Genomic DNA, 72,089 nt, shown 5'->3' with positions numbered 1-72,089 from the left:
CCAGCACCAGTTGTTGTGAGCCCGTGGAGAGATTGCACTCCTCTGTCTCCACGCGGTGCTCTTCATGCATGAGGTGGGCGTGTCGCACGGGTGACTCGTATTGGCACATTTATTCTTTCAGCTAAAAAAACAAAACAAACAAACATCCTAAATATATAGTTCACAGACAAGAAGACGTGTTCATGTATAAATACAATACTGATAGCAGGAATGAGACATCATTAGGAGGTGAGAGGTTCAGTGATTTTCTGCAGACTGTGCAGCTCAATCTTCCTGCTCTGTGCAGACAAACTGCTCTCAAAACAATAAATCCCTTTTCATTTCCTCATAAACAGGAACTTTACTTTTCAAAATACGACCCACAGATGCAACTGAAACTCAACAACATAATATCATTTCATGCGGTTACTTTTAGGGTCATCTACGCACAATCTGGGGCCTCATTAATCAGCATGTGCGTACGGAATGATTTTGTAGGTAAACTATGCAAACAGTCAGGTTTTATTAGATTCTTGAGTTTAATTTGAATCGAACAACATGTCTTTTATAGACAAGCCCAAATAATCAGTTTATCGGAGCTTTATTGCCAGAGCAGCTGGAGTGAACCAAAATAGTAATTTTTATCTAAATCAATCTTTCTCATGCGTATGGGTAATCTATTAATCACAGATTTACACTAGTTTTATGAACGTTTTGATAAATGCGGCCCGTGATGTTTTCAGCAGCCCTGATTTTCCACTCAGAAAGTGATCTCTGCGGTGAATGAGAAGCCACTGCATTCAACTTTATTGATGTAAATTGCGATAAACTGTAATCTGATGTTGTGCATTATCAGCAGTAAAGTAATAGAATGCCTTTCCTCATTATTATCCCCACGGTGATCTTAAAGTAACATACTCAGAAACTTCTACTAGCACTTTGCAAGGTCTATAGGTACCACGTTTCCTCGACAGAAATGACTACATTTAGCTGTTGTGGAATCAGCGCTGGGATCAAATCCCAGGTCAACCCACAGGTTGTTTACTTGTGTAACTGAGTCTGTAGACCCTGCTACAATGCAGGTGAGGCAGGATATTTCTGGGAAATGTGAGTGTTGTTTCAGTTCGAGGCAGTGAAAACATAGGGATGGAAAGATTCAAGGCTGACTCTATTTAGACAGTGTAGCTGTAAAATCACACAGTGTTTTGAAGCAGTTGGATTTCATCACCACACAGCACCATTGGAAATAAAAACACTGTTAGAGGAACCCACGGTGCAGCAGGAAGCCGAGCACAGTGGGTGTTTAATCACAAACAGAATCCACATACGTCTTCATATGAGTGTAATGCTATGTTGTCTACAGTGCACTGTATAAGTGTGTGTGTGTGACGGGGGTATAATAGATATTTCACGGAATTCAGTGCACTACTTTTCTTTTAATAATTCAGTCGACATCACTTCAGTTCAAACCATAAAAACTGTACTGGTTTTGATCTTTCACAGTTTGTTTAATTTGCGTTCCTCCGTGGGACACGAGCAGGGTGGTAATGAGCAGACTTTGTCAATGTTGGTATGATCCGTTTGAATTTAGCAAACCATTTTTAAATTCATAGATAGCCCTTCACTCTTGTGTAATTATTCAGTCCCGCCAATTAAGACAAATCAGATTCGTAAAAGTCACTTTGGTAGATCACTGATCATCAGTTAGGTTTTCACCAATCACAGAAGCATGCTTCAATTTATATATTCCTCTCCTAACTTTAATCCTGTGATTGAGAAATCAGTGCAGTTTTCCTGGTTGCGGAGAATTATACAAAACAAGGAGACTCGGATGGGTGTAGCTCCGGCAGCAGCGATTACCAGATACCACTGGAGCGACCACCGGGAGGCGCCAGGATCCGGGCCGAGGACCTCTTCGGGATGTGGTCATCGACCTGAGACCCTGAGAGACAAACAGAACATATCAATCGGCAAACAGTGAGAATTTTTTATATATATATGTTATAAGCTTCATTCCAACCTACCTGAGAGGCTAAAGGAGGACTCGTGGAGGTCTCGGACTCCCTGGTTCACGCGAGGACAACCTTTGTTGGACGCATCTCCGTCTATCGGGCCCAAACCAAGCTCCTTCTTCATAGTGTTCGCCACCTTGGCCACATCACCGGAGTAGGCATCCCTGTCCACCCCTTTGTAAGCCTGAGTCTGAAGCAGAGAGGGAGGATGGGAAGGTCAAAAGTAAATAGAGTACACATGAAATCCAGGCATGAGATGAGTATTTTTGACCAATTTGAATGCTCATCGCATCGAAAGTTGAACTAAAATTGGATCTGAAGTTGAAATGTCCTCTTGAAGGAATGTGAACGGCAACTTTATCATCTGGTGTTCTTGGCTAGAGAGGGTATTAAGTAATTAAGTAATAGATACATTAATGACAATGATAGTACTATTGATAACACTCTTAGCATAAGTTGCTAATTGAGATGACAACATGCTTATTTGAACTGACATTTATGCTTCTAATCAAACGGAGAGCACAGCTCAGAATATTCTATGCAAAAACAAGGGAACTACAGCGTGTACTTAAAACAATTAAATCATAACCAGCGATACATTTCGTATAAATGACAAGCCATAAGAACATGAAATGAGACAAATCTATAATTCTGGGATATATAACTAACTTTACATATGGTATATATAATATGCAGAACGCATAAAAAAGTAAGGCCCATAAAGTTAGCAGTGTAAACCATCATTGTGGTTAAAACAGAGCAGAAACTCTGCAGAGGCTTTTTGCCGACAGCAGCAGCAGAAAAACAGTGTCAGCATATAGACAGAGCAGGAGCATTATACCCTTTATATAGACTGTCAAACCAGTGCAGATAGAAACAGTGTGATGGGTGTGTTTGCAGTCGCTCGGCTGCCAGCTATCTAAAGCTAACACAGCAAAGCACAGCATGAGTCCTGGTGTCGCACTGCTTGACCTTTGGCGAAAAACATATTTTTGATTCAGCCTTTAAATAAGCTCGCAGGATGAATGAATGAAAGTGGACACACCTTTTCTCTCTGCACCATCTTCTTGTAGAGGTAGTCAGGGAAGGTGCGCTGGGGGTAGAACTTTCCGGATCCCTCAGCACACATGAACACGCCGTTCTCACACACCAAACGTCCGCGGCTGATGGTGACCAGGGGAACCCCGTGGCAGCGCATCCCCTCGTACAGGTTGAAGTCTCCGCCCTGCACCTGAGTGGCTGCAGAGATCGTCCTGCGCAGACAGAACGGGGTTTGTTCGGAGCCAAAGGAATCAAGACGCAATAATGCCGGGCTGCGAGCCCCATCTTCTTGTCGTGAATACGACTGCATACCTGGTTGCATCCGGGTCCCAGACCACCAAATCAGCGTCAGCCCCGGGGATGATACGACCCTTGCGTGGGTACAGGTTGTAGATCTTAGCAGCGTTAGAGCTCGTCACTGCCACAAAACGATTCTCATCCATTTTTCCTGTAACCTGCAGGCATTAACGTGTTGAAAACAGGCAAGGCAAAACACAACTAAGGCATTTTGTTAGGAATCTGTGAATTTTAGTGAACATCAAAGGATTCTTTGGAATATCATTTTGGTTGGCTTGGTTTGGCTGCTTGTTAGAGGCAATGCGGATGTGTGTACATTATTTCTTCAAATTATTACTAAATTGATGCATTAAACATAAGCCAGCGCAAACACAAATAGACGCCAAAGGGACACTTTAAAAATCAAAGCACCAAATTCAAAGCTGAAGATGGACATGGATCCTTCCTGTTTCTGTGCCTGAGATGCATGCTACATAATACACACAAGCTTGATTGCAGGTTATGTGAGTACGTGTGCCAGTGTGTGTGTGTGTGTCTGTGTGTGTGTGTGTGTGTGTGTGTGTATGTGTGTGTTTGTGTTTGTATACGTACCACTCCCCTCTCCCAAATGACACTCATCCTGTCCTGGACTCCAGCCACTCCATGAGGGATCTTTGTGAAGTCGTCCTTGCCCAAAGCTCTCTGCTTGATGCTAAATGGACGGTGCTCTGATGCCACGACACTCAGAGAGTCACTGGAAACAAGACAAATGATATCTATCTAAATTATCACTAATCACTGACCCCTATGATAAAGTTCCAGTCTGTACTGAGCACATACTTGGCCAGCAAGCCCATGAGGTAGTTGGGCGTGTTGGGGTCGAGGCGGAGAGGAGGCACGATGACGTGGGCGGCAGCGTGAACCCAGTCCTGATGGTAATACTGCATCCCGTTCAGCACAGCGTGAGCTACTGTGGTCTCTGCGTGGACCACCTTACCTGCAGAGACGAACAAAGAAAGAGAACAAAAGTGGTTGAGTCCAAGAAGATCATTTACTTTATATCATCGCCACTGTCCACGTCTTCATGCTAGCATCTTTTAATTCCACCCACCTTGCATCTTAGCAGTAGCAATCATGTCTCCAGCAGACATGCTGGACACATTCACAAGGTAGATCGGGCAGTGAGCCTGCAATCACAAGCAAATTCAGTGATTTAATCGGTGACATGCAGACACATGCACACAGATAGGATATTCAAATCTGGTTTTGCATCTGTTACCCTGTTGGCGATGGTGACAGCTCTGTGAGTAGCCTCAGACTCCAGCTGTAGACAATAAGACAGAGGACTTTAATAACCACTCAATAGAAATGTATATTTCAGGTCTTTGTCATGAACTTCCATCCCAAAAAAAGGACAATATATGTGGTCATGGAGCAGCTCATTTCTCCTTATGGGGGATGATACATTTCACTGTAGACCAATTATTAAGGAAAGTTGTGTCAGAGCATCTCCATCCAGCCGGTTACTGTTTTTACTCCCTCCAAGTTTTGCCAATATCAGGCTTCAAATCTCTCTTTCTGATTGCCAGTAACGTAGCGTTAACACCCTTAAATGTTTTTAATTATCATTATTTTAAGGATACAGAAAGGGAAAAAAAAAGCATACAGTTTTATATTCAAGTACATTTAGCAGGGCAATAGCTAAATGAAAATGAAGTGATTAGTGATAAGGAATAACCTCCGATGTAAATTTACCTCCTCTGGTCGACTTATCTCAATACCCTCCGGTCCACTGATGCCTAACTCCAGAGCCTCTTTGGCACCCTATCAACACACACACACACACACACACACACACACACACACACACACACACACACACACACACACACACACACACACACAGTTAAACACAAGTTAAATTCATTATTGTAATTGTGCCTTCAATTTTTTATCTGAAAACTCCACACACATGCAGGTGTTCATGCAGTTCATGACTGTCAAAGTATTTTCACTGTGCTGGACATCTCTCATTAAAAGGACAACACAGGTTAATATATCAGGGCTGTGGGATGTGCACCTCTGCCACCAGCTCTCCGTTCTCGGCGTGGACGCGAGCGATGGCCCCGATGTCTTTACAGGTCTGCAGCGTCTGGTAGAGCTCCGAGTCCCTCAGCATCATCATATCTTTGTAGGCCATGAACATCTGGAAAGAGTTCACCCCATGCTCCCTCACCAGGGTCTCCATCTCGCTGCGCACCTGATCACAGGGATAAAGGAAAGGGATCAACGTTTATATTACTGACAAAGGCAGACATTGAAGAGCTCAGCCAGTAAATGTGGGCATGAAGGAATAAGAAAGTGTCTTAGTGTGTTTGGGGGCGTGACATGAGCTCGGGTTGCAGCCAGAATGAGATCCCATTGCATTCACATTGGCGAATGCAGACACTCAAAATGCAGTAAACAGAATCTAAAGGTATTATACAGTTAATATAATAATTCTAACTACACTGCAGTAAAATCGGTCATTAAAATTCAAATAAAGGGTAATGTCCCTTGGAAGTTGGAACCAACTTGATGATGCAGATGATCACAAGGTACAACATCAATGCTTCTATCTGACTAAGCTTCATGTGGAAATTCCAGGTATTTGTTTATTGTAATTACTCGTAACACTTGTCAGGATATACAACTTTTTTTTATATAAAAAATAATGATGCACGTTCCATATACTTCCATAGGAAGTATTAATACTAAAGTAATATAGCTGCGTTGACTAAAGAATTAAAAGTCCATTTCTAAGTGTGAGCAGTTCATTATAAAAGATCAGTAACACTCAATGAATCATTTTGGGCGAAGGGAATTTTAAGAACATTTTCAAACCTCCAATGCACAAAATAATTGATCAGGTGATTGAGAATAACTACCAGAATAATTAACAATGCCATTAGCCCTAGCCCTAGCCCAAGTTGCCATTGCATCATGGTATTACAAGGATATTACTACCAGCTCTATTATCTGGCATTGAACATGTTACTACATGTAATACGATGTGGCCCAGCACACATATGATACAGCACAGACATTAAAGCCAAAGGCTGAATGAGGCACGTTGACTCATAGAATCTGCCTAACGTGCCCAGTGAGCATGTGTGGTGACCTAGTTCATGCAAGGTTTAATCTAGGTCATTTGACTCATAAATGAAAAAATGGTTTGGCTGCTTTATTAATCATTCAGCGGCAATAAAAGCTTGAGGAGCATAACGAGAAAGAATGATATCTGTTTGTGAGAGATAGAAGTGGTTCCGGTACGTCTCTCATGTCACATCCCTCTCACCCCTCTCTGGGTCTTACCTTCGGCCCCCACCAAGTCACCCCGACGTGCAGAGCGTAGTCACAGCATGCCTTGGCGTCGGCCAGAGCTCTGCAGTTCTCGTAGGCGTCCAGCAGGGAGCAGTGCTGCTCAGGCAGGACCAGAGCCATGACCATGGTGGTACCACCCATCAGAGCCGCCTGCGTGAGATGAGAGGGTGAGGAGGGGCGGGGAAGGAAGGAAGGATGGAAAGGAAGGAAGGTGGGAGGCAGAAAATGGGAGGCAGAGGAAGAAACAGAGAGACTGCTTAGAGGCAAGAACAATGATTCCACTGTAAAACACAGAGTCACTGTTTGTCCTGGTGACAAAGAGCAACAGTTCTTCCTCATGAACTGTTTTCTCATCATCATCAATCTGCTTGTCACTAGTAGATGTAGATGATGCACACAGACTGATGTCTTGTTGTACTGATGTTGGATGTATAGTCTTGAAATACCATATACGCAGACATTTGATTTATTAATTAACTGCTTAGACTCTGATACAATGTTCTGTTGAATGTAAAAATCCTCTGTTTTCTTCCACACAATTGCAAATTCCCCTCAATCAACAAGTTTACGTTTATTTGCACAAACATCTGGACACCTAAAGTCTTAACTTTTTTACTTCCTCCTTTTGCTTTTGAGGAAATTATATGTGACTGGTGTACCTTCTATTCTTTTCTGCCTCTCATTTAAAATCAAAACAACTGATAATAACATTTGTTTGGTTTATTCTTATTGGTTTACAAATACCTTGCGAAATAAGAGGTTAGGAGAAGAAAATATTAAGAAAAAGCACTTAAGAAGAACTCTACTTCTTTGAAAACTAAAACAATCTTAAGTTTTCTGAATCTGGTGCCAGTTTGTCACAAGACAGCAGCGATGTGGAGAAGACAAACAGGAAAAAGGAAAAGAAGAAGACGTGGAAGGCCTGATGAAGAGATGAGAAATGGAAGGCTGATGAAGGGAGTGGTCTGCAGTGACTCGTCTCAGTTGGCTGAATGGTAAACGCACTTTTGTGTAGCCATGACAACAGATACTGCTCAGCCATGCCTGTCACCATGCAACACCCTCCAACAGTCTAACAGGGATGTTGCACTGAGGAATGATGGGAAAACAGGCGGTAATCACATATGAGATAGGAAATTAACAGAGAGGTAAAGACATTGTGTCTGTAACGTAGCCTGTCCCTGCAGACTCTCATCAATGTATTGCTCATAAAAAAAAGCCAAAACAGGCGTTGACAACCAAATAATTTAGGCATTCATTCTGTATCATTTCACAACACAGCACGAATGAAATGTTACTAAATCTGGACCATTGTTCACGTGTCAGCGTGGAGCCGTTACACCACACGCCAGACACGTCTTAGACAGGGGCGGGGTCATCGGCTTTTGAGTGACAGCTCCACCAGCTAGTGAGGTATTACCATAGTAACCAGTCCAAATTATCCACAGCATCAGTATCGAAGGTCTTTGCATATGTGTGTGCATTAAGATGATCATATATCACTGTCAGTATGTGTGTGTGTGTGTGTGTGTGTGTGTGTGTGTGTGTGTGTGTGTGTGTGTGAGAGTGAAAGTGAGAGTGACAGCAAGAGAGAGAGAGAGCGAGAGAGAGCGAGAGAGAGACAGAGAGAGACAGAGAGAGAGAGAGAGAGAGAGGGGACGTGGACACATCTGGGGATTGTGGGATTTATGTCGGCACAACCATGATTAAAATTTACTGCCAGTACACTTCTCAAAAAAAGGGATTTTGTGAGCAGAGTGAGAGAGAGAGAAAGAAAGAGAGCGTATGAGACAAGTGACAGGTAGAACAGTTGTCAGTGTGAGTGTTACAGAGGTCCAGTAGCAGACCTTTCTCAAGCAAGCTGGTATAAATAAACTGTCTGCGGGATGAAAAGTTTTTCATTCTGTCCTGTTTCCTCTTTAAAGGCTGTCATCATCAACATCCAAATTTAGACTGTTCTACTTTACAAACCTGCAAAAAAGATCAAGGAAGTCAGCATTGTTCTGATGAAACAGTTCGTAACTGGTGTTGCTGAGCAAAGTTAAGCGAAAAAGGCTTGTTTTCCATCCTCACAGGTTTGTGAGCAGATAACTTTTGTTCTAACCAACCGAACAAATTTGGCCAAATTCCTATGACCATACGCAGAATAATCTGATTTCACAAGACATTGTGGATTTAACTTTCCTTGCTTCTTAATACAAACAATATGTGTGAATAAAACATTAACTGTGTGTCGTGATGAACGTTAACAGCCATAATAACTCTCTTTAATGATTTTCCCCACGTTATTTCACAGCTGCAGCGATGGGTGAGTAAAGCTGACAGACACACAGATGTATTGTTGTATTTAGAAGGACCATCATGTAAATAAACACACACATTCCTATAAATATGGTGGAGACGATTCTGTTATATATCCTGTTATAACACACCACATCATCAAATATAATTGTTGAGCCACAGTAAACCCGACATGCTGTACTCCCCTCTTTATAGAACACGGAGAGAGTATAGCTAAAGTGGATGGTGACACACAAACCCTAAACAATGTTTTATCATGAATCCCCTAGTCTATTAGAGACCCCCGACCCCGACTGTGAGGATAATCCCCGGGAAAGAAAGTGAAACTGACAGACAGAGGGGGAGAGGGAGACATGGCGGATCTGCGAGGATGAGAAGATCTTTGTATGTTGGACTCTGCGAGAGGCTATCAGTGTCAGACAGATTACCACTGCAGCTCTCTGATCAGCCTGTATCAGCACCTCTCACACTTCATATTCCAGCTGAACACCTTTCATCCCACTCCTCCTCCTCTTCCTCCTCCTCGCCTCCCTCTCTTCGCCTCCCTCTGCCTCTCCTGCCTGCAGAGACATTGAAAAGATATCTGCAGTGCATGCTGGGAGAGATACAGAGCTGGTGTGCCATTTTAGTTGAATATGTGTCCTTTACGGACAAATCGGATGTGATCCAGTGCAGTGAATCGGAATGTCTAAGTTCCCTGTATGACTGAACAGCACTGCACTTAAAACAACTGGTTGTTGATAACAGTGAGAGCAGATCAAACCTAAGTACAGAGTACATAAAGAATACTGCATTCTGTCAGTAGTTAATAGTAGAAATGTTGCTGTAGTCTCATGGAGGTGTTTTAAGTTTCAGTTTGGAGTTTAAATGGTTTTAAATGACGTTGCAAAAGCTTCTTAAACCGGGTCCCAAATGGAAAAGCAATCACAACGAAATCCGAAAACCAGCAATTTGTTCTGGTTCACTGAGTTTATTACTTCTTATGTTACATTCTAGTAGGTAGTAGCGTACACCACCAACAATATATCCCACTTGAAACAGTAATAACATACACCACTTGAAATATATCACACTTGAAACAGTTTAGGATTACTGAAGGAACTCCTGTCAGGCAGGAGTTTGTGCACTACTGCGAGTTTTCCGTACCTGTAAACACATACTGGCTTAAAATGAGCCTAAAAATGACCTTTGTATTGAATAAAACATCCACTTGGGGAAAGTCTTTGTTTGTGAGTAGATCTGGGCTCTGTGGTGAATACAGTACACTCTCAATATCTGTACAAACCTCAGTATAAGATGCACAAATGTACTAATACACAGGTCTGTATCTACACCGCAGTACTGCTTCTACCAGCCAGCCTATAAATCGCCTTCCTGCTGCAGGTCAGTGTGAGTCTGTACCAATGGGAGTGAAGCAGAGGATGCTGGGAGAAATAGTTTTGGGGTTCATCACAATTGCACATGAGATGTTGCCTCAGTAACGCAGTCACCATGGAGACCACACAATACTGCCATGTTGATGCGTGCACACACACACACACACACACACACACACACACACACACACACACACACACACACACACACACTCACTCCCTCTGATTTCCACACTGAGAGCAGGGGCTAGTTGCCATGGCAGCAGGGTCAGTGGGTAGGTTTCTGGCATACGGGCGATTCCATCCCCCCAAATTCCTCTCACCCTTCAGTTGGCATTCCATCGGACTCTATAAGATGCTGCAGCGCAAACTCCCTGCAGGTATTATTGTTGACAAAAAAAAATAAAAATACAATCCCAATTTGAAAAAATATGCACGTTTTTTTTTATTACAAAAGCGGCGATTCTTATTTTATGCTGCATTGGTGTGATGCTGGAATAATTTGAAATTCAGCTCCCAACTGGGAGAATTCACTTGAATTCAGAAAGTCAACCAAAATTGTGGGGTTACTTATGTACAGCGAGCGCCACACCAGAACCACCCCCCAGAGATAAACAACAGCAAAAACAGCCACAACATCCTCCAACACATGACGCTGCAGGCAACAATTCCACTCCAAGTCTCCTAATTATTGAATCATCCTCTCTGCTCTGAGTCTCAGCCGTAGGAAATTAACTAATAAATCCTGTATGAATTAAAGATTGAACAGCTTTGGGTGTAAAACAAAAAGGGGAAGTCTTTGCATTCAATCTTGCATTCAAACTTGTGACAGCTGTTTGGGTTAGCTTCCTAAAGGAGCAGTGTGAGAGCACATGTCGTCATTAGTCTTGATGAGCGAATGAAGCCGAATGCAGGGTGAAGATCTGCATGTAGGCAAGACAGAGAGTGAGAGAGTGAGAGAGACAAAGTATGTCTGCGTGTGACAGCTGTCTCTAGTTTCTAAATGTGTTTAATCACAGGCATGCTGAAGAGCCTCGTCATAACACAGTCCTGTTGTGAGTGTGTGTGTGTGTGTGTGTGTGTGTGTGTGTGTGTGTGTGTGTGTGTGTGTGTGTGTGTGTGTGTGTGTACCTTGGTCCCACTGTAGAAGTCATCCTGAATGCTGGCGTTCATGAAAGTTTGCTGCAGATGCACGCTGGTGTCTATTCCGCCCGGCAACACCAGCTTCCCAGAGGCGTCAATCACCTTAGCCCCGCCCGGTATCATCAGTTCCTTTCCGACCTGCCGCAGAGAACACAAGCATACAAATCATACAACTTTATTAGAAAGCATTTTGTCCCTATGAGGTGCATCTGAACCACAGAACATCTAATGGCTATTCATGGCTATTAAGGACATTGGTGTCCAGGTTAATGGGGTTTTAATGTAGTCCATTAAATTGAGAACAGACACTGAGTGGTCATATCACAGAGGGCCAATCAATGGTTCTTTGGTTAAGACAGGTTCCACTCGGCACATCATACCACAGGCAAAACCAGTGCTTGATTCTGATTATTAGGTTTGGTCCAGACTGAAATATCTCAACAACTGTGAGATGGATTGCCATGACATGTCATACAGACATCCCTGGTGCCCAGAGGACAATTATATTGGGTTTTGGTGTTCCCCCTGACTCACCAAGCGACATTGTCTCACTTATTAAGTGCAATTGCTCAACATTTCCTGGATAGATTGGTCAAAAAGTTTGGTACAGACATTAATGACTCCCAGAGGATGGATCCTAATAATATAGGTGATCCCCTGACTTTTCCTCTAGCGCCATTACAAGGTTGATTTTTGTGGTTGTGAATGAAATCTGAAATCTGGTACGAACATTATTCTCCTCAGGATGAAGAGTTGTTTTGGAGCAAGGAGCAAATGTTAGCATGCTAACGTGCTAAACTAAGACAGTGAACATGCTCAACGTTATACTTGCAGCTTAACATCAGCATGTTAGCATAGTCACATGACTACAGACCCTTAGTCGTCCTTGTTCACCATCTTTCTGAATGTATTTTTTAACTCTATAACAGCTAGCTTTTAATAGGCTTTGGCTCCTCCTATGTGCTTGAATAGTAAATGTTCACTGCTAAGTTGACAGTGCCGGTACTCACAATGAGGCTGTAAAGGCGGATTTATTTCCATATTTCAGGCATCTAACCAAAAACCCAATACAAAAACCTGGATGTGCAGAAATGCTGACTCATTTCCACGTTTCAGGACTCATTCTTGCAGCACTCTAAGAGCCTCGGCAAAGCATATGAGGATGTGCTTCCATGGCAGTAGAGTGTTGTAGTAGAGATGAGCTCTTCAGGTTTCTGAGCCAAAAGCATCCTCTTCATATGAACCAATGCTTATTTCCATGACAACATTCTGTGAGCTAATTATAGCTTTCACTATCATCATGTGGGGCCGCAGAGTTCATTCTGTTCATACTGTATTGTTGTGAAATGAGTCACGCCGGTGACAGCTGGGGATAAACTGAAGAGAGAGTATCTGCATGTGTGTGTGCATGAAAGACTGTGAAGACAAATAAAGGATGTGCATGTTAGACGTGGTGTACCTGCTGAATGATGCCGTTCTCAATGTAGACATCTGCTTCCTGGGTGAAGTCATCGTTGACCACCTTGCCTCCCTTGATAAGGATACGCATCGACCCCATGTTGGCAGCCATAGTCCTAGAGGAACAAAAAACAAGATGCATTTAACATCAATGTTACAAAGGTGGAGATCATACTGCAGATACTGTGAACACAGAGATCTGTACAGGCGGAAAATGCAGCTGTGTGACTGGAAACTACGAAACTGTTCAGCTCTGATGCAGGGAACGCGTTTCATCACAAAGTAAATATTTTTGCCTCATGGGAACCATTGCATGCTCATTCCCTCTGATTTCGCGGGGAATTGGACCCCGATGACAGGCGTAAAAAAATAACTATTTAGAAAAAGTAAAGATTGTCGCTGATGGTCTCTTTTGCTTATGTTGGTCATAAAGAGTCATCAGTATTGAGTAGAGACTTTTTCATAAACAGGTAACAAGTTCCTTGTGGTAACTTCAAAAAAAGAAAAGCTAGTCTAAAGCTTCTAAAAAAGGCTAGAAAATCTACCTTCAGTGACATTTCTTTGTCTTCTCAATCTAAATGCTGTTTAAGCAAATCCCTTTCATACTTGAGGCATTTTTTTTCCTATTCTGTAATTAATTTCTTTAATATAACAACGTCAAAAGAAAACTGAAGGCCAGCCAAAGCGAAGCCCCTGACAACGGGAATGAATGCAAAAGGTTAAACAGTAACACCACCCTGAGGGGTCTGTTAATGTTAGAATGAACATACCAAGTCTCATGTGTGGCTTGTGGCAGTGAACGTGTATCAGATTTTGTAAGAAAATGTTTTCACTCAATAAAAAAATGGCAGCTGTTTCTAATTACCAGAGCCAATCTTGTAATTTCTGCTAAATTACAGTTTCTGACACACATTCTGTCATTGTGTCTCTGGAGACATGGAAACCTCCTCCAAGCTTTTAGTGCGTCAGCTCGGCCTATGAAATATTAAGAGTCGAGCAGAGAATCTATAATTTACAAATCTATTACAGCATCTGCAGGAAGGAAGGATTCTGAGAGTTCTGCGCTGAATGACGGAAAGTAGAGGCTTCTTCAAATATATCCAGTACCTGCATACTAACCAACCCACGTATCTCACCAGCTTCATGAACTGAATCACGCTGGAATAATATTTAAGCTATTTTGCAATTTGGTAAAGACTGATGACAAGGAATTAAATATAACCTCTGTTTTTAGTGGACAGGTTAGACTTGCTAATGGATAAGTATATTATGGTTAATCAGTCAATTGGCAGAAACAACATTTTGAGCATTGATTAATCCTTTAAGTAATTTTTCAAGCCAACATTTAATTTTGTGACCCATCGTTTCCAGTGTTTTCCCTGTCTTTTGTGATACTAAACTAAATATTTTGGAAAACTTTTGTGGACATTGTTTCTCTATTTTCTGAAATTTCATTGAAAAGTAATAAGCAGATTAATGAATAGTGAAAATAATTGCTGGTTGGTATATTAATATTACTAAGCAGGGTAATATAATATTAATATATTAGGCAGGGTGAATTCTAATTGTCCTACAGGCCTTTCGGTTCAAAGCATGGATCTAATTAACCTAATTTCAGGCATTTCTCCTACATGTTGCCAAATAGGCACTTTTTCAAAATGAACGCCCGGTGGTATTTGTGATCTTGTCCCCGCCTCCTCCTCTACAACATAATGATAACTTCTGGCAATGGTAATTTCAGGTTGTGTTACTGTACGTACAGCACTCAGTTTATGTGCTTCGGGACATTTTCATATAGAACCCTTTTTCAATGCAGGATATACCGATGTATTTTATTTCTAAAATGTTTATACATTTTATAGTTGAAGTAGTAAAGCAGAGTCTTGTGATTCGCAGCATTGTCTGCTTGATCAAAGCAGACATGATGTATTGAAATACATTTTACCTGCAAGGTCAACCATAGTTAATAGCTAAAGTTTTGTATGATCTTTATGAATTTATACATATTCCAGAGTATACTGGGCATGAAAAGTGTATTATTAAGTGTAACTATTGGTCCCTATCTGATACTTTCAGACAATTATTTAAAAAAAAGCTGCGTGAGGAAGTCTAATGGGATCAACAAACGAAGAGCTTCTTCTACAAACATCCCTCTGTGAGCAAGTGTGTATTCTGCATGGGTGACTGTATGCAATGTGTCTGATGGCAGGACACAATGGCCGCTCAGTCACACAGAATCAAACTCAAAGAGATGGAGGAGAATAGAGAGAGGAAGGGAAGGAAACTGCATAATGAGGAGAGGGATACCCCAACCAGATGAAATGGAATGGGTCCTAAGAGGGAATTGGGCAGAAATTCTCACTTAAAAGATGACATTCGGTTTGGGTTTTCCTGTTTAGCAACTTACTGTTTAAATAATAAAAACATACCAAAGTCTTCCATGTATGCTCCATCCTAACTCTTTTTGCCAGTACTGACAATATGTATTGTTCCAAACACACAGAGGTGTGGGGCAATTTGTGAGTGATTTTTTCGTTATTTATAAGAAAATATTCACACGATCTGATTTTGTTCTACAGCAGTTTATACGCCTATTTAATTCTGCACTAGACAGGGATCATTAGGCACCAGGTCAGACTCCAGTCGATCAGAGAAAATTGAGGGCAAAGAAGGGGTGAAAAAGAGAGAGTAAAAATAAAAAAAGGGGAGAATAGAGAAAGAGTAATAAAGGTGGTCACAAAAAAGAGAAGAGTCCACTGATAGTGGAAATGTAGAAGTGGATGATCGTGTCGAGCAGAAAGATAAAGTGATTGGGGGTAAACATGGTGATGGTGATGGGGGTGCGCAGTATGGAAACCAGTGCCCTAAAGGCCTGGCAGCAAGATAAAAGATTGGTTTCCCAGGAGATGGAAAATGGAGTGCTTTCAGTGGAAAAGCCTAGACGCAAACACGCACACACACACACACACACACACACACACACACACCCGCGACACACGACACACACACAATTGCATGTATGGTGAAGCATACTAAAACGCCACAACACCAGTTGAAGCAGTTGCCGTTAAAGAATCAACACAGATGGAGATGGATATTTCCTTCCCTACGTTGGATCATTTCAAATAAAAGCTCAACCTATATACAATTAAAGTCGATTTGTTTTCTTTTCTACAAGCAGTTTCATTGACAAATGACCCATGTATGAGTGTTTTGGGTGTGATACTCATGCAGCTAGAGCTCTATCACTTGTACAAATAAAATAACCACCAGTCAGGCTACCAACTCACAACAAATCCAAAAGGAAATGACACCAAACTGGAAACATACTGGAAACATACTGGAAACATACTGGTGACAGTTCCAGCAGGCCTGGTGCCAAATCACAGAACTGATTGAGTTCTGCTAGCATTGTCGCTTTGAATATTAATTTCTGCCTCTGGATGGTTTACAACCCGACTCTCTTTCTCACAATAAATATAGTATTTATAGTAATAAATATATAGTAAATATAGTAGGTTACATGTATTGGACACAGTGTGATGCAGTGTTTTGCTCTGTTCTTTTTGTTCGGTCGTCTTGAAAGTGATTGATTCTGGCCTCGATTACTAATATTTTTAGGCTGGAGCTGCTGTTGCCTCTACTTTCCGGTCAGCTCCGACCCGAACCAACGCAGCGGACTGGCTGCGTGCGTGGGACTGAGAGCACTGACTAAACACACCTCTACACCAGACACTGACAGCTTTGTGTGTCTCTAAGGACTGTAAGCCGGAGGAAATTAAAGTCAACTTTCTGGACGGTGACACCTTAAACACTCACTTGTCCAGACCGGTGGATCAGTGACCGCATAGCTCTGCTTCTTTTACACTAATTGCTTTATTTTTGTTTAGTTAAGTTCTGTTCGTCCCTCCACAACGTTTTTTGGGGACTAGAAACACAAACGTTTTACAGAAGATGTGGGGCAACATGAAGTGATGTGACGCTACATGAGGTGGCGATATAGAGGACATGAGGCAACATGAGGAGCTATGAGGAACGGGACGTGATGTGAAGGCACCAGCTTGGTTGGTCAGTGTCCTTCGATCACTGCTACACAACAACATGTCTCTGATACTAGAAGCTTTAAGGTGACCTTTTCAACATCAAAAGGAAAAGACGACCTTTCAACTTAGATTGCTTAACGTGGACGTTGTTTTTTTATGTGGCCCCATCCAAGAACTCAAACTCCAAAGATCACCATACTGAAGAGCACAGTTCTGTTTAGTGGAGGTCTACAGTTTGTGTGTGTGTGTGTGTGTGTGTGTTCACTTTTAACTGTGTCATAGCAGGTACGACAGCAAGACAACCAGAGAGATATACACACACCAGCAAACAGTGACACACCCTGTGACCAGCTGCTTTAACACACACACACACACACACACACACACACACACACACACACACACACACACACACACACACACACACACACACACACACACACACACACACACACACTTTATTGTGGTGTTAATTAATAATGATTGATTGAGCAGTAGGCAGATTTAGTCTAGACTCCCAAAGTCACAATGTCGCACATGTTTTCTTAACAACGTTGTCATACCAACTGCCTCTGCATCATGAACAATATTGGAAGAAAAATCTTCTATTGAGGAATAAAACTATTTCAGCAGTGTTACTATCATTAGTCCAAAGCAAAACCATGTTTAGTATGGAAAAAACAATATAAAAGATTATTCTTATAGAAAAAGGTGAACTAAAAGGCTAAAATTATCAATAATTTGGTGTTGCTTACCATTGATTGGGCAAGTTGCATAATTGAAGCTCAAAATGTTTGTCTTCTCATATCTCCACAGCTTCAATTAAATGTGTTCTAAAAAATAATAAAGCTTCTGCTCATATATCCTAGAAGTAGTCATTTCTATTACAGTTACAATAAGAGCGGCAAACAGCACTTTGACAACTATACACTCATCTAAAAACTAAACTAAAATGAATTAAAAGCATGTTCAAATTGTGTAAGCAGAGGCAGAGCTGAAGTAAGAAACTAAACGAAAAGCAGGATAAAGAGATTCAAATATCCGTCTTGGGATGATGAGAAGTCAAATCTATTTTCGGAAAAAACCTGAATGTTTAGAAACAGCATAAATGTGACATGCTAGCTGCTGACATCCTCAGATGTCTGTTTCTGAGCAAGTGCAGGCTCCATGTGTGGCATGTATGTGTGTGTGTGTGTGTGTGTGTGTGTGTGTGTGTGTGTGTGTGTGTGTGCGCGTGTGTGTGTGTGTGTGTGTGTGTGTGTGTGTGTGTGTGTGTGTGTTGATGCATGCTGTAAGTGAGAAGAAAGGATAAGACAGCTGCTGACTTTTGCTTGATCGCCACAGGGAGGGGCCGGTGGACACGATGTGTGTTTGAATCAATATGTGCATGCGTGTCATTACCTTGAAAATGCGTGTGTGCGTGTGTGTGTGTGTGTGTGTGTGTCTGTGTGTGTGTGTGCGAGAACAGTAGAGCTATTTTAAAATCCAGAACAAACGTATATCCAACAAGTCAACCAAATGTAGATAAGAATAGACATCAATCACACACACATACACACACACACACACACACACACACACACACACACACACACACACACACACACACACACACATGATGAGGTTTAAAGAGTTGTGGGTGCTACTGGAGGTTCGTGGATGAATAAGCCATTAGTGAATCACACACAGGTAAACAGACAATAACAACAGCGGTCACACAACTAACTAGGCCATCACTCTGAGGATTAGGGTCTCTCTCCTCTCTCTTTCTCTTTCTCTCTCTCTCTCTCTCTTTCTCTCATCACACTGTCATTTTGTACTAATGTGAAAGATAGGCAGGTCTATCATCTACTTATTAATCCATCTTGATCTCCTCCTACCCTTCACTCTCCTCTGTCTTCAGACAAATTGAAGATGTAATCAAAGTAGGACTTCTGTCTGACCTTTGACCTTTCCTCCTGTGCCACAAACAAGCCACATATCAACATCAGAGCAAACACATGATTATTATTATTAATATTATATATTATGCATATTCGTGCTCCCTGAGGATGACCCCTGTTGATTCGGAGTGACCCCAGATTGTTTTCTCTAACTGGTCAAACTGCATGGAGTATAAAGTTTGTTTGGAGGCTTCAGACTTTCTGTCTTTTCCCATCCAGCCGTTGTCTATCGTCACCAGCTTGTCAAGATTTTTTAAAACCACACAATCAATATGTCACTACAGTACTCCTTGTCACGTTTTTGCTGTTGATTGAAACCTGTTGCTGTCTTAACAGGTATGGTATCTGCATTTACTCAACTACTACCCTGTAAGCATCATTTGAACATACTTATTATTTTAATAATCTGTTAATATACTTCCACGCCACAACATTTCAGAAGGATATATCGTAGATTTTACTCCACTGCATTTAGTACAGTTAGTTAGTTTCTAGTTACTTAAGACTTATTACATGCTTACATGATATGATGCAGTACTATACTACTCTTACATGAATGCGTTATTAATAACACTGAATAATCTAATGTTGCATGATAGTATGACATTGATTCTGCTTAATGAGCATTTCTTTTGATACCTTAAGTACATGTTGTTTATAGTACTCCTATACATTTACCTAAGTAACATTTTGAATACAGGAATCTGACTTGTAATGGAGTATTTTCAGACTTCAGTATTTCTATTTATACTTAAAGCTACGACAAGGAACTTTCCTGTCATGTTGACTTTGGTGGACTTCCTTGTGGATGATAGCAGCAGTGTTTAAGAGCACCAGAGTCCTTTTAGAGAACTTCTTCTTTTACTGCAGCAGCGCCTGACACTCTGCTCCCACTCAGTTCTGGTTCTGGTTCTCCAGAGCCTCGCTTCCCTCCAGAGGGCCCAGAAATACGTCCTGAGCCTAGAGCAGTGTGGTGTCAGTGTTGGCTCCCAGCGAGGTTAAGCACCGCTCCTGGCCAAAGGCATTATGAATAGCTAGAAATCGCAGATTGTCTCCCTGGTGGTCTCGTTTACCTGAGTCATAAAGAGGTATCAGTATTACATTGAGACTGTTTCATAACCAGTTAAAAGTTCCTCACAGTAACTTCAAGTAAAGGATCCAAGTACGTTTCTGATTGATTGTTTAAGCCATTTATCAAACGTCCCGCCCTCTTACTTCTTGCAGCTAACGCTAGGCTGGAGGTCGAGCAGATCACCCATCTATCACGTCTTGACAACGTTCACATCCACTGGCAATTTATAGGCAATTTATAGTAGTTTGGAATGTGGAAAGAAATCGAGGCAGTCAGAGGAAACTCACATAGAAGAACATGCAGAACTCCACCCTCTCGTGCACTGGGTAATGGTGCTGCTCATGCACATCATTTAATGAAACAATCAATCGTTATTTTTAACATTTACAGAGTAAAAGATAAAGCCGATGCAAGACCAATGGACTTCACTGTGTGTGTGCAAACAGGTTACGTCATCTAATCAGGATGCTGTCTAATATATTCCATCCATTGTGCTGCATCAAGGACCCCTGGAGCCCCCTAAAGCACCCTTGAGTATCCTTAAACCCAACGATGGGAAAGCCTCAATACCTCCTTATCCACAAAACCAGAGAAGGTCTGCATGCAACAACAAAAATCCCTCCTTATATAAAGGAGAGGGAGGTAAAATAGGAGATGAAATCATGGTCACATTATGTTCACACACACACACACACACACACACACACACACACACACACACACACACACACACACACACACACAGACAGACACACACACACAAACACTCACACACAGGCTCGTTGGTATGCATGACGACTGCACACCCGATTATCATCCTCATCCTCATCATCATCAGCTTCATCATCACCACTGTGACTCAATATATTTGGTCGAACAGAGAATAACTAGAAACGAATATGAGACATTACGGCCAACACACACACGTTACAGCGACGTTAACGCAAAGCCTTATTGCACTGATGGCACGCGAAACACACACACGCGCACGCACGGACACACGCATACACACACACACACACACACAGACAGCCGCACACGCGCGAACCCATTTCACCCAGATTTCGTCGCCGAAAAGCACACGGTGCTAAATTTACAACATACAACCAATCTTCATTCATCAATCTTTGGATTTAGCGTCATGTGAGATTCACGCAATGCCATTTAAAAAAAACATTCAGTAAAGAAAAGGCTCGCGTTGATTCATCCCCGTTCAAAAGCAGAGGGAGAAACACATCATTGGATTGTCTAATGTTTTTAAATACAAAAACTCTTGATATTAAGATAGCGTTATGTAACGTTGGGGTGAAAATAACGGCTATTAACGTGAGACATAATCAATTATTTCAACGGTCTTAATACAAAATATTGAAGATTAATTCCTTAAATTCTTGTCAACCATTACTAGATATACACATAAATAATGATATCTTCATTTTTCTCATATTAGTTGGTCTTCTCACCCTTTTTCTATCAGATTCTCAGATCTTCCTCAGCTGAAGCTCCTCACCGTTGCTCAGCACCAGCCGAGTGCCGTGCGCGCGGACAGCTGGCACAGGCGCGAGCCGCAGATGCTTCAATATCGACAGTCCGGCAGCAGCCAATCAGGAGCCGCTCGAACCTGACGGACGGGAAAACAGACCAATACGAGACGAGACGTGTGGTCTCCTCTCTTCGGTACATAGGGGCGTGTCTCCTGCCTCCAGAGACTCATGCTGTCTTCAAGTGCTGTCGAAAATATTTCTGTTAGTACCTGATGACTTAATGCAACTGATTATAGGATTTGTGAATGTTCTTAATGATGATCTAATACGTAAGGTACTGATGTGAATGTAAACTATCGACCCAAGCCATTATGAAGGCATGTTGTACCTACAGAGAGAATATGATTTATTTAGAGGAAAAGTTCTGTTTTGATATTGGAAACTGTAGTTGACAAATCCAGTAAATGCTATTCATATATACTATATTAATAAGAATTCAGGACAGCTGCTAATGCATCTTGTGGTGCAAAAAGTCTCTCTACTAGCCGACTCATTATTTCTGCATATTTTACAATTTTTAAGGTGTAGTCATGTATTTAGCTTTTAAATTGAATGCCATGTCTGTAATATGTATATTATATTCATTTAATTTTAATCCCAAATTGTTTTTTTTCTTTCATCTTAGTTTGTCTCTTGTGATGATGAAACATTTTAATTACTACAGGGGTCAATACAATCTAAAACTGAAATGGACAGTTCTTTATAAAGAGAACACAAATACATACTGTCCAATTGGTCCTCAGAGGCCCACATTAGTAATATTACCTTTGCCGGAGCTCTCAAAGAAAACAATTTAAAATTCCCGGGATTTAACGCACATATCCGTTTGGCCAGTACAGTACATAGGATATGCAATGTACTCTGTAAGCTGCATGACATAAATATCAAACTCTGTCACTCAATTTCAAGCCAGGTGTCTAAAATCAGATGTATGTAGCCTCCATTAACTCAGAAAATGGCAGATAATATTGCCTCTGATATTTCATTTGCAAAGATGCTGTTGCGTTCCAAAATAAATGGTACTGATCTGAGATGGAACACAACAACAACAAAAATAGATTAATTTAGGCCACACCACCAGTTTGGTATTATTTCTGACTGAGAGTACTTGAATGCTGCGTGTCCACTCTCAAGCGTTTACAAGGAGCACTTGAAGGCAGCAATATGTGTCTGAAGGACCACAGTATGGAGACGGGCCCTCCTTCTTGGCAGCATGGCGCTGTGACAGCTGGGACCTTGCAGCAGCGAACTAACAGCCACTCTAATGTGACAGTGGCCGGCCCGGCTATGCCAACAAAGCAGAGAGGAGCTCAGATTGCATCACATACAGAGGGAGAGCATCTCCATGCTCTGCTCAGGCAGCCATCTTTATACTCCTCTATATCTTCACATAGCAAATAGATGTTTGCTGTATAAATAGTGTTCTGAATATAGTGTAAAGAAGCTTTGATAATAATAATTTATACAATGACTTATCCAACATCTATTGGGACGTAAAATAGATGTATACTTGTACTTGCAGGTACTTCCAGGTGTGCTTGTACTCACAGCCTTTTGCAACTCCAGACTTTCCTGCTGGCAATATATGACCAACAAAAACGATCAACATGATGATGGTCAATTGGAAGATTTCTAAGCCCTTTTGGTAAAAGAGGAATTTGAAGTTATTATTATTTATTTTTTCTTCCATTCTTTTAATCAAGACAGAAAACACTCAACATGTACCTCTTATTAAAAAAGATATACACACAGACAAGAACTGATAATAGGGGTGCAACAGTTTTGGCTTCTAAATCAAATTGTTATTCATTCAGTTATTCATCATAGACAGAGTTTGGCATAGTAAGCGCTCCTGCTGTCCTCAACAAACTCTCATAATGCCACAAAACGTTGTTTGTGAGAGAAAATGCTGAGTGTTATTGTGTAGATTTTATGCAAAGCAAAGTTTGTCTGATGGAACTGAAAGACAATAAGCTGTTAAAAAATGAAAACATGACATGACCGTTAACTGAGATGAAGGTAATTAACAATGAGCCTTTAGACTAAATCACAAGAAACAGTCTTTTTTTTTATTCACGGTTCATTTCTTACATTGTTCAAGTACAAAGTTAAAATGCCTTTTTAATTAGTTCATATTCATACAAGAGTAAAATAATAATAGTGCCTTTTCATTACTACGACAAACTTAAATACAGTCATTGTAAAGACAAACTTGATTTATACTCCTAACAATATATTTTTCTTATTTTCAGATAAAATTTTAGCACCTTTTGAAACACCACCAGGTCCTCCTTTTCTTAAAAGCTCCTCTTTCCTTTAGTCCATGAGATGAGTGTCCGCAGCGCCACAGCTCTGTATGTGTAGGTGTGATGCATGTGTCTCTGCGTCTGTGTGTTAACAACTGTGTGTGTGTAAGTGTGTGTGTGTGTGTGATTTATGTGTTTGTAAATGTATCAGTGGTGAAAACAGCGCATCATTCAGCTATTGATAGGCGAACAGAAACATCATCACCGCGTCACAAATCGTTTAAAAATATCGACTCCATTCCTCCGCTTGCACTCTCAAACTGATGCGGGATGAAATTACGTGAAAATGAGCAGACGTTCTGCTTTCCAACTTTCTTGGCTTGTGAGCCTTCACAATGAAGCAACAACAGATTCAATATGTGGATATTGGCACTAAAGAGAGGTCAGATTTCTTATACCAGATACACAACAGGAGTAGACAGGAGCTCATTTATTTAAAATTGCATCTTCTTTAACGTCCAAAAACACATATTTTTAAAGAGTTAAATATCTTTTTTTGGTCTTGATTTGTTTAAGCCATAACCCAGTATGCTTTACATCCTTAATGCTGTTGTATTTGTCTCCTTTAGGGGGATTTTTATAGGCCCAGGGGAGGTTAGGGTATTCAATATTAAGCAAAAAAAGCAACAAAAAAGACACTTTTCTGTGATAAATGTGTTTCTTTAATCCTCAAATCATCTGGGGACCCCTCAGAGTAATGTTAGCACCCCTTGGAAGGTTTTGAACCTTCCGTTTCTTTGTCTGACATTTGTTTTGGGATCCTTTCAGATATTATTTCTGGGTATTTATTGATTAATGCTATTGATAGCTTCACTTCCACCTGCCTCGTCCACCTCCGCTACACCGCACACTTTCTTCCACGTTATTTCAACTCGCTCTGGTTTGAGAGTGTCCATTAGCTCAACAATTTCTTCCGGCATCCTTGGGTACAATAGAACAAGTCACTATACTAACCGTAATATATGCTTTCTCTAGCCTTGCTCTCTTCCCTCTAGGCTGAGACTGAACTGAACTGAGCACCAACCTGGAACAGTACACACACACAATAACAGATTATTATTGTAATTATTATTACCATGATTATTATTATCATTACTCCCTAATCTAACATGGAATCGGAGATTACACTGACTGACTGACATGCAGCACCGGGGGGGGGGGGGGTCAGGGGGGGTTTTAGGGTTCGGGAGGAGGTTTTGGGAGCACCAAGCGCCGCAAGGTGATGATGTCACATCCGGCGGCGCCGTGGGGAGCCTGGTGGAAACAGGCGGCCGGCAAAAACACAGTGTGTATGCATTTGTGTGTCGGTATGTTGATGTTTAGTAGCTAAAGGAGTTCAGAGAAAGCGTGAACACCGGCACTGTGTTTCCAGCAAATGTGTGTATGTGTGTGTGTTTAACCTGCAAGAGCACTGTAAAAAAGAGTTTAAGAGTTTAAAAAGCACCTGAAGATCGGTTTTATAAACGAAGAGTAAACATGATGGAAAAAAACGTTGAACCTGCTGGTTTATTGTTGGTTTTTGTAACTGTGTGTGTGTGTGTGTGTGTGTGTGTGTCATGTGTCCAGTTGTTCGCTGGTATCTGAGGAAGGTCAGAGGATCGGAAGGCTTCCTGGAAAAAGATGGTCACCTGAAGACCAAAAGCACCAGACTGACAGAGATGTTTGCTCTAAAGACAGCCCTGTGTAAATGAGACACCAGTATGAAGGGACGTCCACCCACACACACACACACACACACACTCACACGCTGTCTGTGTGTATGTGTGTGAGAAAGTCTTGGAAACATTTCTATATCATGACAAGCCATTTTCTTCACTTGCTTATTCCTATTCAAGGTCACAGAGATTATCCCATCATGCGTTGGGTAAAAAGGCAGAAGAAGCCCTGAAACAGGCATATGGTATAAGGGAGCATCGGTTATTCACACAAGGCTGTCTGTTTCAGTCGTAGGAAGTAGAAAACCAGCATAGTGTCGACAGAGGAAAGGTCTGGCTCTGGTTTCAGTGGATGTCGCTGCAATAAGAGGAGGACATTTTGGATCCCTAAGAAGCCAAGTGGGAGCGTAACTGCAAGAGCTGGAGGACTGTGCCTAGTTTTCACTACAAAAAGTACTCAAGACAGAGGTGTTGGTATAAAGTACATCAGTGTGTTGTCTTTGAAAGAGTAATTCAAACGGTGCATGTGTGGATCATTTTGTGCCACTTTGAAAAATGATCGTGAGGTTTGGACACCTCCAAGTGGTGAGACAAATTCTGTAATAAGTGTGTAAGTAATTGCAAACATCCAGAAATTGGTGTGAGAAAATGGCACTTCAGTGTGTTTTTATAATGTTTTTAAAATGAAACATTTTGGTCTTTAACTGAGATTTTGACACAAAATCCAGACGGCAGACGTAATGCGGTGTAATATCAACGTCATAAAAATATATGTGTGTGTGTGTGTGTGTATTTAAAAATACCATGAACAATAAATATATTGTATATAAAATGAAGATACAATCTCCAATCCTTTAAATAGCTAGTAAAACTAAAAGTTAAAAGACGTTGGCAGGTGTTCATGATGTTAAAGGTCGCAATATTTGCTCAGTGCCTCGTCCAGATGGTGCAGAGACGATGCACAGCTACTCTCATGATGGGTAAAAACCAACCAGGCTACATAGAACGACTGCTTTATAGCCTCATTTCACAGCATAACTGCTTTTCTATAGATTACCTGAACACAAACTTCACTCCAGAACATCAGCATATCAACAATAGTGTTCTTTTCCCCGCAGAATAAGTAAAATTAAGTAATAAGTCGGCCAAGGTTTGTTACAGTCTTCTGACATATACGATCCAGATATGTTTACAGGGACTTTATGCAGATATTAAATGTAGCATCCAACCTCAAAGGCCAAAGTATCCTCAGTCTACAGCTTCTATCAGGCAAGTGACATGATTACTAAAGTGGCATACAGTATAAGTTCGCTCTATTACGATGAACACAATGAACAACATCGATTGAGCAACAGTTAACAGTAACCAATGCAATACACATGAGAGTGTGTTAAAATGCTACTAGTGTGCAGAATACCACACCATAATCACCAAAGCATTAGCTAACCGTAATGTACAATCACTGCCTGAAATATTGCAAAGAAAACCACCAAGACATAATTCACTTTTAACACATAACTTAATGGTGGCACTTAAAGGTATTAAGTATTATAGGTATTAAGTATAAAAGCTTTTATTTTCTGACAATGTTTCTAATCCAGTGACTGCTAACTGATTGTTTTACCCCCCATCATGAGTGTGTGTCCTTGTTATGCTCTTTATACTGCCGTCTCTGCCCACTGGAGGGCGCTCCAAACACTGAAGAGGTCGTGGTGATTCTCGACTTCAATCAGTACTCTTGACTCTTATTTTGTCTATTTTTGTGCCAAACAATTTTTTGTACATGTTTGTCACTTGTGTATTTATGCACACCAGGAACACGAGCAACTTCTTTAGTGGAAGCTAATAGGGATTCTGTAAACAATAGAGGTTAACAAACATGAGCAAAATAAAAATAAAATAACCTCAAAAGCACTCTTTTACATCCACGTCTTTTGCTTAGTGTTGCCCCCACCTGCTTTTAAGCTAAATTAGGGACAATAAACTGTGAGACCGAAACCACCAGAGACCGCCCAGTCTCCATGGGCACCAAAAACTTTAAAAGTGTTGTATTAAAGTGGCACCATTTGGAGTTTATCACTGCTTGACCAGCACCACGAGCGTAAACTGGTGATTGTGTTTGTATATTTGTGTTCATTGCACTGTAATACAACAGCAGCACTATCACTACACATGTATACAGTAAAGTGTTTTGGGTCAGAAGTGTGTTGATTCAAGGGTATTGGAAACAGAAGGTTAGGGCTTCTTTGTTAGCTTTGGGCCCCCTGGAGGGTTGAACTCCAGCTGTTATGACACAGTAAAGCCAGAAGACATCAGTTTCAAGGTCGGACAGGAAGTTTGTGTGTGAAGACAGTACAGAAACCCTGCACCAGTGTGTATGTATGTGTGTGTGTTTGTGTGTGTGTGTGTGTGTGTGTGTGTGTGTGTGTGTGTGTGTGTGTGTGTGTGTGTGTGTGTGTGTGTGTGTAAATCAGCAAGGTAGCACCTGGGGACTATAATCTGCCAGTGGTCTACATGTTATCTAGGGAAGCAGTCCTTTACAATGTGTGTGTGTGTGTGTGTGTGTGTGTGTGTGTGTGTGTGTGTGTGTGTGTGTGTGTGTGTGTGTGCGCGTGTGTGTGTGTGTGTGTGTGTGCCCAGTCATCCTGTGTCAGCCAACCTTCATGTCCAAGCTCTGTACTGTGTGTCTGTCATTACATACTGTATATGTGTGTGTGTGTGTGTGTGTGTGTGTGTGTGTGTGTGTGTGTGTGTGTGTGTGTGTGTGTTTGTGTGAGACAGAGAGTTGGTGCGTGACTAGTTGCAGGCGAAGTACTCCTTGAGCGGGGAGAAGAGGTGCCTGATGACGGGGACGCTCCAGGAACGACCCAGCAACCTTTGCCTGGCGAGACGACTCATGTTGGACACGTCAGTGTAGTGGACAGGGAAACCAAACACCCTGGAGAGACACACACAGACACAGACACACACAGACACAGACACACACAGACACCATTTTATGTTTTTACTTTGAATTGGATTCAAAAGAAACAATTATTCAACAAATGAATCGTCCATTGACAGAAAGTAGAAAGCAACAATTTTAATAATTGATTGATTGTTTATTTTTCAAGCAAACATTTCAAACGTTCCCTGGTTTCAGCTCCCCAACTGTGTTTGATAAATGGGAATATTTTTAAGTTTTGAGCTACTAGTCAGGTGAGAAAACGATCAATAATGTAAATAATTATTAGTTGTAACAACCAACTTTGACCAGACAAACCTAATCAAATATAATGTGGGTTATTATTTTGAGATAAAATAGAAAAAGAAAACAGTAATTAAAAAATGTCTATAATTAAAAAAAGTAAGTTGTATTGTGTGATTACATTTAGTTCATGATTTAAGAGACTCATAATCTGCATCTTATCTATGTTTTCTCTTCACTTTCCAATGGTGGAAGTATTTTGTAAAGCAAAGTTCACACGACACGACTTTCAAAGTTGTCAGATGGCTGTTCTGTTCACAAAGCTAGCTGTCTTGTAATCAGGAGTCTGGACGTCAATGTGGTTTTCACGCCTCATGACTGACTGACGACAGGGTGTCACACACTACCAGACCTTTCATTCAGAGGAATCCCCCATGACTGTATGTCGAAGCTCAAAACTACGATTTGCCCCGTGAACACGCGCGAGAAGTAACGGGCGCAAACACGCCCTTTTAGAGCAGGCAACGTGTTGTGTTTATTCACGCAAACATCCAACACCAACAGCGCAACAACAACTTTGGTCGATAGCACACAGTTAGAGAGCTCCAAAAACTGTCAGGCCTAAAGTCGTGTCATATACACTAGACATCATCTGTGCTTGCTGCATTAGGACCCCGTTAACTGTAAACTGTGATGAATGAGTGGGAATCTAAATATGGTCAGTTAGAATTATAGGGATTAATTTGGTCTAAATCTTCTGTTCTTTGCCTCTAATATACGCATGTTTAATTAAAGTTGTTTTGACAGGTTACGCTCTTAATGCTGCACAAAAAGCTGAGAGACAAATGTGAGTTTGAACACTCAGAGATAGAACACTTATCTAAGAAACTTTAGTTAATTAAGTACTATAAGGACATTTATACATCGCCGATCAGAAACACGAACGAAATCCACATGGGCGTTAGAGGGACTCAAACCCAGTACACAAAGAGCGGAGACACAAACACAAACCACTGTACCTTTCCATCTCGGTACACCAGAGGATGTCCTCCTTGCTGTCCATGAAGACGGGGAAATGCTCGTCTTTCCCCTGCTTCACAGAGTTGGAGCGTGTCGTTATCGTACGCAACTTCTCAAACTGGAATTAACATCCAGAACCAAGCACACACAAAAACACAAACACAGACACACACACACACACACACACACACAAACCCTTTTTTAATCTTAAAGCAATCCCCCTTTTCTACAATACATTGGGATATCAAAAAATCGTTAACAAATGAGCATTTGCTAAATAAATGACTCCTCTGGCTAGGAGAGCAGATGAGTAGCAGGAAGAAAATGCAGTAAAAATGGACATCAATGGGCACATTTTTATATCTATGCTCAAAGGAGAAATATACAATTTCCATACATCCCATTCACTTTTAGATGCTGCAGTATTATCAGTTCATTATTTAACAGCCCTGATATTGATTGTCGGACAATTTACAACAATTTTTTTGTCCATCAATTAAAAAGTAACATTAAATACTCTCTACATTTGCCTTTTTATTTTCCAAACTTTTGGGATATTATATTATAATGAGCACACACACACACACACACACACACACACACACACACACACACACACACACACACACACACACACACACACACACACACACACGTGGATAGATACCTTGGCTGTGCGCCCGTGCTCAAGGCACTCTTGTAGGTCCAGCCTGTCATTCGTCATGGCAGCCAGAGGTCTAAAAGATGAAGACAAAAAAAGGTTCCAAATATTAATACATGTTGATTTAAATTCAGATTTGATTTATGGAACAAATCAGTCATCAAATAAACAAAAAGTGAACGGATCATAACAGTGGTAAGTGTGTTTGTATCACCTGGACATGCCTGGCAGGTTTCCCCAGAAATAGCGAGCGCGGTGGGCAGCAGAGACCTCTTTGGCGTCAATCATCACTGGGTTGCACTAAAGAGGAGCAGCAGGTTTACTTCCTGTTTCACTTAATATGGACATCTTCCTGTCTGTCACAATGTAAGTCTGTGAATATTCACAATGCGATGATAAAATGTGTTTTTGTCCTAATAATTATGGTAAGTGAAGGCAATAGTAAAAGGCATTTTGCACAAGTTTAATGGTTTAGATAAGATTTTACCTTTATTTCTGAAACGTAGGTTATTTTTGTGTTCATTTATAGCCTCAGAGACCGAGGCGCTGATTGGTAGAGAGTGCACTGATATCCAACATTGATGTAGAAAAGAAACATTAATTATGGCATTCTATCCCAGTTTTATGGTCATTCTATCTCCCCCCCCCACATTGTAAAGCACTTTCTTTTTAATATCATTATCAGTATTGTTATTATTTATTGATACCCAAAGGGGATATTTGGTTGGACAGAAATGAGTACTGTTCACTGCTGTTCTACAGTCTGTTTGTTTTTATATTCAGTCCGCTTTTTGCTTTCTGTAGATAAAACCATTTCAAAACTCGTCAAATAGTCAAAATGCATTATACAATATGTGGTTTACATTTCCTGACAGAGCAGTAAAAGTAAATCGGCATGTGACTTTATATTTCCCAGTCACTGGGTAACTGTGGGATCCTATGGAGTAAAATACATGTATTTATATAACTGTATTTAATGGCTGTGTTCGTGCTACTGTACCTCTAAAAAGCGGGAGATGTCCCGTTTGTCGCTGACTCCCATCGCTACCACGTTCTCAAACAGCCAGTAGAACGGACGCTCGTCACCCGTTTTCGGTCGAGCCTCGTGCAGCAGGCGGTAAAACTCGAAAAATAACCGGCCTGTTCCCTCTGCGGGAGGACTACAAAATCAGGCTCCATATTTCATTTCACATTTGTTGTCTAAATAATTAATTTAATCTAATTAAAATTTCCGACAAGTTTTTTGCATATTAAACAAATTATTTATAGCAGAAAACTGTTATAGTCTGGTGTAAATTTCAACCCGGACGGATTCAAAGAGCGCCACTTACCAAAAAGGCCTTTCCTTGCTGGGTTGACTATGGAGAGGTCATTACAGGGGCTTCCTCCGATCACCAGGTCAAAGGGTCCCCACTCCTCAATCTAACGGCACGAGTTAACATCAGCACAGATGGGTTTAAGAGCCAGTTTGGTGGAATAGAACAACAAAAGCCATCAACGAGCACGTAAGATGAAATAAGCATTTCCCTCTTATGCTGTATTTACACTTAACTGCATTGTGTGCTCTGATGTATGAACCAGCATGTGTGTAGAAGCAAAGAGGAGTTTCACTCACATGTTTGCGTGTTACGTTGCGTACGTCACCCACGTACATGATGCGACCCTGGTGTCGGACCATGCCGACAGTGATGGAGTCCTCACACACCTCAGATGCCACGTACTTGTCAATTTGCAAGCCCAAATCCCTCAGCACCAACAGACCTGTGTGCATACACACATGCACACAAATACACATTTTAATTGGGTTAAATAAAGGGAAAAAACTGAACAATTCATAAATACATTGCAAAAACGGCAGCCATCTTCGTGAGTTGAGAGGCTATACTAAGGTAAAGAGGTGTATTGAGGAAAATGGGTACTAACATGCTGACGTTATTAGGTTGTTGTGTCAGAAATGTTCCATGTTTAGTGCTAATCTTAGCAAATTAACACTAAATAATAATAATAATAATACTTTTAATTTACATGGCGCTTTTCCAAATGCTAAAAGACGCTGACCAACACTGTCTATTAATAAATTGATTAATCGATAATGAGAATACTCGTTAGTTGCAGCCCTACACACAATGTACCTGTGGCAATGCCATCAAACAGGGAGAGAACTCTGATTGGTTTCCTCTTCTCTGCTGAAACTGGAGGATACAACTTGGCTGGCTCCTAAAAGAAAGAGGTAAAAGGAAGAAGAAATATTGATGAGAACAATATTAAATATTAATGTTTACAGTGTGTAGAGAGAGCTGCACATAGCACATGAACTTTATTCATGATGAAGATCTGATCTGAACATGGTTCTGACGCTTTAGCCTTCATGGATCATTTATAGCTGAGCAGAGGACTCACTGAGCCCCAGATATTAATTGCAAAGTTAGACTACGACATTATGTTGTCAGGACTGCCTCATAAAACAGACACAAACTAGAGACCTTGGGCATTCAGAGGACGTATGGCTATTCTAAGTATATGGACCATAAGGGGGTTCTGAGCAGTTTCCAGAACAGAAGTGCTTGCCACCTGCATCTCAGGTCTTTATCTCAGTCTTCAGGTTCCTAGCTTCTCGATGATGTATACCTCTTCTATGTGGTATATACTGTTGACCTGCTATCGGCCCTAAGGATTCCCTGTCCCCACCTAAAAAAGACAACAATGGTTCTATGGTAGGGCGGTGGGAGAGGAAGAGGTTAATGTGGAATATATATGAACAACAGAACTGAAATGAATGGAAAGAAGACTGTCAGACTCACAAAGTTCTGTTCATGGTTGTTGGCGAAGAAGTGTTGTAGTCTGCAGGGCCAGTCGTCCCGTCGCCGCAGTAACCCGAAGGAGTTCCGGGGGCCGCACATGAAGCAGTTCCAGGGGTCTTCTTTGATGGCTATCGCCGCAGAGCCGGTACCGACCAACATATCCACACACTCCACACAGAAACACCTGGACACAAACTCACTATGAGACTCCTTTATTCCAGTGTTTTTCAACCTTTTTTGAGCCGCGGCACATTTTCTACAATAAAAAAATCCCGCGGCACACCAACAACCCAAAAAGTTACAGAATGTCACAGTATTCAGTGTTTCCCCTAGGTTTACAGCTTTAGGGGGGGGGAGCGACTGACGGACATACTACATCGTGGCACCTCACAGTACTACAAAGTAATACTTCACAGTACTAGTGACTCCATCTGTGCTTTTATAAATAATAGAACATTGAAATCACTTTCAATTAAACAAGATTGCTCCATCAGACAAAAACAAATGTGTTATCACTTTGTTAGAAAAATGAAAATAAAGTTACATCCGTGCAAAAAATAACTAATATTTAGTTACAACTAAATAGCTTATTGTGGAAAACAACAAGCTATCTTTTTGCAAAACAGAATGAGTGCAGATGTGTGAGCATAACGTTGTATCATTAATAGTGGCTGCAGTGAGCTGCTTTCCTCTACAACTCTTTTTAAAACGAGGTAGATTTGATACAGCCGTTCTCAATTCATGCTCCATGTTGAGCGACGCAACAGCAGAAAAGACAACCTCACGGAGAGTTGTAGACGTGACCCAGAAATTACAAGCTGTCGTGTACGATCAATAACATACGGTCGTTTAGTTTGTTTAATAGCAGAACAAGGTGCAGACCTGTTCTATAGGAAACACTGGTGTGCCGCGGCACAGTGGTTGACAATCACTGCTTTATTTGACTGATTATTATATTGATTTATTATTTAGTAGACAGATTAAATCTTCTAATTTCACGAGATAATACTTTCTTCAATAGTACTTTCTTGGGGAAAGGCTACATTATAGCTGTCTTTGTGCTCAGTATCTCCTTTAGAGCAATGTCAATGTAAATGTGTTTTCTGTATAAGACTCAAGTTACAGTTTGAGGTACTTGTAGATCATTTCCATTTACCACTATATTTTGGAAGCCAACATTTTACTTTTTACTCCACTACATTGTCAATATTAGTTGCATTGCAGGTTATTAATACAAAATATAAATTGAGTTATACATTTTGAGGTATTATTATGTATTTTTAGGTTACCCAGCAGTACATAAAGTAGTTGAAATGAGCTCCATCTTTACCAGCTGCTCATTACAATGATGTATATATTAATACATTAGAATCCAGTGATATACTATGTTATTATCAGGCATGAAAACGGGTCAGGGGTGAAAAAGGTGAGAAGGATATTACCCCTCTAGGGGGGTCTGGGGGCATGCTCCCCCATAAGAAAAATTGTAATATTCCATATTTTAAAGCATTTACAGTCAGACCTGCAGACTCATGAGGGGTGGAAAAGGTGACACCAGCGGGGCGGGGGGGGGGGGGGGGGGGTCTTCATTTCTTAGAACAAGAACAGACTGGAGAGTTTCACATGAAAATTCTCTTTTTCTGGCCATTTTGAGAGTATAATGGAACCCACACATGTGATGCTATGCATAGGAACGCCAGTTGTAAAGCTTCTCTCACCAGCATAACTGTTTTAAGTTGTGCTAACATAATTGCACAAGGGTTTTCTAATCATCCATTAGTCTTCTATGCGATGAGCAAACACAATGTACCATTAGAACACTGAGTGATAGTTGCTGGAAATGGGCCTATACACCTATGTAGATATTTCATTAACAACCAGATGTTTCCACCTAGAATAGTCATTTACCACATTAACAATGTATAGTGTATTACTGATAAATGTAATGTTATCTAAAAAACAGTGCTTTTCTTTGAAAAATAAGGAAATTTCTAAGTGACCCCAAACTTTTGAACGGTAGTGTGTGTGTGTGTGTGTATATATATTTTGTAGACTTAATACTTACAATATGCAATACTGCTATACTATACTGAATATTGTTCTGCTACTATTACATTTCACTTCATAATATTACACTTATATGCCATAATATGTATAATGTACCAGCCTTTTTATTTGACCGTATTATGTCATACTGTTATACCACTTTACTTTGAGGACGCGTCACTGTTAGTCTAGAACACTGAATAATGTTTCCACCAGTAAACCTGAACATGCACACCTCTCTCTGTGGGACAGCGAGTATAACCACATAACTCTATAGATTATCATTAACTAGAGGATACACTTTTTCCTACACGTAGATCTTAAACCTTTAAATATAAACAGTAGCCCGGCCACCCTACGGAGGAAACTCATTTTGTTTATTTTATTAAAATAAAAGTTGGATAAAATCTCCATTGTCCTCTCCTTATATGTAGTGAGGTGTCGGTAGGTAGAACTAACAGTGCCGCTGACTCTCCGCTCTCCTGGCTGACGTCACACGCTGCCACGGACTCTCCGCTGCCAGTAATCTCACTCGCTGTCTCTCCAACAATGTTAGCTAACGTGTTAGCAAGGTGACTAGTTTGCCATTAAAAAACTGGTGGGAGGGAAATGAAGCCGCTGTAGACATCTTAACGCTGATTGGCCAAGACTCGACACGTCAAAGGTCTTCTATTGCTAAGATGATCACGACCTCAGTTTTTTTCTATGTCCCACTCCAATCTCAGAAATGTCGGACAGTTGACGGCCCCCCCTCCCAAAAACAAAAACTCTTCGGATCTACACCATTCACGTAGGTTATCTATTTTGGTTTCAAAACGGCGAATTTCGCCGAAAGGTGAGGGATTTTCATGTCTGTATTATATACACTATATTATTCCGAAATGGGCCATTCTGCATAATGAGTACTTTCACTTTTGGTACTTTAAGTATATTTTGAAGCTTATACTTGTATACTTTGACTGCGGAACCTTTACTAGTATTTTTAGAGTGTAGTATTGCTACTAAGATCAGAGTACATGTTTCGCCACTGCATGACAAATGACAAATGCTGCTTTGAGCTGGTGGGTATTTGCAGTGATGAGTTCAGAGCCTGGATGCCAAAATACACCGTGTGTTCACATAAATAAATCTGCTTCTCATGAGTCGTCTGGTTCAATTGCCAATAAATGGAGCCATACTGTATATCAAGCTTTGACATTTTTGGGTAAATTGTTTCTGCCGATGTGAAATCCGAAACCTTGTCCTGGCAACGATTAGAAGCTGCTTGCCAATCTCAAACTCCGCAGTGTATATAAACAGTTCTGTACTGACCTACAGCAGTTTTTGTTGCCACACATTAGCACCTCTCTGCCTCCACAGCAGATGGTGCAGTAGGACTGGTAGCCGTCATCGTCGTACTGGTAGGCACACTCCAGGAACGAGTTCTGCCAGAGAGACAAAACAGTCAGGAGAGGCAGAGAGGGGGCATGTCTTTGTTGTCCACCATGATGAAATCTTGTGCTTCTACGGTTTCAGTGTGTCACCAATATTCAACCAATCGTTGCTTCCACAGATGCTGAGGTATTTCTTGTTTTAATGATATATATATATATTTTCTATTTTTTTACTTTTATTATTATTTGTATTTCCTCTTATTGTTTACTTTACATTTTCTGTTTGCTCCACTTTCCTGTCACTTCCTTCATTACTATTGTAAACAGATCAAGACACAAACAAAACAATGAAATTACTTGTTCGCTGATACCTGTACATCATATTGTGCATACAATAAAGTATCTAAAATAATTAAATAAAAAAAATACTTACTTGCTTTGTTTTTTAATGTAATTTGCTCGATGTATTTTACATAATGTTGTAAAATGATCTCACAATATCAATTTCATACGATTCCATAATAAGATTATCAAATTGTCGACCAACCCAAAGTGCCACTTTTCTTGAGAGGTTTCTTACTTTGCAGCCCTGACACATTGATCCTCCAAAGAGAGGATGCTCCAGTGAGACGTTGAGGCTTCCACAGGAGATGCAGAGATCTGAACAAATGCAGACATGATTGCGTTATTATATGTAAAACACTTCATTTAGCTCTTTCATTACAATATTAGAGGAATTAAAAAATACACTAAAAATACACTAAAAATAACCACACTGTGTCAATAACAATATCAATTTAGGTGCTGTGATTTATAACCTTTCAGCTCCTAATCTATTTTGGATGCCCTTCACTCCAGTACACCAGTGAATTATTCTTGCTGCATAAGTGAATCAGCTAAATGACAAAAATGTAAACAAGAACCAAAATTGGATTCCAGAGATGTCTAGCCCTGAGCTACAGCGACTACGGTGACTCTTCGACAAATGAAAAAAAAATGTAAAAATGGAAGCCAAAAGAAGCCATAAACATATAACTTGCTGTCAGAGGAAGATGATATAAATGCAAAGCAACCCTTGTGTTACACTGTAAAAAACAAAGAAGACACAATTAAATACACCACTTCTTTAATACGCTTGAAAGAAGTCTGAAACTTTTACCATCTATGTTCCTGGTCTTCTTTTTGACCTCACATATCAGTCTCTCTGGAACAAAAATACACAAAGGAAAATATCAACACACCATGACTGTGAAGACAGTTCATAAAAATGCTAAGAAATTGTAAATGTTAATTTTATTGTAATAAAAGTTACCTTCTTTTTTGAGTATTATGATTTTTTTTTCTTGTAAAATTAGTCAATTTCTGATCAAATATCCTGGATGTTTTGCTGTAGGAAAACTATGTGACTAATCACAAATAAAGGGGTTTCCTGCACACCAAAAAACTCTCTCAGCCAACTTAAAACTTCTTGGAATTGATTTCAACATTTATGCTGAGTAAAAGTGTTCTTTCACGCTTCCACTTCTTCCAATTCGTAAATAAATATATAGAGGAGTTGTGGGTTCATTTTGAAATAAAAGCCGCCTCCTCTGAAATGTGTTGTGTACTAGCTATTTGATTACCTCTAGTCCCTTCGTCGATCACCTCTCTGATCTTTGCTTTTTCAGCTAAGTGGTTCTTCCGTGGTTTCTTGGTGGGTGGAGGCGTGTACGCTGCCTCAGGTTCCGACCACATCTCTGGGTACACTTCCTTATATGGATTTCGTTCATCTGTGGGGGTATAAGAACCGAATAAAAATAGTCTTCAGTGGTCTTAAATATTCTAGGGGAGTAAATATATATATATATATATATATATATATATATATATATATATATATATATATATATATATATATATATATAAAAAATGAAATGTGTGTATACCCTCCGGAGGCTCCAGTGATTGTGGACCCATGGGTGGGAAGTCGGTCATGGCCCATTCTATCATCTGTCTGGTCTGAATCTCCACCCCATCTGCATCATCGCTCGCATCACAGGAAGGAACTGGCCTCCCCGCCCGGACACTGGCCACCTCCACACAGAATAAACACATGGTACACAAACAGGAAAAACACGTCAAATAAAAAGGATAAATATGGTAATTATGCCTCTACACAAATAAAAAAATGTAAAACCAGTGCCGGTATTAATTTACGAATACTTAGCTGGTTGTTTCTAATTTTACCAAAGTTCGAGTGAATAATAACCCAGTGTGACGCGGTAGGAAAAGTAAATGACCGTGTGTTCTGTATAACTTACAAGATAAAACTTAGCGTAACAGAAATATGAGATATACCCACATGTTACCACTTATAAATTGTGGGCAGAGGTAGATGAAAACACGACCTCCACAAATGCAAATTAAGATCTAGTCATATAAGAAGGGAATGAGTAAAATGTGACCTTTAGACCTAAACATTTATATTTTGGTCTTTTAGATGTTGGACTTCATCTGTAGAGAAACACAATCAGTTCTGGATCAGATTAGAGCCCACACTCCCTGACATTCGGAAGCAGAGTTAAAATGGTGTGTTTGCTACCTGCAGAGCCTCGAAGATGGCTTTCCGGTACATGGACTGTTTGTTGTAGGTGGGCTGGTGGAAGGCAGATGAGAAAGAGCTCAGAAGCATCAGCTTCTCCACACAAACCTGCAAAACAAAAAAATGTGTCATCAAGATCAAAAGGAAATGCCAGAAATGATTTGTGAAAAAGCTGGTGAAACCGCTTCTTAACAAGTCCTTGAAATCCTTAATTAAGGTCAGTTGGTGTGCAGCAGTGAGAACGTTTTTAAAGAAAGATCTCTCAAAAGGCAAAGGGATTTGGTGCAGGATGTCTGTCTCATGGGGGTTTCTAAATTCAAATTTAAAAAGGCAAAAGATGTCATCTTGTCATCTTCTATCAAATTGAAATAAGAGATCAAATCTGCTCAATTAAATTTCTGCTAAGAACACATTAAGTGTTGAATTAACACTGAGCTGTTGAACACGGAATAAAAGTAACATTATATTTGATAAGCTTATTTAACTGGCACAGTATTCTGGTGTCTATGAAAGCATGGATTTAGAATAGTGGAGCTTGGGGTGTTAGACGTTAAGCTATTGCATTAAAAGGTCAAATTACTTCCCTTTAACACTTCACTCTGCTGGTGATTCAACACACATTGTGCCAGTATTTGATCATAATATTTAACAGGTTCCTCAATAAAACAACTCACCACGGAGAACTTGCCGTCTCCAAACCACATCACCCAGCGAGTTCCGTCTGCAGCTCGACTTCGGCCGCTCATCAACCAGGAGACGATTCTACCGGGCCACCAAGAGAAGCCACGCAGCTTCCCAAACACCAGAACACCGATGCCAAAGCCCCGGTCATCCTGTAGCACACAGGAAAGAAGGTGAGTCCAGTTTTAACCGGCACCCATGATATTAGACAATCTATATCCCATATATATATTATATATATATATATACACACATCTATATATATATACATATATATATATATATATATATAATATATATAATAATATAAATAATTAAGTATACTTACATACAAACCATTTTATACAAAATGAATGGGTCTAAAAGGTTCAATGTAAAAAAGAAACCATTTCTTTAAGGCCGAAAATTTAAAATTCATTCCAAAGGTATGACATTTCTTGTGATTAAGGTCATCGGACTGATTTTGTGCTTTGACAATTTGTTCCCATTTTTAACTTAAAAAAATTATATTTAATAATAAAAAAACAATAATTAATCACCTGGTACTCTATCTCTCTGGGAGTGGGCCTTTCTCCCCTGGCAACTGGCTCCGGTGTCACAGCAACTGTTGGTGAGGCGGGGGCTGTTTGTTGTTGTGAAAGGGGAGGGGCTGGGCTTTCTGACTCCTCCTCTTTCTGAAAGTCGCCTCCTGATAGATCGTCCATCATGTTCATCTCTGCCTCTCTGTACGCCCGCCGCTCTGCCTGTGAGGGAAAAACAGAGACCATTTTATGTTACTTATATATTTTAACATGTGTCTTTGTTATTTTCAGCTTGTTGTAGTGTATATATTGTATTTGTTGTATATCTATCCTCGCAGAATGGTTGGACCTCTTCTTTGCCTCCATAAATAGTTAACCACAGCAAAAAACTATAAAAAGCTACACAAGCAGGGGCACGGTGGGACTTACACTCCAGTTTATTAGGCAATAATTCTCTTTGAGCTACTTAAAATTAAAAACAAAACAAAACCTTATCTATTGTATTGAACTGTATGAACTCCTGCACTATGTTAGTTTTACCTCCAGTCAACAGGCTGACTTTTTGTCAAATTTTCCTTTTGGGGAAAACGCCTCCACGTACACTGAATAACCTCCAGTCTACCAGAGCTGAGCGATTACTCATCAAGTAAAAATACAAAAGATTAACGAGAGCTTCTCAAATGTGAAGATTTTTCATGTTTCTGCATGTTCATGTTATTATAAACTGAATATCATGACTACCCATTTAAATTGCTGGGTTAGATCACAGATGTCACCTAAACAAATACCATTACAACTACAACTTCCTGTAATCAAAGGGTCAGATGACACATTGTATTTCGTTGTAGTGGTATTTACAATCTGCAAAGAATGTCATTGAATCTAATGCATCATAACTGACATTTCATTTGCAGGTATGTGTTTTAATTATATGTAAATAGTATGCCAACATATGATTATCAAACCCAAATGTGTAAAGATGAGTTACAGACAAAGTGTCAACACTGAATAATCGTTGTGTCGGTCCTATCAGCTGCAATCTGTCCTCACACGTTATTGTTATTGATCATGTTTGATGGGCATCGTCCTCATGTGTGTTTCCTCAAAGTTCCTCAACCTTTTTGTGTTGCTCCTGTTGGTCTGCAGGCACAAACAATGTCCTCCAAGGAGGTCCTATATAATTGATGTTTTATGTGGGTCTCTTCAGCTGATGTGGTGGCTGCTCTAGATCAAGGCCTCAGTGCTCCGGGCTGTAGGAACAATCCTTTAATTGTTCCTCTAAACAGGAAGTGAGTGGGGAGAAAGGGTGCGGCGGGGAGGCAGTTCAGTGGGTTCAGTGGGTTCAGGAGAAAGAGAGAGAGAGAGAGAGAGAGAGAGAGTAAAAAACAGAGGAATGAAATACAGACAGAAAAAAGTAGAAGATAGGAATCAGAGCAAAGATACAGTACAAAAAGTGTCATGTTTATGAAATCGTTTCTCGCATTGGAAATTTAATTAAGTAAAATTAGCAACATCACTCTGGTCAATTAATACCACTGATTTTATTTCTGTTAAATACACTATAAGCAATTACCTTAGTATAAATACTGGAATCATGGGGGAACCGGTAGCACTAACTAGTCTAATGATGACAAATTCAATCTGCCAGCATGTCGTTAGGTCATTAATTAATATGTTAAATATTGTTTGTTTAATCTGTACAAAAAAAGAAGTGAAAAAAAACAAACGGAAAATTGATATAAAATGTTAATTATTAAACTTTAGAGGTGCTGTTTGATTCCACACATGTGTCCAATCTTGATGCTAAGCTAAGATAACCAGTTGCTGGCTATAGGTTCATATTCAATGGACAGCGTGAGAGTGGAATCAATCTCCCCCTCTATCTCTCTGCAAGAAAGCAAATAAGAGTATTTACCAAACTTGGACTATTCCTTTGAAGGATTAGAAGTAAAACTACTCAATAGGCAGCAAAAGGGCCCCCTATCAGAGTGTTATAATATATTACTGGATCATTATTACTGATATATTAGTGTGTATAAACGTTTTAATTCTTTAGCAGGTTGAGGTAGAATATTGTTTAAGCGTGTTGTCTGTTTGACCTTTAAAGTAATTAGGTCCCATAGCTATGACATAACTGTAGAAGAGTAAAAGTACATTTATCTTCGCCAAGCCTGTGGGGAGATCATGTGTGCATGTGTTTGTGTGTCTGTCCACAGCTTATTCCACATATTGCTGGACCATCAACCTAATATTTGTTGTGCCCATTTATGACAATATGATTGCAGTGATTCACACTTTTTGAAAAACCTACTTTTTGGACTGTTTTATACTGAAATAGCTGAAAGTCTGCTGATATTTGTTTAATTGACAAGTGATATCTGGGAAGTCCAGAGCAGAAAGAAACACAGCAGCCAGCGCTCATCTTCGAAAGAGACACATTTAAAAATAATCATGACCTCACTGGTTTCTACACTGCAATAATCTCACTGTGGCCCAGATGTAAAAAAACCCACGACTCCTCCAGAGTATTGGCATGACCTAAAAAAATGTGTCTTCTTACTAGAGATAACAATTTGGTTTCTACTTTGAAAACCACCACCTAGCATACTGAATGAGTGGAATAATTCCTCAAGAAAAAAACAGAAAGGAGGAAATAAACATGTGAAGAAGAGGAGGGATGATGTCATAAATTAAGCCAGTAAAAGTGAGTGTCGGCACGTGACAGTTCTCTCCTCTGTTTGACCGTGAGGTTACAAGTTCACTCTTCCCCCCCGCTCCTGTTGACCTTTCACCTCATAAAATCCTAATCAGCCTGTTACACGGGTCATAGACAGACCACACACACAAACACACTGACCAACACACACACACACATACGCGTGAACTGTAAGGGAATCTCCACATGTCGTCACTAGTTTCTAAAACATCTGGGATGAACGAGAAGTCTGGATTTCTACTTCCGACAACCAAACTGAAGTGTCTGTGTGAATCAATACTTCATGCAATGTGAGCAGCTTTGTATTTATAGTGTATATAGTATACTTGTATATAGTATGTATACTTTAATTGGCAATCACAGTTTGATTGACGTCTGATTGCTTGTATATTAACTGTTAAACCAGTATACTGTGATTAGTATGTAGTATGATATGTAGAATCAGTATATAGTTTGGATTTGGTACACATTGAAAACATGTTCATGTCGCAGTTATATAATAAACATTGACTTAAAGTGACATCCGCATTGTATTTGGTGCTAATAAGGTACTACAATAATTATTTTAATCTAGAAATTTCTTTCACTCATACTAGACGTTCAAAATGTCGGTGGCTTGTGTTAATAAAACAGCTGCTCTTGTAAAGCTTTATTTTTATTTTTATTTTGATCATTATCTATTAATATCCTTATTATCAATTCTACATGTAGATTTGAAACATATAGCTTTTTAATGGTTCAGCTCCCCTTTGTGTATTTGTTAACCTAAATATATTAAACTATATAATTAACTAAAGATATTAGTCAATATTCCTACTTGCAAGATTAGAAACCACATTTTCCTGCAGCAATCATTAGTTTCATCTCACCCACACTTGGTTGTTGTGAGGGGAATTTGATAATCGCTGTCAGCATCTGGACGGGATCCTCTCATTACAAGACTTGGACCTGACTCGTGTTGCTACCCAAAAAATCCTGCCTACTTGATGAAACTGAGTTTGTTGCCTGGCGACATCAGCTGATGGAAACACGCTCATCAGGAAGCGTTGCTGCTTTCAGTGATGCGGATGAAAAGTCTGTATTCATCGGCTTGGGGTTTTGTGAAAGCAACACTCTTAAAGGGTCAACTTCATGCTATCGAAGAAAAATCCACAGCACGCTGCTTTTATTACTTCTGTCTGAGTTTATACTGCGGTAAGAGAGTGTAGACTGCACTATGAAAGTATTACTTCTCAGTGTGAATAACACAATACATACTAACCTATATAAAGTACAGTAATTAGGTCAGTTGACAGCATCTTCCACTCATTCAAGGTTTCAACTCTTGCACTCCGGTGCTGAACGTTTCTTTGGGCTGAACATTTTGTCTGCTGCCAAAAGTTCAACACACTTCCCGGTCTTTATTAAATGTTGTGTTTGCTTCCTATTAGAGCTAATGAGTGGCTAAATTAGAGCTGGTGTGGGTGATTAAGTCTCAGGAAGAAAACAGTAATGGCAATTAAAACTACTTTCTATATACAAAAGTTATGATTCACACAAACCAAAAAGTGCACATAGAGCAAAAGGCAGACATACTGTCAGTAGCTGTGACATACAAAGCAAAAGTATTGTCCCACAAAGGATGGCTTTCTTAAATCAGGTCAGTTTCATAATTACTAAGTGCTAAATCGAATGAACACAATGCCAACATTACAGAGAACAATAATCAACTGTTTTCTGACACTCAAAACTATTCAAACATCTAATTGTGTCTCATGTCCTTGTCCATAACATGAAAAGGGCAAAAACATTCTAGCACTGAGCTAAAAAACATATTACTTACTAGCATTTTACATTCTACAACTACTCAGCTTCTGATTTATGTGATCCTTTGATTTGTCCACAGAGGCTTCTGTGTTTGCCTTTAAACTCACTTAATAAATACTTTTTTGATTTAACATTAGAAAGAGCATAGCAGACTTAAATAGCAAGAACACGGAATGACAACTGAATTTGTGGGATTATAAAAATCCGTTCAAATTTGTTTCAGAAAGGTCTGTAAACCTCAAAACACTGGATACTAACCTTGATATTTTATAGGTAAAAAAGATGATAACAAAACATATGATGACAGATGCCCAATTTCTAAGAAATAACATGAGCACAAAAATATAATATCTTTGAATATTACAATTTAATGGTTATTGAAGTATTGTGATCAGCACTAAAATGCACTTCTCTCCGGTGTAAGCTACTACACTTCAAAGCTAAGTACTTTACACATTCTGTATATTTGGCGTTTCTGTACTACAATATCTTGTTTCTTGTATGTCAACGTTTGTGCAAAAACTAATACAGATTAATGAGCAGCTAAAATCAGCAGATATGAGCAGTCATGACATATTTGTAGCGTACAGCACTAAAATGCAATGTTGTGCATGTCTCACATTGGATAACACAAATCGATGTATATTAAAGGTTTTTTTGGTTGAAATGGATGAGGACATTTTATTTTCCTCATTCATTTCAACCAACAAAAACTCTAATATAAAAAAGCAATCTATAGAACTGATTGAAACTGACAATTGAGGCATGCAGAAGAAAACCGGACAAATAAAGGCAGGAGGGAGCAGAACGACAGAGGGAGGTTGTAATGTTGTGAGTTACGACTTTGAACTTTGACGAACCCCGTGGCCCGGTCAGTGTTTTCTTTTTTAGTGCCGCCCCCTTGACCCCTGACCCCTCACCCGCAGACCTCGCCAATGAGCCATTTCTGACAACCCCACAACCCTTTGTGAGCGTGACTGACCGTGACCTCGAGATGAACCCGACGTTGCTCTATACACATACACACAAACAGTACAATTAAGATTGCAGTTAAGACCCTCTCTCACATTGTCAATAGGCAACACACCAAGTGACGGCTCTTTCATTAGCATCGATCGCAGCCGTGGGACACATTAAAGGAACACAACCAGTGGTTTTCCATGACGCTCTCCGGGGGTCTCTTATAATGACATGGGCCGAACAACAGCTCTCTGATGAATGTTTGAGGGCACTTCAAACACGTTTGACCTGATTGGAGCATAATGATCTGGTGGCCTGGTGTTATTCTTCTAATTATCAACATATGAGAAGGCCATTTACGTGCCTTTTCAGACAGTGGGAAATGGTATATTAAAAAGAAAATCACTTATTGTAGCTCTGTGGTGTTTTCAAAATATTAACACCGCTCTTGAACGCTTTTCTGTGTGGAAAACGATTCAAGACGTTGATCCAACTGCTCTCTTTCTCAAACACAATACGAAAACAGATTTTTAAAAAGGGCATCTTGTCAAAAAATAAAATAATAAAACAAATAATTCAAAACTTGATGTTAAGCATGCAGCTTTATCCTTTGGCGTTTGGTATTTATAGCCGTGTGTTCTCTTATTATTGTTGTAAACAGATTTTGAGCAGAAAATATGAAATATCATGACATGGTAGTTGTCATGATGACCAAGCAGTATCCAAGTTTTCAGATAATTTATATAAAAAACTAAATACAAAAAAGTGTAAGTGTGATCTGTTTGTTTGTTTACTTCTGTACGTTCTACGTAGCAATGTATCCCACATTTGGGGTGTATTTCCTCAACGTTGTTTTGCTCTCTAATCTTTGCTTGTTATCTTGTAAATAACTGAATCAGTTAACCTTCATGGTGGAATAGAGGTTGTTTTGTCAAAAGCCAAAACGATTGGGACCCCATGTCTTCCACTGGGTTTTTTTTTCCAGCAGTAGCATTCTCCATTCAGAGTCAATTCAAAAGAAACAACAATGAATTTAGCCCTCAAGGACCCTGAGTTATTGGCTGATATACTTGGGCATGTAATTTTGTCAGAGCAACACTAAAAGGTTGGGTGGGTGTTAGATGGTTTACATATTAGGGATTCATTTGCATATCATTGCTGCCAGTGGGAAACACTTTTTGCTATTTTATGTGAGCTGCTGTCTTCCCTCGAACAAACAAACCCCAAAAAGAAAGAAAGTAAACAAAAAGGACCTCTGTCAAGTCCAATCAAACTCTCTCAAAATCTCTTTCAAATCTTCGTTCTCAAAGCCACCAGGAAGCATAAAAGAACCTGAATTTAACACCATTTTACTTCAGCTAACATAAAAACAAACATCTTGCTTCACTTCCTGTTTAAAGAAACAAAAAAGCACACATTCCCTCACGCACTAAAATTCTCTGCAACATGCAACAAGTGCACACACATGTAGGAGAAAAGAAAATGACTTACATGCCGGACATGCAACCCTTCCTCCCTGAGTCTCTTTCTCTCTGCCATTTTCTTCGTCTGTCTGTCTCTCTCTCACCTCCTCCACCTCTTCCTCTCTGAGTGTCTCCATGGCTAAACTCGCCCTCAAGCCTTCTTTACCCTCTCTCTCTCTGCTGATTGGCCACAGCAGTGAAGTGTGTGATGTACTGGATCCTTCACCTAACAGTTTAGATTAACTTAAACAACACACACACACACACACACACACACACACACACACACACACACACACACACACACACACACAGCGAGTGGTGACATAGAGTTATGTCTGGTAGCCCCAGGGGTTTAAGGGTGATGATGACACGCACACACAAATCCAGGCTAATATTTACATGTGTGTGTGTTTAAGGGTGTGTACGCGCACTGAGGTCAAAGGTTAGGTAAGCCTCAGAGAGTTGACAAGGCAATAGGATGTGTTCGGGTCAGGATCTCACAGCGTGTCACATGTGACAGTTTAAAGTCAAAGAAAAAAAAAACAGTGAAACTGACAGACTGTCTATAATCTGAATGTGTGAAATAAAGAGGAACTTTGAATAGTACTTTGAAAAAGATCATTTACAGCTGCGCTGATTCACTTTTTTGGGTCACTAGAGGGCAGCATAACTCCAAATCAAGCTAACAAACATGAAAGCTTGACATATAACAATTATATAGTCACAAAGTGGTCAAAAGCTAACAATGGCATTCATTTGGAGTCCTATTTCTTTTCACCTGAGTGTCAAATAAACAACACGCTGCTTCTGGAAATAGGCCTGTGAGAGTTAAACAACAACAATAAGCTTAAAGAGGTTTAAAGAGCTATAGCTGAAGAGCTGGTGATCCTTTTCTGTGGGTTCATCACTGAAAGTAACACTTTTCCATCACAGGTAGTCATTTAATATCGTGTTAATGTACAACCACAGTGATTACAGAAGCTTCAATAAGGGGTTGATTGTTGTGTTACCATCTAGTGTACATAAGGTCCAGAATAGTGGAATAGTGCTCAATGGGTACATTTTAGGATGCACTCAACAAACCATCATTGATGCTCTTGAAGGGAAAAGGGTTGAAATGTTCAGAAGGCGTTCACACGCCGAGAGGAGCAGGAGTAAAAATGTGGAGTTTAGATTACAAGCCTTTATTAATACCATGGCTTGTAACGAGAGCTGCAACAATTAGTCGAATAATCAAATAAACTGCAACTGTTTTGACAAATTATCAATCGTTTTAGTCACTTTTCCTTTGTCGTATTTCAGAGTTAGTCTGTTTGTCAGACAAAACAAGCAATCTGAAGGTGTCAAGATACATGCATAAAAATGTAATGAATGTAAAAAAAATTGTAAAAGAAAGTTGGGGTACCTTTAATCTGCCAGTTTGTAATATATTTGTTCATCATTGATCAGATCTTAATGCAGAACATTTCAGAGATTATGTGTCTGACTTCCGCCGCTGTGCACATCATAGCGAGTGGTTAGAGGTGAAAACAAGGTCACAGCTGAGAGCGTGCGCTGTGTGTGACTTGCCAAATGAAATCAGCTGAAAATGAGGTTAAGGCAATGTTTTTTCTAGAGGGAGAATAACCCCCCTCCCTTTAATATACACAGTACACTATAGCCTCAGTGCTTACTATTTATTTTCTTGGCTGTAACTTTAGACATGAAGTAAAAAAGATGCCAGATTTTTTTCATCCCAAAATTGGAAAAGGCTTTCCAGAGTGTACCAGGTTTCTTCAGACAGCAGTGAGATGGGATGTTGATGGGGGTGTTAACAGCTGGCTGCAATTCAACTGACACAGAGCAAGCACACACGCACACGCACACTCACGCTCACACACATACACACACCTGGAACTGGTTAACCTCTGTCTCAGTCACTGATTTCACCTTGTTCTCTCCTTTAGTCCGACACGCACATACACACACATGTGCACAGACTTTCTCTCAGTTTTTCTTCCTCTACTTTCACTCCCTCACTTTGTCAATGTCTGTCTCTTTCCTGGCTTTACATCTCAGTTAATCGCTTTGTTTCTGTCCATTTTCTCTTTCCTTTTCTTGCCTGCTCTCATTTGGTTTATTTGAATTTCTCAGTTAAATAAGTAAATAGGTTTCTGATTACACAAATGAAATGATAATTTCTTGTGCTAAAGTCGGGTGCTTTTCAGCTCTGAGTTTATATTTTTCCCACTTAGTAAAATAATCGCACAAAACGCTTCGCTCTCACTGAAAATAATTGCAAAAAGCCACCAATGGCTGCTATCAGGGCCTTAATGTGTCTGTAGCATTGTACTGCTAGAGATGTTTCAGGTTGTGTACAAAGTACAAACTATTTTGAATTTGTACTTAAGGAGAGTACATGAAGAAATGTACTTATTAACTTTTAGCACATCAAAGATTCAATGTATACTTACTAAATATAGTCATTACTATCAAAACAAAACTGCTTTTTTTGCAGACTGAAACAGAAAACGTTGAACCAAAAGAAAGCGGAAACTGCAGCCACACGTGCTCAGTGGGTCTTTCAGCCTTTTCTCTTCCTCTCACACACTCGTACTTTACTTCACACACTCCTACGTCCCAACACGTCTGTCAATCAACCTGAATGACCACACACGCATCCTGTCTCTCTCAGTCACTCTGTCTCTCTCTTTTACCGACTCCTCATGCAAACTCGTTCTTGCATCCACACACACACACGCACACACACACACACACACACACACACACACACACACTAATAATAATAACTGATTATTTTTGCAGAACAATCTGTAAACATAGTACTGACATATTATCACATTTAAAGTAGCAATGGTGTACATGGCAATAAGTTGCACATTAACACACCCAGCACACATGGCGGAACATTTGTATTCATTTGGAGTCATGTTTCTGGTCCCCTGATAAATGTTATATAATATGTAATCTCTTTTAGCTCTGTTTTTGTTCTCCACCAACTACTGAGGAAAATGTCTGGCTCTTCAGCTGCTAAATGCTCCACTATGTTCTCAGGTTATTCGCTAACTTTGCCACTGTCTGCTGTTTGGTGCTGAGCAGGTAGTGTTAAGTAGGTGTTACAAGGTTCCCCGCTGAAAACAGCAACCTGAAATAATAATGTCACAGTTTATTTATTTTTTAATATATATATCTACAGCAGGGGTGTCCAAACCTTTTTTTAAAGAGTGCCAGATTTGATAATGTGAAGATGCATGGGGGCCAATAGTCCCTTCTGACATGTTTTAACCATAAAAGTAACATGCAAATAATAGACCATTTTCATTGTCACAATTATCTTTTTTTTCAAATGGCAATGCAACCAAATATAAGCCACTCAGGCAAACAACTCTAAAAACACAATTCTGCCTTTCATGCATATCCTGAGAGTCAGATGATAACTTGATAACTATCTTTACCTAGTGATCATTTAAAAACCCTTTACATCTGTAAATTCTTAAGACATTTAATCTAGTCTTGTCACAAATATCAGAATATTACTGAGGACACTTTAGCTGCGGCCTTCTGACAGGGCTGAGGGGGATAAAAGGTTTGGAAACCGCTGTTTTATAGCAATAATAAAGTGCTGAAATGTACCACTGATGCACTCAAGGGCAATGCACGTCAAACTCAACCAATGTCAAGTTCTTTTTAAAAAAGACAAATGGTGCATTACAGCCACTGAAAGGCAAAGCACCATTTCACTTTCGATGTCACTTTCCTGTGTCCAGTGTTTAGTAAATGTCACTGCAAAAAACAATGAAATGAAAAGAAACACAAACATCTATCACCAGCCAGCTGTTTGTCTATGTAAATGTGCATTCCCTTTAAGTTGACACAAAACATCAACCAAAACGTGCAGTTATATCAAAGATGATAACAAGGTTGACAAAAATATATTGAATATATAATATATATGAATAATAACAACATAGGCTGAAGATGTGTTCCAACAAATATATATGCAGCCTCATAACAGTAACTGGGACTTGTTAAAATGTCTTCTGTAAATGACTATGACAGACATCGTTTCTGCAGGATTTACCGAGTTGAATTTAAGACTTTAAGGCTACATAGAATATAAATAATACCCGTTTCAAAATAAAATGGAAAAACCAGTGGGGAGAATATGTCCAAGAAGTATATATTATTATATCAGCAGTATACCACAGTAATTCCTAATGATATAATGAAAACTAAATCAACGCGACCTGGACCCAAATAAACGGTACATAATTGATGCATGGATTAACAAATTAAAAAGATACATTTACGTCTAGCTAAAACTGACACTAATTATCTGGCCTAATTATCAGTTGATGAGCTTCGTAGCAAAATAGCAAACAGTAGTGACAATGTTTGCTTCAGTTCTGATGGTGCCGACTAAAACTCCACCCATAAGAACTGAACAGCCTCTTGCGTGCAAAATCCAGTGTTGAAATGTAGCCACTTTTAGTTTATTGTTGTGTAACGTCTCCAGACAGGCGGCAATCTGATACAAAAACATTTCGTAACTAACATGATTTGGCAGGCAAGAGAAAGACTTTTATTCTTTTCATGAAACTGAATGCAATGCTTTCTAAGACGTTTCAAGACCTGCAGATACTGAGTAATATCTATCTTGGAAGACTTAGTTGGAATAGATAGCATGTGAATGAACATCATTAATGTCATTAATGTCTGAAATCTTAGCTCCGTAAAGGAAACGCCAAGTTCAGCACAGCAGGTAGTGGAGAGTGAGGCGCTTCTCAGCAGCCCACTGCTCCTAAATTGCTATGGATGGGTTGAATGCAGAGAGCAAATGTCATGTATGTATGTAAAAATGTATGTAATATGATGACGTAATAAAGTTAAAGTTTAAGTTAACTTGACCCCCGATGTAAACTCAGAGCCTACAGGTGGATGCTGGGGTGGAGGTGGAGCTTTTGCTACATGATCAGCAGCAGCGGTGGCTCCAAATGACGGCATCGTTTTAAAGTGATTTTAAAGTGATTTTAAAGTGAGCGGTGTGGCAGCCGGCATGCAGCAAACGAGACATAACAAAGCCATGATGGAATGGGTGCAGTGGAGGTACGTTGCAGTGATGTCATGTGAGCATCAACTCACATGCACTAGCTCGCAGGATTCATTTCATTTTTTTTTTGAGAATGCAAATAATCTTCAGTGGTTAATCATTATGACTGCTCTCTCATTTTATTTGCATAAAATGAACATTTAACAAAAATAAATAAAAAAAAACTGCATATATCAAGTTCCTGACACAATAAATTCCACTGCTAATCATGACAACATATGTGTGCTATATTGCCCAACACTAAGCACAGTGTGCTTCTGTTGTGAAGGTTGATTTAACCATAACTTGACTACTCAGTAGTACACAGAGCAAAAAGGAAAAACAGCTTCTACTGTATTTTGGTTGCTTAACAATACAAAGAAAGCCCAAATCTAAATTCAGAATACATAAAAAAACAAACGCCATCAGTGTGAGTGTTTACATGAAAAATTATGATCTTTCGAACCGGCGCAGTTTAATCTGGTCGACGTGTTTACTTGAGACGTCTTATTCTGATTGGGCTCCAAAGAAAATAAAAGCCTCCATCTTATGGTGGCTACACAGACTGAGACCTGTTTCTCTCCCACCTCCATCTTCCAGCGGCTGAGCCACTCTTCTTTCTGTCTCCTGCTGATGTAGTACGGATCTCCAGCCTGGAAAGTCACTCTGGGGACTGGCCTCCTCCGCAGCCTGCCACTCTCACCCTGCACATACATACACACAGACAAGAAACTTGTGATATACTTTCACATGAATCTGCTTGTACTATGAGAGATGTTTTTTCTTCATTTCTGAATGTAAAAAAAAACACATCAAAAGTAGGATGGCAACTGGTTTTACCTCTTTGGGGGAGTCGTTTCCGTCATCTGGCTCGTCTGCAGGAGAAGAAAAGGAAAGGAAATGGTCCATTTGTACAGATTTAACAAGAGGTTTAACAAGGAGGTAAAGTCATGGTTTTCATCACTTTGCTCCGGCATCCAAATTTAGAGTCGAAATGCCCTTAATCACTGCAATCTGAACGTTATTTGATTATTAAAATTTAAGGTAAACTGACAGTCCTCTTCAGGACATTATTTGTTTAATATAAATTAGACACAGCATGATTGTAACTTTTCAAATCCTTAAAGCATCTAAAATGTCAGTAAATTAGCTCTTGGGTAATTCAAAGGCTTCTGTAGATTAAAATTAGACATTTAAATCACTGTATAAATGGGCAAAGTCATATTGTATGAAGAATTACATGACTTTGTATTAAATCTATACCCTTATTCTTCTTGGTTTTCTCTAGTTTTCGACGCCCACGCTTCTTGCGAGGGGAGGGAGAGGGCTCCGGCTCCTCAGGCGGGGTTGGGGGGGCGTTTACACAGGGATCAGAGGTCGCCATCTCCTGGGAAACAGACGGAGCACAGTCTAGGTCTGAGAAAACTGCTGCTGGCCCTCGTCTGGACTCATCAAAGGACTCCTCAGACATAATAACCATACACACACTTGTACAGGCCATACACACACACAAACACACACATAAAACTCATGCATACACACACAATCAAAGAGCTACTGCAATACAAGCACGTACCTATTAGTCTGCCCTTGTTAGTACAATGCAGAGCAGGTACGTCCAGCAGAGTGTGTCTGCATTGGATCAGTATAATAAACACCCCTACAGCTCCCATTAACACACACACAAACACACACTAATGAGATGAGATGGGGAGTGCTATTGATGTTGTTAACCGTGCTAATGATTAATGAGCACATGTGTGTGTTAAATAATGCTAAATTTACATATAATGTCAAATAATATTTAACAAACTAACTTCAGAAAATCAAAAAATGCTTGTATGGTTTTAAAATGTAATACATTTCAAAATATTGAGATGACAGTACGTGGTTTGTTTAATTATCCACTTAAACAATCCCCTGTGTATACTTCCGTCTTCAATTCAATGGTTTATCCATTAGCTTACCAGCATTAATGATGCTAAACTCTGATCAAGTGTCAGCTCTAAAAGGCCAGCAGGATCTTAATGTGTGTGTGGCTGACAGGCCAACACATTTTATAGATGGGTAGTTAGAAAGAGGAAAGCTGGGGTGAATGTCAAGCTCAAAGGCTGCGCTAACGCTAGCTAGTGCTAACAAGCCCACAAAGGCTGTAATGAGCAGGTGAGAAGGCCTGTTAAAAGGCAGAGCACACAAATAGGGGACTAAAAGGGCCTTGGGACAAACTTAACTGCACCAGCACCCCATGTTTTGGTCTTAAACAGGAACATGGTTTTGATACATTATTTTACTGCCCACAACACACCAAGAGACAATATTTTTTATTTTTGCCTTAATGCTTGCTCCCCCTTTTGTAAAAATAATTGTAAATAGCTATGTGCATTTCAAAGGCAATTTATATGCCACTACTCAACTCAGTTCTGAGATTGAATGCAGGAACTCTCTCTATAAGGCTGTGTTTTTAACTTCTCCAGGCTGCATATAGAGGAAAGTACAACCTTTTTTTTTGTTTTAATTAACAACAATGCTAGTGTTTACATGAAAAATCTGTATTACATAGCTGGCAGCCCACAATGCTGTACACATAGTGTGCTGTACATAAAAATAAGATTATGACTAAGTCTCTATCAACTATCATCAAGCATATGTTTTCACTGTGTAAAAATGTATATGTGTTCAAATGAATAGCAGAGATTCTGTATGTGCGAAAAGCAACATTTGAAGTTGGGACAAACATTGAACAAACAAAAGTGAAGTGACTTGACTGGAAAGTCAAAAAAATATATATTTATGTTTATCGCATTTCATACATATATCTAAATAAACTGCAGGAAACATAAAATATACTTTCGAAATAAACAAATCAAAGTAGTTAACTACATTTCAACCACTTAAGTCAAGTTGTTGAAATCAATGTAAAACTACATACAAATCAACCAGCAGCTTTGAAAAAAATAAAAAATACATTTGGGATACCTTAACCCGCAATAAATTAGCTCACACAAATCTTTAAACTGTACACATAAAACAATAGAAAATAATGGCATGAATTAAGATGAAAGTTTCTTTAACATTAAACTAAAAAGAGCGCACCGCTACCAGTGTCTTTGATGTGAACGCATGGCCTTAGCATTTATTGTTTTAGCCCCGACATTAAAGCTGCATTAAGCAATATTTTACCATTACAGCATGAGGCTAAATTATTTTGACACTACATCAGCTCCTACGGCTAACTTTTAAGCAAACAACTGACTACTTACACATTCAGCAGAAACAGAGGAATCTGGACTTGCAGTCATCTTTTTGGCCACATGTCGAATGTAAATTCAATTCAGCTCCTGAGAAAAATATCTGGATGTCTATATGTTCGACGTTTCTTCAGCCACTTCGCCTCTCCGTCATTTTGCGCCAAACAGAAAGTGTACACCCGGCTTGTGTGAGCCAGTTGTACACTTCCCTTTGTGAGAGCACGTGCATTTGTTGGGTTTCATTTGGGCCGGTGAACCAAAACTATGACCTGGATGCGGCTGCAGACTACAGTGTAGATTCACACTACAGCGAGTCTTTTCATTTCATTCATATAAGGTATTGCTTAATGCAGCTTCAAAGTTGTATTGAGAGAATTTAACTAAATGATTTAGACACATAAAACTGTAAGACATTTTCAGGCATAGACTACATTTGGCAGTTGTTGTATAGAGAGCTAGACTCACACACAACCACAGACAGTATCTCCTACATGTTCACTGGTGGTTTATGTTACCATTCACCTCCTTTCACATCTCCTTCCTCACTTCCTTTTCGCTCGCTATCTAACCTCCATCTTGAACGATAGACAGTGTGGAAAGTACCCATTTCTACTGACTCTAAGCAATCCAACCAAGTGCAGTTTTTAGGGTTGAATGAAACTGTGATGATACCCATGGGGAGGCTAAGAAGTGAACAGGATGTAGCAAACAATAAAACAATAGTACACCAAAAATAATAAAATAAGCAGTCCCACTGTCCTAATACAGCAAATAAATGCATGAAAAGCCAACATGTTTTGTAGCGGTTTCTAATGTGACAAATTAAATTAACACATATGTTTTTACATCAGTTATTATTATTAGTTCACATCACAGCAGCCGTGAATCTTATAAACATTCTGTTTTGGACATGCCTAAACTTACAATAATGTCAGTCAGACATTAATGTCAGTCAGACAAAAACACAGCAGCCTCTATCAGAATAGTAATGCTAACTTCTGCAACGTTTTCCATCGCACGCTTCATCTTAAAGCTCAATACTTCTACACATTACATTCTAGACAACTATTTTAATTATATGTTCCTTGTTTGCTTCAGTTTTGCTAGCTAACACTTGGTATTACTCGGGATAGCTGATATGGCCATGTTGGCAGACGTAGCTATCACTGGTTGCTAGATTACCTGAGTTTTCAAGCTAGCTATTTCTCGTAAAGAAATCAAAGATGAAGCCAGCAACGTTACCTAACAGTGATGAAAATTAACAAACACGTTCATGAAGCATTTGCCTCAAGATTGCTACCTCTAATGATACTTTTCTACCATTTCCTTGCGTGGTCTACAGAAGTATGATTATCTCCAAAGAGTAAAAAAAGGGAAGTGGTACAGAACATATGAACTCAATCAACTCATCTCAATTTAGCTACTCCCAGTTGCAGGTTCATCAAGCTAAACATAAGGTTGTCTAATGCAACAGTCCTGCAACAAATCATGTTCAGTGTTTTTTTTAACTGTTGAGAGTGTTGGAAAGTGTTGATGGTCATTTTGGAGGCTGCGTTTGTGTTGCTGTTGAATTGTTTAGTGTTTAAATAACAGGTGTTTCTGTTAAGGCTGCAACTAACCATTATTATTAATTGTTTCCTTGATTCTGATATGTCTCACAGTGTGAACAACAGAACAATAGAAAGAAGACAACACGAGACATATCTACACTATTTTAGAATTGATGGCTGCATTTCCATGAAGGTATATATTAAAAATACATGACAACCAAAAGGAACAACTTTTAAATAAGGAATAAGGTTAAGTCGGAAATGTTCTACTTATGCATTATTGGAAACAATCTCAAGCACTTTAATTTATCAGCACTGTCAAATACTTTGAGCGCAGCTGCCTTAAATTAAAGCACTTATTCCATGTTTAATTATGATCTGGAAGCTTCAATCAAAATGCAAAGATTGTTTTGTCTTCAGACACAATCAGACACTCAATTTATAAAAGCCAGTTTATGACGGAGAAAAGGCTAGAAACGCTTAAAAATACAGAAGATCAAATCTTATCTAACAACTTTTATAGATGTATTTGTTACATGACTTTGAAAACCTGGATAACAGCAATGACTTATATAAAGTTTTTACCTTCAAGTTTACGTGATCTGTGAGAAAGTTGAATTTGTGTGGTTTGTAACATGTAAAGGACATTTAATCTGGTTCATACAGAATCTCAACACAAGCTCGGTTACTACTACAGCATTAGTTGTAAAATAAAAAGCGTTTTAGACCTAAGACAGTTCATTTTTATGTGGCAGCCTCAAGTCACGACACCACTTGTCCCGTCACGATTTCCAGCATTTCTTTTGACTTTTGAGGTTTGGGTGGAAAACAGAAAACACCAAAGAAGCCACACTGAGCTGCATAAATGCGAAGACCAATTCAAAAGTGCATGTTATTAAGTCTTGCCTAAGTTCACATGACAGTTCCAGTAATTATACTCTGGATAAAATCTAGTTATCAGAGTGCTAAAAAGTTATTATTTATATCAGTTTACATTAGAACTAACTGTGGTGAGGGGATTTTCATGTAAAAGCATTAGGCTACATAAATGGTGGGAAAGTTACAAAAAATATATCTCTTTAATCCTACTGTAATTCTAGCACAACACACACACATAAAAAGCAAAACCACCAGCTGCACCACACATGGTTCTGGTGGCAAAAAAAGAGCGCGGGAAACGAGAGAGAAAGAAAAGAAGAAAGAGGAAGTGACTGACATGTAACTTAGTGCGGTGAATGAGTAAAAAGAAAAAATGAAACAGCTGCCAGAAAAAAAATAAGAAGCAAAGAGCGTGAGAGGAAAAAGGATGGAAGCTTGAAATAGTAATGGACCCTGAAGTTAATCCACTTAACCATGAAAGTATCACCATTACTGTAGTAACATGTGTACAGACAAGTATATGTGACTGTGTAAATGTATCTGTGTGAGAGTGTGTGATTACTTGTGAGAGAGCTGAATGAGTGAGTGAAGCAGAGAAAGTGAGTCTCCCACCCTCTTTATAGTTAGTGTCACTGACAGCTCCACCCAGAGCTCCACACAATGGCTCTATTTTAGATACACTCCACTGTGTGTGTGTGTGTGTGTGTGTGTGTGTGTGTGTGTGTGTGTGTGTGTGTGTGTGTGTGTGTGTATGTGTGTGTGTGTGTGTGTGTGTGTGTGTGTGTGTGTGTGTGTGTGTGTTAATGGAGAAAAGGATTATGTCTGTTCGTTCCCCAACTACTAATGATAATAATACTGCCATTCTATAAATGTTAAAGGGCTAGTTTGTGGGGTTGTCTGGTTGGAGGAGGAGACGCTGCTGCTGAGCGCTAAGCTCTCCTCCTACCATCTGAGCTTCGGAGTGCAGGTTGAGGCGGCAGCGAAGACGGCTCTGTGACTTTTACTAATATTATTATAGTCCTACTTATTCTAGTAACAATGCTACTACTACTGTAATTCTATTAAAACCAATATTGTGCTGCGATCAACACTACTATAACTACTATGACTACAACTGCTTCTGCTACTACTAGTACTATTACACTATTACAACTGCAAAGGCAACAACTACTATTATACTTCTATTAATACTACTCCTACTATTGCAGTCCTACTACTGCTGCTCATAGTACCAATATCACAACTGATATACAACTACTGTTATTGCTGCTACTGCTATATGTATATAACCACTATGACTGGTACTACTGCTTCTACTATTATGACCAGTATTATATCAATAATATTATCACCAGTGCCAATACTACTGTTACTATAATAGCAACTACAGTGAATAATAATGCTTTCACCACTACAGCTATCATTTTATTGTACTAATATACCAATAATACCACTACTGCTGGTGCTGCTAGGTTAATAACTCTACTAATACTACTTATTTTACTACAAGTACTACTAAAACTGTACTACAATGATTGATGGTGCAACTACCTGAAGTGCAGTACAAACACAATATACAAACATGCAGACCTTTGGTTGCATGTAACATGTGCGTTTTATCTGCAGTCGTATGTGTGTTACTGTTTATGTTCACACACGTGTGTGTGTGTGTGTGACAGGACCCACATAAATCTTGCCTCCCTTGTCAGAGCTCAGACATCAAAGCATGATCAGACCTGCTCTCCTGCACGCACACACACACACACACACACACACACACACATACACACACACACACACACACACACACACACACACACACACAGTAGTAGCTCTCTATTCCTCTCTGACTGGTGTTGTTTGATCAGCTATATTGACATGATGATTCGACCACAGAGTTCAGTTAGCACAAAGACACACACACACACACACACACACACACACACACACACACACACACACACACACACACACACACACACACACACACACACACACACAGGTGAGCGATAAGAGGATGAATGGAGAGAGAAAATATGAAGGAGAGGAGCTGCCAAAGACCTAAAGTCTTTGAGAATGAAGAAATATTGTGTTTGGTGTCATTACAGCAATAATTCAGCTTACTCTCAGATCACAACTAATGGTTTAAAGGTGATTGGAAGGTTGCTAGCTCAATCCCCCAGAAGTCAAGTTAACACACACGAAGTAGGTAACACTTTCACCTTGTTCAAAAGTAAAAGTATTCAGTTTGCGACGTTCGACATTTGCTCATAAACAAGTAGAGAAATCCAGCAAGAGTGCAGGTCTGAATTTCACCTTCTGCCCGTTACAGCCACTCTGTAGTTTTTAAACATAAGTGACCAGTGATCAATCAAAACATTAAACTAGATGAGCTACATAAAATAATCTTTTTTTCCAACATGCCCTTTTGTTTTCTTTGAATGAATGTTTAAGATTTAATCTCTGGCAACCTTTGTTGTCTCTTCCGAATTAATTTGACGAATAGACTCCGCTCCCGCCGGACTTATTTTTAACTCTGTTATCCCAATCTCTGAATCTAGTCGTTATTTTGGCAAGAATATTGTTATTATAACTCAACGAATTTACAAGGTTTAGTTTTAATAAATCATACTTTTTCTTGAACTTCAGCTGTAAGCAAAGTGGTAATAGCCAGTGCGTTGAAAATGTGGGGGATGGAGCCAGACTGACAAGTGAAAATGTTGCGGGAAAGAATGTATTGACTGTTAAGTCCTGCAAAACAGTCAATGCTGAGGGAATCCCTGTTGCTAAAACACACAAAAATGTCTCAATGAAAAGCAGCAGAAAAGCAACCAAAGAAAGCTGTTGTGAAGAGGCAAGTGCTCTATCCCATTATCTGTCAAACACACTAAAATGTGACAAGTCATTAAGGCAGCAAGTGTGTCCTCAGATTTGTGTGTCATTAGAAAACACTGAGCGAGCAGCGCCTCAGCAGCTTGAAGGTGTGAATGCATAAATGTGAAGCAAAGTGTTCCTGGAAACAGTCAATGTTTAACATGTCTTTTCAGGATCGACAGGGGGCGTTTGTATAGGTGAATAGGTAATCAATCACTCTGCAGCAGTGTGGAGTATGAAAGGCTGACGACAGCCCATAATTACAGTACTCACAGGAAGCAGCTGTTTGCGTTTCCTTCCGGGACGACCCACTCTGCGCTTGGTGCGGGGGCTCGCTGGTGTCCCCTCCTCTGGACTGTCGTGGTCTGCTCCATCTTCATTCTGGACAATTACAGGGAGGCAACATCAAACACTGAGCCAATTGAATGACTGTATGAAGTCATAATTGACATCAGCAGTGAGGCCGCATTGAAGCGGCAGTGATTCAAAGAGATGTGGTTAAAAAACATTCTGAGTCAGTGGCTGGAAAACAGGATAACATGAATACAATAACTAAGCCCTAGTTATTGTATTCATTTTCACTAGAGTATCTGCAGTTCTAATGAAGCCAAATGTTAGTGTGTTTATGACCTTTTCACTAGCAAACAAAAAGTTATATTGAGCAGTTACCATTTTAAAAACAAACTACTTAGCCAAGTTCTGATTGAACAAAGCAGTTCTTAAGCTATAAATGTTTGCAATATAAAAGACAAAACTAGTAAATTATATGTTCTCAGACATGAAATCTAGCTGTGTTTAGTAAACCAAACAGGATCAGCTTCGGAAATACACGAGGGCAAAGGGCAAAACTGCCCTAAGAAATATAAGTTTGCCCCTGATATCACTAGGAGGGGCAAAAAATGGCCCCAACATTTCCTCTAGTAATTATGATAATTTAATGAACTCGTCAAAAACACCGTGGCCTATATGACCCGGTCCAGTTGCCATAGAATGTTTTAGATTTCCGCCTTGACTGATGTTGCGTGTGCGGAGTTCGGCTTTTGGCAAAAAGCCAAGGTTTGGCGATTCGTGCATGCGCAAGCGCAGGCAGTAGGCTCATTTGTGGGTACAAGACACAAGCACGTTGGCTCGTTTCTATTGAACCCGGAGCAGGAGAGCTACTCCGGTGCTCCTCGCAGGAGAGCGAGTGCTGCAGTCTTCACCCTGGGAGCGTTTCAAAGACGCTCTATTTTTCACGCCACATATTTTTCGACTCTCTCTGTCCGCTGGTGTGAGGGGCTCAGCGCTCACCTGTGCGCGCACCTATAATGGTAGGGGAAACACTGTGAGCCTAAATAAGTATATTTATTATTTGGAACAAAGGTTAAATGTTATTTCACAAGTTTCAAAAATGCCCCCATTTTTTTTTTAAATGCCCCTGGATTTCAGACATTGGGGGCAAAAATTGCCCCCTAAAAAATATGTAAATGTCCTACCCTGAACAGGATACATATCGTACTAGAGTACTTCTAGACCTCTGAATTGATTTGATTGAAGTGTGGAAAACTCCTACATAATAAAAACAATAAGAAATTCAATTTAAATTGGTTGTGTTCCCAAAAATTCAAATGTAATTGGTTAAGTCTTGCCTATCGTCAACTGATCGTCAAATTGTTGCCCGTGATTCATGTGATTATTGTTTAGCTGTTGTTTCAGAATTTGTTGAGCGTAGAGCGGCGTACAGATCGATAGACAGAGAGACGCGGTTTCAGCCTGCTTGCTTTTCATGGTTGTAAATAGAACCTAATTTAATTTTCCAATCGACATATAGAGGGGAAGAATGACAGGGAAGCAAAGGGACAGTCAACAAGAGAGAGAGAGAGAAAGAGAGAGAGAGAGGTGCCGCAAACAGCTGAACTAGCACCTGTTTCTACGTGCCTCTCTCTCCCAGCTGATTTTAGAGAATAGTTCCTAACTTCAAACAATATTTGCAATAATGCTGCATTCTTATGTGAGTGCTCGGGTTAATAAAAGGCATCATCTGATTTTGAAGCCTTCTGTTGTTCGTTGATTTGACTTTGAGATTGGCAGTCGAATCAGGCTCCTCCGATACAAATATCAACAATAATAATTCATATCATTATTTGAGGTCCTAAATGCCAGAAATGAGTTAACATTTTGAAATAAGTATAGGTATTTTCTTCTGTTCTACGATAGAAAATACGTCAGTAAATGGCCCAATCTTGCATTTTAAAGCTTTTACGTTTCTCCAAAAAGCGCTTGCTGTTAAGCGGCTAAATGAGACGACAAAACACCATCACACCGACTCGTCTGTCGTCGCGACTTAGTTGTTGATACAAAGGCCCGTGTGACCGTGGTGTAGCTGGTTTAAAGTCTAACGTTAGATTTTTACATCGGCTGTCTGCATTCACGCTTCAACATTCATTAAAGGGATGTTCATCTGTGAAGATTATCTTGCTAAACAAAAAGTCTAAGTATCATAATGATGTCGTAATGATAAGTACTTAATGCAGGCAAAAGAACCAATCTGAAGAGAAGAGGATGAAATTTCTGAGTAGAAATCTGAGTAGTGTTTGCCCCATTATCAGTTAGAACAGAGGTACCGAAACATCCACTCATTCACGATCAGTGTTTTCCCAGAGCTGTAAATCTACTCTCTCCAACACATTTGTAATCTTTGGGTAGACCCCACCCCCCACCCCCAATAATTCCCTCACTTTCTATTTTTACATCGACTCTGGGCAAAATTTGAGTAGCAAGTCTGTGCTAAATTTCTATTGGACACAGGAGCATACATGTAAGAGCTAAATAAAATAAGCAACACCTGTTGCATCTTCAGTTAAGCAGTCAAATCATTAATTTAGTGAGTTGCTTGTTACTTTAAGAGTATTGTATTCTAGCCAGGAGGCAGGAATTTGTCAGCTGCAGTGATTTTACTTATGGGCCTTTTTATTCATATTTGCGCTCTCTTTGTGCGTTTCGCTGCCTTGAGAAGTACTTAGCACACTCCACGGGTTGTGTGAGTTTGTAAATGGTTGTTTTCATATTTCTTGTTCTCCACCAATTAAAGCTTCCCGTCTCCATCCCTCCATGTGTCACATTGTCTGTAACACACGCTGCTCTTTTGTTGTGTGAGAGACTGTCGAGTGTAGTTTGATAGTAAAACCTGCTCTACTTCTGCTGTAATCACTACCACCTGACTCCTTCTCCCCCTTCTGCTGGACTCTCTGTTGCGGTGACAGTTGAGTGGTTGCTAAGGTGCCGAAAACTGCTTAGCAACCGTCTCCAATGGGGCCGCCGTGCTGACTAAACATTTTGATGTCACTTCCCTGACGATCAGCACAGCAACCGGCTAGAACGGGGTAATGGGCCCCGCGCCTTGTCTGCCTGGTGTGCCGGCCGTATGCCTGTGTCGCGACGCACACACATTTGAACAGTGCACGTGAACTGAACGTGCACGAAGCCAAAAAGCAAAACAGTACGAAACCGATAGAGCAGTGAAACAAATAGCCTTAAAGAAGATATGGCAACACACACAGATGCATACACACTGGCCAATCTGGCCATCTTTGGTCTATTTCTGTCTCCCGGCAGGTTATTTTAGGCCACTGCAGTTGCTAAGCAACCAGACTACCAACCAGGCGGGCCGAGGAGGATCCCATCAGCAGCAGACAGCTTGTCCTCTTTCTTTCTTCCCGATCCCTACAGTACGTCTCTCTCTCTCTCTCTTTATCTCTCTCTCTCTCTCTCTCTCTCCCTCTCTCCCCATCTCCCCATCTCCTGTTTCCTGCTTCTCTCTCCGCTCTGCTCTCTTCCTGCATTTCACTCTGAATCTGTTACTCACTTCATCATTAGACGATGAAGCCGTCGACACTTTATTTCTTCTATTCAGCCTCCGTACAGATTCCCATTTAAAGCACAGCAGAAGTCACTCTTACGCAACCCCATTGTTAAAAGAATCCTTATTTAAACATTTATGTGCATTTACACGCTGACATTTTCAAATTCACACCATAGCGGACTTAAAATGACACGACAAATTGACAAATCCTAAGCATTGTTTTATTGTGGTCACTATGTCGGACCACTAATAGTCAACAATATGGCGACAACTAAATCTTTTGGGTTGAAGAGATGGAATAAACAACACAATGACACGGTTAGAATACAGTGTCGCTTACACAGATCCTCCATCACATTTTTTTACCATCTTCAAATTCCCTTAGCGGTTATTTAAGTAAATTAATCTGTAGTTTCGCCCCATCTTGTAATGCCAACCAACTAAATTCCTGTTTCCAGAATAATTGAAAAGCTTGCTTGCGATTCAGCTCATAAACTTTGTCTTTCCCCGCCGCCATTTACTCTCTCTCTCTCTCTCTCTCTCTCTCTCTCTCTCTCTCTCTCTCTCTCTCTCTCTCTCTCTCTCCCGATCGTTGATTTTCCAAATCCCAGGGGTGGATCGTCAGTTTGCAAACTGTACATGTAGCACTTGGCAGCCGAGGCATTAGAGAAGAAAGTAGACCTTGCTTATCTGTGATTAGTGCATGAAGTGAAAGGGGGAGTGCTCAATTTTCAAGCCCAAAAAAATTATTAAGATGTATGGTCGCAAATAAGGCTTAATGCAGTTTTTGAGCTTATAATATCAATGCCTGCCGTGAGTGTAAACCACCCTTTAAAGCAGAGAGGCAGAACATTTTTCGTGACACAACTGTAATACAATCATTATTACAATACAATAGATGTTACGGTTACAATGTCTGAAGTCTGAATTTTGGACCTGTTTTTTCCACGGGTTGAAGTGTGATATACGACTACAGGCGCTGGCATTATTTCTAAACATCACAGAAATGTCTTTCTATCTTCAACATATGAGCAGCAGCTTCTGTCATGTGCAATGGATTGGAACTGGATTAAAACCTCATACTTCTATCTCCTGCCATGTTTTCCTCTCTGTCCTAAAACTGTGACTCTCTTGAATCTCTCTCAAGTTTTTTTTACTCTTTGAGAGTTAAGTCTCAGGAAGTTAAAAAGCACAACAAACTCTATAGCAAAAAAAAAAACTCTATAAAGGGAAACTTTGTTCTTGTTGGCTTTCTGCCAGCAAGTGAATGTGGAAGTAAGTGAGTAAGACGGCTCTTTATATAGCAGCACTATAGAATGAACTTCAAACTTCTCACAGATTTACGAGGGCTGCCCTCGGCTCCGTGGAGCCATTTTTCACTTTGTGTATGTCTGACTGTGTTAATGTGTGTTTGTGTGTGCTCATTTGTGTAAAAAAATTAAAGAGTCAAAACCCTGTACTCGTCTCAACTGCATGCGGTCGGGTGAGTGTGCAGAATGCAGAAAGGCCTGAAGTGAATGTAAATAAATAACTGTAAGTTTAATTATCACACACACGCACACACACACACACACACACTTGCCTGCCAGATTTTCTGTGTGTGTTGGCTAAAAAAAGCTCTCAACTGCAAGCTAAAGTAGTGGTGGTGGTAATGATAGCTGTAGTAAAAGTGGTGGTGGTTGTAATGATATCTGTAGCTGCAAAAATAGCTGTAGTAGTAATCTAATATGCATAATAGAAGCAGCAATAATAACAGTAGTCCATTACATTAGTAGTTGTACTGGTACTACTTCTTGCAGCAGTAATTGTATAGCTGTGGTGGTACATTACGTCCCACTGTATATTAACAATAATGTATCTCACTGACTCACCACGTCATTGGCGATGTTGTTCTCCGGTGTCTCCGGCGGTTCGGCGGCTGCAGGACTGTTGGACGGCATGGCTGAGAGCAGCTCAGTGGAACCAAGTTTAGAAAATAAGATATGGAGCAAATCAAAACATGGAAAAGTCCGTCAGAAGCACCAGGTGCAGCTTCATTCAATCTGTCTGCCTGTCTGTTGGATGATCACTCACTCAGTCCTCTCCCTCTCCTGCAGAAGAAAGAGGAAACAAACACACACAGCGTGAGTGGATTTACAATAAGAGGACATTTGTGAAGTTTGAGAAAGAAATCATTCTCAGTATTTGGCTCAGGCTCACTTCTTTTTTTTCTTCATTCATCCTTTCACACACAGAAACACACACACAGCACGAGGTTAAGGCAGTAAAGGTAAAGGTGTCTCTATAAACTGTGCTTGATGGATGGGTCCCCTGCACATGCAGAGCAGAAAATATTCCATTTCAGAGCATTCACAGCTTAACACACATTTATGCACGCACACACACACACACACACACACACACACACACACACACACACACACACACACAGACAGACACAGACACACACACACTCACACGCACTCAAAGGAATCTGCTGGATTCAGGGTGGCTTTCAACATGGCTACCACGGTGTTTGAACTTGTCAAAAATCTGATTATTTTCCCTCAAACAGGACACAGATCTAATTTTATTGACAGTATAAACAGGTAATAATCTCACGTTTTTTTATTTTTCAAATTGAGTTGTGCAGTCTGTTAATCATACTGTATCTGACGGTTTTGGGAAAAGCAAACCCCATTCTAAACAGTCTAGAGGTGAAACTGATAGCAGTACTGATTCAGTTATCCATCATGTTTTTTATTGCCGTTTTTGACAGCAGATAGTGGAGACAGGAAACATAAGGAGAGACGGGGGGGATGACTTTCAACATAGGTCCTTAGGTGGGTTTTAAGGCCCCCAGAATCCACTTCAGCACATCTACAGCTTTTTTTGTATTAATTGTTTTATAAAAAAAACAAGTTATTGGACTCTAAGGTGACGTCTTAAAGCTGCTTGTTTTGTTTGACTAACAGTCAAGCGAGTGATTTGGGCTTTTTCTTAAAGGATAAATACAATTGATATACATTTTCTGTCGTTTGACTACTACGTAACTTAACCGTCACATCTGAATTACGTCACTCCAATTTAACAGTTGCCATGACTCCTGGCAATGGCGCATACATGTCATTGTTGGAGCGAGTATTTAGAGGAGAGCCATGTGTGACCTTGTACTCATTTTGTCTCTCTTTTGTCTCATCACTTATTATTTGTTATATGGCAGTTAATAAGTGACAAAACTATTGAGCAGGCCCAAAAGAGATTCATCCTGTTTTCATCAAGAGGGCATGGACAGATTTGAAACCCTGATTTGGATCTGCTTGGATTTGCGTTTTCCCCCAGCTAGTTTGGCAGATTGTAAACTCAGACTGTTAAAGGGCGTTTACCAACAAATGACAAACACACTTCGACAAAATGTACCCATATCTGACTCTGAGGCTGGTATCTGTTCACAGTTTATGTCTTTCAGATAAATGAAGCTGAGGATCAGACCGGGAAGCCTAATGTTACATAGAAGGTGGAGTCTAACAAGATGGTGCTTCACTTCTTGGTCAAATTCAATTATGTTGCACTGAGTTTGCGTTTGCATGCAAACTGCCAAGCTGATTTAAAGATATAGGCAATTAAACTGTTCACTCTGCTCATTCAAATCTAGACGACTTTAAACTTTGATTACACTCGTGTTTTTGATCTTGCTCCATCATTTTCTGCGGCCTATCAGATTCTGCGACCTTTACCTGACCTGAATCTGACCTTAGTCCTATCCTCAATGCTTAACCAGAACCTAATCCAGTTACAGAGTATGGTGTAACACTTTTGCATATCTCTTCATGTGCACATTCAAATTTTAGCTTGCTTTTTGATTACCAGTTCAGTGAATTGCTCTGACATTAAAACATCTGAACGTAAATCAATGGCTACTGATAGTTCTTTTTTTGCTGAGACCATTTAAAGACAAGGTCACCTCTGTTCAAATGCTAACAATTTGTAAAGTTTGTGGTCTATTCTAGTGTTACTGTCCAGAAGTACTGTAACTATTCCGGGCCGGATTAATCCAGTTGGGGGCCCCGGGGCAGAATGTTGCTGTGGGGCCGGTTCCTCCCACTCTCTTTGCCTGTAAGTATCTTGTTACCTCCGAGTACCCATTAGGTACCGAACACAGTGCAGACTGCACATGGTAGCTTCATTATAGAGCCAGAAATCAACCAGTACCCCTACTGTGACATACTGTCCTGCCGCAAGACACACGTGGTGCCTAGGTTAGTGTTTCACATCCACCATGCACCATGTAAGAATGATATCAGCTGAAACAATAAAGGGCTTAATAATTGATTTCAAAACGATTTTTCTCAAGATAAGGTACAAATGGAAATTTGCAACTGTTCAAATTGCCACAAACTAACTGCAACAGAGTCTTTCTTAGTATATATGTAGTATATTATATATACTAAGAAAGACTCTGTCCATATATGTACACATATATATATATATATATATATATATATATATATATACATATATATATATACATATATATATATACATATATATACGTATATATATATATATACGTATATATATGTATATATATATATATATATATACGTATATATATATATATATACACATATATATACGTATATATATATATATATATATATATATATATATGTATATATATATATACGTATATATATATATACACATATATATATATATATATATATATATATATATATATATATATATATATATATATATATATATATATATATACATATACATATACATATATATATATATATATATATATCACCATACATGATGGCCTTTGTCCAATAAACGTGTTTACTTCTGCGCAAGCATGTCAGGTATGAAGTTTTTGTGACTGTATTTTTGCTCGTCACTTCCAAGAGTGTGATTTGTTCTAATAATGAACACAATCTGAAGACAAAAGGAGCTTAGAAATACAATGTTTGTACATGCCTAAAAGAGAATTGGATCTCAGCAGTGATTTGGATTTGAGCACAGTGTGAGTGCAGCCAATATGTCTGGGTTTCCTCAAGATGCATTGTACAGTATGTCACTCCTCACGCTGTGGCCTTACATCACCTACTGTTAAGACAACAGGCAGCCGGCCAGGGTTACCAGCGGAAAGATAGGGGAGGAAACGGGTGTACAGTATCCACCCCGCACCCCTGGGGGCTACCTGCACGAGCTCCAGCCTGAGCAGCTCCTTAAAGTTCTACATATAGGTCACCCACACACCTTTCAGTCTTTACGCACTGATTTAAATTGTTTCAGTCTTCATGCAGCAGTGGTTTGACTTAGACCATATTTAAAGGCCCAAGCAGAAGCCTGGACTGGTGGGAGGATAAATGGTTGCGCAGAGAAAAAGCTTCAGTGGTATGTCAAGGTAATGAGAGCTAGGCAGTAATACCACAGGGAAGTAGGTGGCGTTTCTTCACAATAAAAGCATCACATTTATTATTTTCTTTGTCCTATTTATTCAATTTGAATAGGTCTTTGTCTGTTTTCTTTCTTTTATGTCAATGTAATAGATTATCCTCTCATGATGATCAATAAAGGTAACTTAACAGCTGGGTGTTTTTATGCTTGACACTTACTTTCTAAAGTGTAATCATATTGTAATTATGTTATCATTTCAGATATACAACAATTCTGAGAGGTCAGTAACTCTTACTTTCCAACAAGATCCTAGTGGTCCATAGCAAGGATAATAAAATGATAAGGTAATCTGAGGTCATGAGTCCTATTCTCGCAACACAATTCCCCTAAGCCTCACAATTAAGTCTCTAAAATGTTGAATTATATAGATTTGTCATAGTTTTTATATTCAGCTATGTTTTCTGAAGATGTAGGTTCCCAAACCTGGTTCAAAACCTTCCCCACACTGCCAGGAATAATATTCTCATGTGGAAATATTGAATCCTTTATTCATCTATTTATTTATTGTTGGCCTTAAAGTTGAGACCTTTAATGTGATCAGCTAAATACCCACAATAGGTTTTGTTGATTGTATTATGTAAACTCCACACAGGTTGCTAAAAAATACAGAGGACATAACTTAAATTATCTCAAAAACAAGTGATCACAACATATTAGAGATGAGCCAATTGATGGATAGGCTAATTGACAGAAAATGTATAGGCAATTATGTATTTTTGTTTAGGCCATATCTTTAAAAATCCACAGATTCACTGTAAATTCACTGAAATGTGAAGGATTTGTGGTCAGATACAATAGGACATTTAAAGACCTCACTTTGGAGTTATGGAAATTGTGCCAGCTATTTTTTTTTACAAATGTCTGACAATTTATACACAAAAGTATAACCAATAAAGAAAATAAACTCAAACTGTGAACCGAAATCATTGAAACTTAACATATTTATCCATCACTTTTCCATAATATTTGTCCTTTGATAAGAGTACAGGAAAAGAGACGTGTGTTTACCGCAGTGTATAGCGAGACTTTTATTTTAAAGTCTACGCCGGAAGTGTCGGGAGTTTTTCTGCGAGCTTGACGGAGCCCAGCTTTATGACAATTAATATTGGGAGCGACCTCACGCGGCCTTTACCGGACAGCCTCCCAAAAACGGTTTATAATCCCGGCGGGGGTGTGCGCGGGGCGAGCAGCCGGTGAGAGACACGTGACTAGTGTGTAACGACCATAAGCCTTTACTGGGTCAGGTAAAAAAAAACACACACGGGGGCGCGTTTCAGTCCGAATGCACTCGTTAACCTCAGCAGGCAGGCGCGCGCCCGCTAGCTCGCTCGCTCTCCGCGGAGGCGACGATTCCGCGCGCTGATGTGTCTGTCTGCATCTGGTGGGAGACGAGGACAGTGCGCTCCGGTTAAACGTTACCGTCTCATGTCGGGGGGGGACCGGGCGGTGGGGTGTGCGCTCCACCGGACAACGTTTAACACACTCCGGCTGCTGTGATTTCCCTCCCACCGTACGAAAGAACTCACCAAGTTCACCAACGAACCGCTCCGTCTTCACGCGCACATCATCTGCTAAAACGGAACCAACGGCTTGGCTCCGGAGCGCGCGATGACTTTCGGACCGCAACGTTAGCTTAACTTAACGGCTGTAGCGGCTGCCGGTGTGAGTTCACGAGCTAAAATGTAATGTTTATATTTACCGTGTCGTCCGTCCCTCAGGTACACGGACCCTGACAGTCTTCGCTCTCTCTCCTCTCGTTCACTCTCGCTCTCTCTCTAGCTCTCTCTCTCTCTCTCTCCACTCTCTCTCTCTCTCTCTCTCTCTCTCTC

At 39.9% G+C, this 72,089-nt stretch overlaps 2 protein-coding genes across 2 annotated transcripts in view; both read right to left on the bottom strand.

The window, feature by feature from the left end:
* The window catches only part of LOC306733372 (dihydropyrimidinase-related protein 5-like), a gene marked incomplete at its 5' end in the record, with an annotated part of 13,213 nt that extends 152 nt beyond the window's left edge, over positions 1-13,061 (bottom strand). The window contains 14 exons of the mRNA XM_079214597.1: positions 1-121; positions 1,840-1,921; positions 2,004-2,181; positions 3,037-3,244; positions 3,345-3,487; positions 3,921-4,062; positions 4,149-4,305; positions 4,420-4,495; positions 4,588-4,632; positions 5,064-5,132; positions 5,389-5,568; positions 6,663-6,821; positions 11,480-11,629; positions 12,951-13,061. The exon at positions 1-121 is cut by the window's left edge and continues 152 nt beyond it. Coding sequence (XP_079070723.1) covers positions 118-121; positions 1,840-1,921; positions 2,004-2,181; positions 3,037-3,244; positions 3,345-3,487; positions 3,921-4,062; positions 4,149-4,305; positions 4,420-4,495; positions 4,588-4,632; positions 5,064-5,132; positions 5,389-5,568; positions 6,663-6,821; positions 11,480-11,629; positions 12,951-13,061 — 1,704 coding nt within the window. The 3' untranslated portion in view covers positions 1-117. The remainder of the gene's footprint in view (positions 122-1,839; positions 1,922-2,003; positions 2,182-3,036; positions 3,245-3,344; positions 3,488-3,920; positions 4,063-4,148; positions 4,306-4,419; positions 4,496-4,587; positions 4,633-5,063; positions 5,133-5,388; positions 5,569-6,662; positions 6,822-11,479; positions 11,630-12,950) is intronic.
* Positions 13,062-28,308: 15,247 nt separating this feature from the next.
* On the bottom strand, positions 28,309-66,752 carry LOC306733371 (DNA (cytosine-5)-methyltransferase 3A-like; the record flags this gene model as incomplete). Its single annotated transcript, XM_079214596.1, has 22 exons — positions 28,309-28,450; positions 29,719-29,837; positions 30,387-30,456; positions 30,595-30,680; positions 31,381-31,529; positions 31,712-31,802; positions 31,996-32,141; positions 32,513-32,597; positions 33,182-33,365; positions 36,539-36,651; positions 37,181-37,260; positions 37,760-37,804; positions 38,223-38,369; positions 38,526-38,673; positions 39,182-39,289; positions 39,856-40,014; positions 40,402-40,605; positions 53,008-53,124; positions 53,261-53,295; positions 53,684-53,807; positions 61,245-61,352; positions 66,684-66,752. The coding sequence occupies 22 exons, from the start codon at positions 66,750-66,752 to the stop codon at positions 28,309-28,311; spliced, it is 2,529 nt and encodes an 842-aa protein (XP_079070722.1).
* Positions 66,753-72,089: the final 5,337 nt, after the last annotated feature.

Source organism: Taurulus bubalis (assembly GCF_910589615.1).
Source record: "Taurulus bubalis genome assembly, chromosome: 3".
Classification (NCBI taxonomy): Eukaryota; Metazoa; Chordata; class Actinopteri; order Perciformes; family Cottidae; genus Taurulus; species Taurulus bubalis.
The sequence above is the reverse complement of the archived record's forward strand: the minus strand, read 5'-3'. Positions and strand labels throughout refer to the sequence as shown.